This window comes from Dasypus novemcinctus, chromosome 10 (assembly GCF_030445035.2).
Source record: "Dasypus novemcinctus isolate mDasNov1 chromosome 10, mDasNov1.1.hap2, whole genome shotgun sequence".
Classification (NCBI taxonomy): domain Eukaryota; kingdom Metazoa; phylum Chordata; class Mammalia; order Cingulata; family Dasypodidae; genus Dasypus; species Dasypus novemcinctus.
Window position 1 is genome coordinate 19930286 of NC_080682.1, and position 72089 is coordinate 20002374.

At 36.4% G+C, this 72089-nt stretch overlaps 2 protein-coding genes and 3 pseudogenes across 2 annotated transcripts; all 5 read left to right on the top strand.

Annotated features, from left to right (window-relative positions):
* Positions 1-576: 576 nt before the first annotated feature.
* LOC101444321 (olfactory receptor 5B2-like) lies at positions 577-1492 on the top strand (annotated as a pseudogene).
* Positions 1493-12311: 10819 nt separating this feature from the next.
* Positions 12312-25974, top strand: LOC101443868 (olfactory receptor 5B2-like; annotated as a pseudogene).
* Positions 25975-39429: 13455 nt separating this feature from the next.
* On the top strand, positions 39430-40377 carry LOC101411959 (olfactory receptor 5B2-like). Its single transcript, XM_004466836.3, has one exon. The coding sequence runs from the start codon at positions 39433-39435 to the stop codon at positions 40375-40377; it is 945 nt and encodes a 314-aa protein (XP_004466893.2). The 5' UTR covers positions 39430-39432.
* A 5133-nt stretch (positions 40378-45510) lies between these two features.
* LOC131280159 (olfactory receptor 5B17-like) lies at positions 45511-49538 on the top strand (annotated as a pseudogene).
* Positions 49539-53689: 4151 nt separating this feature from the next.
* On the top strand, positions 53690-54637 carry LOC101411511 (olfactory receptor 5B3-like). The gene has a single exon (XM_023591246.2). The coding sequence runs from the start codon at positions 53693-53695 to the stop codon at positions 54635-54637; it is 945 nt and encodes a 314-aa protein (XP_023447014.1). The 5' UTR covers positions 53690-53692.
* The last annotated feature ends 17452 nt before the right edge of the window (positions 54638-72089 follow it).

Sequence of the window (72089 nt, forward strand, 5' to 3'; positions counted from 1 at the left end):
TAAATGTGAATTGTGTTAAATTAAATTCAATAAAACTTCAGTAAGAACGTGGAACTCAGTAACCAATCTACCTGTGTTCAATGCTTGGCTCTATCATCTGATACGCATGCTAAAATGCAGAAAATACTCAGCCTTTTATATATTTGTTGAAAGGATTAAATGTTTATAAACATATTAAACAGTCTATCTTGCCTAGAATAGTGTCTGGAATGTAAGCAGTAAATAATGTAGGCTTTTAATAGACTTTGGTGATCTGATTTGGAGATGTATTTTTTGAAAGCATATAACTTCATAACCTCTTTATGCACATGTTGATTTCATGTACAAAAGTGGGAATTTGGCCATGTGATTTATGAGTATCTCTCAGGTTCAAGAGTTTTTAACTTATCTAGATAATTTGTTTTTAAATATTCTAGTCAAATACATGCTTTAGATTGGTAAACAATCTTTGATGAACAAATTATTGTTATAATGAAATTATAAAATTACCAAGTATACATGTATTTATTTAAGTGCAATCTCTGTTCACTTTACTGTTCCTTTATTTCTCTTTACTGAAGGCATGGTGTCATTCCAATGGAGAATAGTATACAGGTGACTGAGTTCATCCTGGTAGGTCTAAGTGATGTCCTAGAACTGCAGACCTCACACTTTATCTTGTTCACCCTCATTTACCTCATCAGTGTATTTGGGAATCTGGAGATGAGTGTACCAATTCTCTTAGACTCTAGGCTCTACAAACCCATCTACTTTCTCCTAAGTAACCTCTCTCTGATGGACTTTGGTTACTACTCAGCTGTCACTCCCAAGATCATATCTGGGTTCCTCATGGGAAAAAAGTCATCTCCTACCATGCATGTACTGTTCAGAGGTTCTTTTATGTAACATTTGTCACTGCGGAAAGTTACCTCTTGGCTTCTGTGGCCTATGCGGCAGTGTGTAAAATGCTGCATTACACCACCATCATTACTTCGTGTGTTTGTGTACTATTGTTCATACACAGCTATGTCTGTGGTTTCCTTATGCCTCCTTTCACATTGGAGATATATTCAGTTTCTCTTTCTATAGGTCCAACATAGTTCATCACTTTTTCTGTGATGTTCCAGCAATCATGGCTCTCACATTCTCTGATAAACATATTAGTTAGCTGTTTCTTATTTTGATATCTAGTTTCAATGTATTTTTTGCTCTTCTGGTTAACCTGTTCATATTTATCACCATCCTGAAGATGCACTTAGCTGAGGGATACCAGAAGGCTTTGGACACTTGTGCTTCCCACCTCACTGCAGTCTCCATCTTCTATGCAGCAATCATCTTCATGTACTTCCAGCACAGCTCTAGTCACTCCATGGACACAGACAAAATGGCATCTGTGTTCTATGCTATCATCATCCCCATGGTAAAATCTCCAGTCTAAAGTCTGGGGAACAAAGAGGTCTAGAGTGCATTCAAGAAAGCTATTAAGAGATCAAAATTGTCTCTAGGCTTTTAACATTGAGTTTCAAGTTTCTTTCTATTTGAGTTTTATTTGTCATATTTTATTTCCCCCCACTCTTTTGATACTTTTGGTCACTTTTACTGTTATAATCTTCATTTCTGGACTCTCTTCCAGGCCGTTCTCTCATGTCTTTTCTTTTCAGGCTCTAGCACACCCTTTAGCTTTTCCAGAAAATCTGGTCTCTTGTTTAGAAAGTCTCTCAGTTTCTGTTTATCTGGGAATATTCTAATCTTGCCCTCATTTTTGACAGATACTCTTGCTGTATATAAGATTCTTGGCTGTATATAAGATTCTCTTGTAGTATCTTAAATATATCATACCACTGTTTTCTTGTCTCCATGGTTTCTGATGAGAAATCAGCACTTAATCTTATAGGATATACCTTATTTGATAAGCATTGCTTTTCTCTTGCTGTTCTCATGCAACAGATGACTAAATCAAATGTCTTTAATACAATTTTGACAAGGAGGATCCATTACTCTCTGGGCTTAGCTTCCCAGAGAGAAACACTGTGTCCTCTCTCCACAAGGCCAGCTTTAGACTATCAGGCAACTGACTCTGTTTCTCTCTTCAGGGCTCAATTCTCTCTGGGCTCAACTGCTCTACTCCTCTGTGTTCTTACTTCTGAGGCTACAGCTCAAAATTCAGAATTCTCTTCTCTGCAGTGTGTCCTACTGACATGGCCCAATTGAAGCCTGAATCATTATTAAATCAAGTAAAAGTGAAACCTCTGAATCCAATATAATCTAATATGCCTGGAGGATCCATACTTTGTAAACGTCCTTTGTCCATCCTCATCCAGGTACTACATTCTCAATGTAATCTTTACTTTTTTCTGGACATCAGACTTTGATGAGGTATGGGCTTAAAGTGGAAAGCCTTAAAATGTGGTACATTGCATGGAAAAGAGGTGAGAAGAATGAAATTATATTGTGGATTCCTCAAAGTTAAAATCTTAGTCCTAGAGACAAGGAGAGAGTTCTGAGATAAACAAGTCCCAGGAAGAGAGGAACCCAGGAAGTCTGAAATTTTGGCAGACATCAGCAGCCATCTTGCTCCAACACTTGGCAACAGACTTTGGTGAGGGAAGTAACTTATGCTTTATGGCCTGGTAACTGTAAACTTCTACCCCAAATAAATACCCTTTATAAAAACCAACAGATTTCTGGTATTTTGCATAAACACCCCTTTGGATGACAAATACAATTGAGTAATGAACAAACACAAGGCATAATACAAATATTGACTAAAGTAGACATCATTATTCTAGCAGTAGAAGATCTTGTAACATTGATGTAAAGACATTGGTCATCAGAATTTTTGAGGGGAGGGAAAGGGAAGAATAGATGTAACATGAGTCATTTTTGGGACATTGAAATTGTTCTGAGTTAGATTGCAATGACAGATATAGGTCATTATACATTTTGTCAAAACCTATAAAAATGTGCAGTGCGAAGTGTAAACTAGAATGTGAAAAATTCACCATGATTAGTAGCAATGCTTCTATATGTTTTCACCAATTGTGACCAATATAACACACTAATCAAGGATATTGTTAATTGGGGTAATTGTGGGAAGGGAGAGAGTGGAATATATGGGAATCACCCTGTATTTTTTATGTATCATTCATGTAATCTAAAGCTACTTTAAATTTTTTTTAATTAAAAAAATAAGTTAAGATAGGTGGAGAAATAATTATTTAGTCTTTTATAATTATCTGTTTTAATTAGTGCTGTTTGCTTTTTCATGTATATGAATTAAAATCTGATGTCACTTTCTTTCAGCTGCAAAAACTTCTATTAGTAGTTCTTGTCAGGCAAGTTTGCCCTGTTTTTTTATTCTCTCCATCCTTCTGATACTCCCATTATCTGATTGTTGTTTGTCTTAAGAGTGTTCCACATTTCTCTGAGGCTCATGTCTTTAGTCTTTATTCTTTCTGGTCTTCAATTTTTATAATCCTATGTATTCATTTTCTTCTTTGCTTATATGTTATTGTGCCTGATAAAAATCTACTTTTGAGCCTCTTTTTTGAATATTTTATTTCAGTTATTGTATTTTTCAGGTTTTCTACTTGAATCTTTTATTAATAATGATGATTCTATCACTTCATCATTATTCAGTATTTGATGAATCATGATCATATTAGTTTTCTTTTTTTAAAACATGGTTTCCTTTACTTCATGAACATATTTGTTGCTTCTTTGAAATCTTTTCATACTTTGAAGTCTTTGTCAAACAGCTGGTCCTCTCAAATACAGTTTCGATTGACTGCTTTGTTTCTGTATTTGGGTCACACTTTCTCTCTCTCTCTCTCTCTCTCTCTCTCTCTCTCTCTCTCTCTCTCTCTCTCTCTCTCTCTCTCTCATTATTACTTGTGAAAGTGGATGTTTTAGATTTGCTTTAGCAATTCTAGAGTCTGAGATCTCCATTTAGAGCATATTATTATTGCTGTTTTTTTTTTAACTTGGTCATTGTTTTAGCAGCTTGATGTGTATACACTATAATTTTAAATCTCTGATGTCACTGTTAATATTTTTTTATTTATGTTTTTAAGTTTCACTTCTAGGGGTTGACTATAGGTAAGGATTGATTGCTTAGAGATCAGCCAACAAAGGACTGACAAATGTAGCTGAAGACCAATTAGAAAGTCTCTCCTTCAAACTCACACCTAAATAAAATGATTGTCAATTATATACTGTGTCCATATTTTTTATTTTTATGCAGTAATATACTTTAATTTCACATACCCTTGAAACCCACTGAAATGAAAGTGATGTCAGAAGGTTTCCCTTACTGCAAGTTTATGAAAAAACAGCTTTTGTTGAATTTGTGTTAGACATAGTTTTGTCTTTAATATACTTCACAAGTGGTTGTAAAGAGTAATGGATGAGAAGAAATCATCTGAGAAGTTAGCACAGGAACCAGGGAAAATGGATTTCTCTCCATGGAGAAATATCAAGATCTTATAAAAGATCATCTTCCATCACCAGGTTTGTAGAAACTATGAAATGCCAATTCAACAAGATTTCAGAACTTGTGTTTTCCATTCTTCCCTTTTTTGAATAGGAATGTTTTCCTTGTTGTCTGTATTGTGTTTAAATGTATATACTGATATGAATGTCATATGGTCTAATATTTCTGTTTAAGTCATAAAGTGCTGGATCTTAATGTCATATTTAGACTGTCTAGAGAGACTCAGTAAACCCCTTCCATAGTCAAGACATTGAACTTTTATAGTGATTAGATAGAATTCATGTTGTCTCCCTGGTGGGGATGGATGAAATAGTATGTGTGTGTCACAGTAAATCAATATTTGATATCATAACCATTAGAATGAAAACACTGGTCAGTGCTTACCAAAAGATATACTTTTTCCTCTTGAGCACATAATGAGACTTAATTTCTCAGCTTCATCCAGTTAGTTATGCTATGTGATGTGTTCTTGTCAATGAAATGTGATTATCAGTCTTATGTACTATTTCCTAGCCTGGACCACAAAATTCCTACTCAATGTAATCCTTTCCTCACTCTGTCTTTCTTTGTTATCATTGGTCAGAGAGAATGCAACTCACAAGGTATGGTCTAGCCACTAATTGGAAAGAACCTGGATCACTGAATCACTGTATGAATTACCATAGACAAGCCAAGTGAACAACACATGAGCAAAAGAAACCAACATGGTGAATCCAGTGTGATTTTGGGGCTTGCTTTAATGGCATTTAGTATTATTTACCCTAACTAAGATAGAGAGATCCTTATCAGAAAATCTTGATGCTGTTGGTAGGAGGTAAGGGGGCATATGAAGAGAAATACTGTCAAATATCTACAAAACAATTTCATTCCACAATTGTTATGAATCTCAGTCTCCAAATGTAAACAAAACAGCTGGGATACAAAAAATTAGCATAGGGTTTAGGGAGAATAGAGTGTATTTGAATTCAATTCCATCTGATATTTGTGACATATGACAAGTTATTTAAAAACTCGGCAGTTCTTTTGTGGAAAGCAGTGCCTTCCTCAGAGCACCATATTAAATGGTTACTGAATGAGCCAGAAATTAGCACAATTCTTGACACATAATATGTGCTCAAAAATGTTACTTGCTTTTCTTTCCATTTCTTTTCCTATCCTTTTTTTCACTTCCACCTCTGTTTTGACAACATTTTCCATATGACTAGTGAATCCTTTATTAATTATATTGCACTTTTTGTTACAGATTTATCTCTAACACTGAATTATGAACCCTTCAAGACCAAAGATAGAAAGTGATTTAGGTTTTAGGTATTCTCAGAATCTAGTGTAATTTTGGTTGCAGAGAAAAGCTCCAAAAGTATCTAATGAAATTAAGTGAATGAACAAGTTGGCATGGACCCACTCCATCAATAACAATTAAGGTTGCAAATTCTTATCTCTGTTATCTGTTTCTTATTATGCTAAAAATATATTACTGTGTATTCATTTTAGTGTGAGTTTTCTTCATTAATTTGTCTTCCTGACCAAATAAAAGTTGTCTACTGACTGGAACAATTTCTGATTTATGCTAGTAAACCCTCATTCATAGAATATATTGGGGCTCAATAAAATATTTTGAATTAATTGATTAACCATAAGTGTAAGTGAATCCAAGTGTTCATTCTTTTTGTACAAAACAGAGCATATATAACAAAACATGCCACAGAAAACTATATGTTATACAAGTCAGGACAGTATAGTTGCAGTAACAAATCAACATTTAATACAGCAAAGATTTTGAATTAGTTTCCTATGAATCCTGTAAACAAATGACATAGTCTTGGGTGCTTACAATAATACACATTTATTCTCATTGTTTGGGAAGTCAAAAGTCTGAATTCAGTTTCACTGGGTATCAGAAGGGCTGCCCTCTCTCTGGTGGCATAAGGGATAATCCATTCCTGGCTTCCAATCTTCTGGTGACTGGTGGCATTTTTTAACTTGTGACTGCAGCACTCCCATCTCTAACTCAGTATTTTTTAAAAAGATTTATTTATTTATTTATTTCTCTCCCCTTCCCCCCCCCACCCTGGTTCTCTGTTCTCTGTGTCTATTTGCTGCATCTTCTTCTTTGTCTGCTTCTGTTGTTGTCCATGGCACAGGAATCTGTGTTCCTTTTTGTTGCGTCATCTTGTGTCAGCTCTCTGTGTGTGTGGCGCCATTCCTGGGCAGGTTGCACTTTCTTTTGCGCTGGGCGACTCTCTTTATGGGGTGCACTCCTTGAGTGTGAAGCTCCCCTATGCAGGGGACACCCCTGTGTGGCACGGCACTCCTTGCACACATCAGCACTGCACATGGACCAGCTCCATATGGGTCAAGGAGGCCTGGGTTTGAACTGTGGAACTCCCATGTAGTAGATGGATGCTCTAATCACTAGGCCAAGTCCGCTGCCTCTAACTCAGTATTCACGTTGCTTTCTGCTCTACTGTGCCTGTTTCATATCCCCTTTGCTTTATTTTTTAATTGTTGTGATATTCATACAACATTTAACTATTTTCATGTGCACAATTCAGTCACATTTTGTACATTAAATTGTTGTACAATCATCATCACTATCTACTTCCAAAACATTTTCACCTCCTCCAAAAAATGCCTTCACCAGGTAATCAGTCTCTCCACATTTTCCCTCACCACAGCTGTTGCCACTGTCTAGTCTACTTTCTGTCTCTGTGTTTTTACCTATTCTGGATATTTCATATAAATTGATTTATAGACTATGCATTATTTTGTGTCTGGCTTCTTTTACTTAGCATAATGGTTTTTTAGGTTCATTCATGTTGTAGTATGTATTAGCACTTCACTTGTTTTTATGGCTGAATAATATTATACTCTATGGATATACCACATTTTGTTTATTCATTCATCCATTGATGGGCATTTAGGTTGTTTCCATCTTTTGCCTATTGTGAAGAGTGCTGCTATGGACATTCACATTGGTTTGATTGCCTGTTTTCAGTTATTATTTTGGATAAGTGTCTAGAAATAGAATTGGTGGGTCATATGATAATTCTATGTTTAACTATTAAGGAACTGCCAAGCTGTTTTCTATTGGGGGTGCACCATTTTATATGCCCACCAACAATATACAAGTGTTCCAATTTTTCCACATTTCACCAAGACCTTTTATTATAGTTTTATGTTATTCATATATAGGTATGGTAGTGAATGTGAAGTGGTATCTCACTGTGGTTTTTATTTACATTTACCTAATGACTTACAATCTTTAACCTTTACTCTTCTGCTTGTATAATTTTTGAAGAAATGCCTATTCAAGTCCTTTGCACATTTTAAATTGGGTTGTTAGACTTGTGTTTTTTTAAGTAACAATTATATATGATTTGCAAATATTTGTACCAAATCTTTTTGTTGTCTTTTTACTATTTTGGCAGGGTATTTGATGCATGAAAGTTTTTAATTATGATGAAGTCTAATTTATCTATTTGCTTATTTGTTGCTCATTCTTTGGGTTCTACATCTAACAATCCATTGCCAAATCCAAGGTCACAAAGATTTACCCAAACATTTTTCTGAAAGTTTTATAGTTTAAGTGCTGACATTAGAGTCTCTCATCCACCTTAAGTAGCTTTTATATAAGCTGTGAGGAAGGGGTCCAATTTCATTCTTTTTTGATGTTATCCCTGCACCATTTGTTGAAGAATCATTTCTATCCCCCTTTGAACTGTGTATTAGTCAGCTGATGCAAAGGCCCAGAGCTCTGTTAGTTTTTATAAAGGGTATTTATTTTGGGTAAAAGCTTACAGTCACAAGGCCATAAAGCATAAGTTACTTCCCTCACCACAGTCTGTTGCCATGTTTTGGAGCAAGATAGTTACAGATGTCTGCAAGGTTTCAGCCTTCCTTCTCCCTCTTAAGACTCCATTGGCCCAACTTCTTCCTATCTCATAAGTAGGTTGGTATATGGCTCATCTCTCTCCCTGAGGTTCATTTCTTTCTGAGTTCAGCTGCTTGGTTCTCTTCACAAGGTCACCTGTAGATTATCAGGTTCATCTTTCTTCCTAGGGCCTCTGTGGTCTAATGAACCATCTCTTTCCATGTTCTTCTCTGTGTATTTACTTCCCAGGGCTCCAGCATCAAAACTAAAAACTGTCTCTTCTGCCATGTCATTTTCTCTGTGAATCTCCACCCACCAAGGGGATGGAAACTCAATGTCCTACTGACATGGCTGAATCAGAGCCCTAATCATAATGTAATCAAGTAAAAGTGAAATCTCTGAATTTAATACAATCTAATATGCCCAGAGGAACAGGCCAGTTTACAAACACAATCCAGTATCTATTTTTGGAATTTATAACAATACCAAACTGCCACAAACTGTATAGGCATACTTCTTGAAACTTACATATATGTATGTGGGTTTATTTCTGTACCCTCAATACTATCACATTTATCTATATGTCTTTCATTAGTGCAGTACAACATTGTTTTGATTGCTCTAGCTTAGCAGTAAAATTTGAAATTGTGATGTGTGAAAACTCCAATTTTGTTCTTGTTTTTTCAAAATTGCTTTGGCTACTCAGGATTCTTCACAATTCCATATGAATTTTAGGTACAAGTTTTCCATTTCTGCAAAACAGGCCATTGTTATTTTGATAGGAATGTCATTAAGTATGTAAATCACTGGGGAGTACTGCCATTTAATACATCTTCAAATCCATGAAAATGGACTATCTTTTCATTTTTAGAGTTCTTTAATTTCTTTCATCAATGTTTTATAAGTTTCAGTGTTCAAATCTTGCACTTTCTTGCTTGAATTTATTCCTATGTATTTTATTATTTTTGATGAACTTCTAAATTAAATTTTCTTAATTTTGTTTTTGGATCTTTCATTCATACCATACAGAAATCCAACAATTTTTGCATGCTTTAATTTGTCCTTTAACTTTGAAGAATCTGATACTTAGCTATAGTGAGTTTTATTTTGGTACATTATTTAGATTTTCTGTTTATAAAATCATATCTTTTGCAGGTAAAGATAGTTTTACTTTTCTCTTTCATACTTGGATTACTTTTTTTTTCTTGCCTAATTGTTCTGTCTACAACTTCTAACACCTCACTGAATAGAAGTGATAAAATCATGGATCATTATTTTTTTCCTGATCATAGGGGGAAACTTTGAGTCTTCCACTATAGAGTATAATGTTATCCATGTTTTTATTTTTAATAAATTCCCTTTATTAAGATATGCTTTCTATTTGTAATTGTGGAGTGTTTATATCATGGAAGGATCTTGGATTTTTAATATTCTTTTATTGCATCAGTTAAGGTGATTATGTGGGTGTTTCATGTGGTGTATTACATTGATCATTATTCATATTTTGAGTTACATATAAAGTAATTACTAAAAAGGAAAAACTATTTCTGCTATATTGCTATTGCTTTATGTGTCATCTCTTGTGTCTCTCATATTTGAATTATATCCTTCATTGTATTTAATTGATTTTTACTAGTGTACCATTCTTATTTCCTTTTCTGAATATTTTTTGCTAGTTTTAATGTTTTCCCTGGGTATTCCAATTAATATCTTGAAATTTTAAGAATCTAGTTTTAATAATGCCATCTTTGCTTCAGTAGCTTAGTCATATAAAATCTGCTACTCTACAGCTCTTTCACTTCACCTGTTATGTTCTTATTCTCACAAATTACATCTGTATATGTTGTGTGCTCATTAACAAACTACACAATTATTGTTGTATGCACTTTAAATGAGGTACAATAGAGGAATTACAAACCAAAAGTACAATAATACTAGCTTTTATATTACTATGTTTTTACCTTGGCTAGTGTCTTTATTTCTTTTTATGGCTTCAGGTTACTGTCTAATGACCATTCATTTCAGCCTAGAGAACTTTTAGCATGTCTTATACATCAGTTCTACTAGTAACAATTTGTTCAGCATTTCTTTATTTGGTAATGTCTTAATTTCAAGTTTATTTTTTAATGGCAGTTTTGCTAGGTATAATATTCTTGCTTGACAGTGGATGTTGTTTAATTATGTCATCTCACAACCTCCTGGCCTCCATGGTTTCTAATGAGAAATTGGCTGTTGATCTTATTTAGGATTGCTTTTGGTAATGAGTTGCATCCCTCTTGCTGCATTCCAGATTCTTTTTTCTTTGTCTTTTTGCCATCTTGATTATGATGTGTTAGTGTAGATCTCTTTGTGTTTGCCTTATTAGATATTCATTGAACTTCTTGGATATGTACATTCAAGTATTATTTCAAAACTGGGAATTTATCAGCCATTATTTCTTCAAGTAATGTTTCTGCTCCCTTTTCTCTGTAGTCTTCTGCTGGAACTGCCATTATGTATATGTTGGTACACTTGACAGTGCCACATAGGTCTCTTAAGCCCTTTTCACTTTTCTTCACCCTTTCATCTTTTTTATCTTTTATCTTTCTGCTTATAAGAGTGTATTGTTTCAATTGACCTGTCTTCAAGATTGATAATTGTTTCTTCTGTCTGCTTAAATCTGTGTTAAATCTTAAATCTTAAAGCCCTCTAATGATATTTTCACTTCAGCTTTTGTACACATTGGGTCTAGAATTTCTTTTTAACTCCTTTTTATAATTTCCTTATCTTTACTGGTAATCTCTACTTGATGATGCATTATACTCATGATTGCTTTTAGTGATTTTGCCAAGGTTTCAATGAGCATATTTTAAGAGAGTAGATGTAAAATCTTTTATCTTTTAGTGAATAGCTCATACTTTCTTGTTTGCATGATTCTAAATTTTAGTTGAAACCTGGGCATTCTGTATATTCTAATGTGATAACTTAGGAAATCAGGTTTTCCCTCTTTTCAATGTTTGTTGTTTTTGTTTACTCTGGATTGTAGTTGCTTGTTTGTTTGGTGACTCTTTAAACTGATTCTCCTTTAATTTGACTAGAAAAATCATTTTATGCTTTCTGAATTAGCTACAGGCACCCTAGCCTGGAATTAAGCATACACAACTACAGAGTTCAGATTTTCTTAGCAATCTAATTATATGAAAAATAAATAACTTTCTAGTCCTTTCATAGGTTAATTGGCTCTTAAATACTTTTATTGGAGGGATTCCCAAGCATTTTGTGTTCTTAAGAAACTGGTTTATATAACCGAACTGCTTTGTGTTCAATTGATTCTTTTTTTTCTTTCTATATTTATAAAGAAGCTTTAGATTACATTAGTGTTACATAAAAATATAGGTGATCCCCATATACCCCACACCTACCACTCCCACACTTTCCCCATTAACAACATCTTTCATTAATGTGGTACATTGTCACCACTAATGAACACATATTGAAGCATTGCTGCTAAGCATGTTCTATAGTTCACGCTATGGTTTATACTTTGTACTGCACAATTTTATAAGTTTTGACAAAATGTATAATGGCTTGTATCTGTCATTGCAATATCATTCAGAACAATGCCAGTGTCCCCAAAATGCCCTAAGTTATACCTATTCTTTCCTCTCCCTCCCCTCAGAACCTCTGGTGACTATTGTCTTTATACCAATGTTACAGCTCTTCCATTACTAGAATAATATGTCTTCTTTAATCCATAGTTGTATTCTGTCTTTACATTTAAGACATGTATTAAAGCACATTGAACTCACACAAATAATCCAAGATAATTAGTCCACTTCAATATCCTCAACTTAATCACATCTATAAAATCTTTGCAATAAAATGTAACATTTAAGAGTTCCAAGTATTAGTAGGTGATATCTTTACGGTTCATTACTAAACCAACTACAGATTCATTTCTTATTTATGTCACTAAATGTCCATAACAGGATGTCTGTGGAAGAGGAAGATTGCCTCCATGTAGCTACTCAAAGACACCTTCTGAAACTTGCAACCTACTCAGCTACTTTGGCTGTAAAAGAGAAACCTAAAGGACTGTTTGTAAGCTTCAAGCTATCCAGTCCTATGACAATTCTCCTACAGTTCATTGTCTAGAACTAGTACATGTCATTTACTAGCTACAATGGGACATATATATGTGAAAAAGCAGATGGAGTGTTTGAGGACAACTAACTTTTTCTAGGGTCAAACAATTTTTTGGAAGGTCCTTTGGAAGTTAGAAGAAGGGGTGAGGACAGTGAAGTCTGATGCCAATGAACTGGCCAGATCTCTTCTACCTTGCAGTTGCAAAAAAAAAGAACTAAATTTATGTCCATTTTATATAAATTTTTATAAATAATAAAAATATTAATATTTCATTTTATGGAGTACCTAATATATTCATATTGTATTCTTCATTGCATGAATGTTATCTCATATAATCTTCTAATTTAATAAATTTTATTGATTTACACATGAGAAACTGAAGTTTTAAAAGGTTACATAAGGAGAAGAGGCAAGATGGTCTCAGTTTAAGTACACCCACATCATCTCTCCTAAAAAATGGCTCAGTGGGGACAAAATCCTGCTGGAGTGGGCTGTTTTGGGAAGCCACAGGGCACGAGGCTTCAGGGCATCAATCTGGAGGGAGCATGACCAAAAAAAGTGATTGCTCAAGGTAAAACCATGATTTTCTGGCACTTGAAGGTGGAACTGTGGGATGGCTAAGCCCCTCCCTGAGGGCAGAAAGCTGCGGCATTCCCTGACCATTGCTGGTCACCCAGTTGGGGGAGAGAAACTCTGAGAGTGGGAGGGTTCTAGTGAAGGGTGAAGGAGGGGTCCCCCAAGTGTGGGTTCAATTGTCTGGACCCACTTTTTTGAGCTTTGAGGAGCAGACAACTGGTTTGAGAAGAAACCAGGAAGAGGGGAGAGGTGAAGCTGCTGAGGGAGGCTGATTTACCTAACTTTTCTGGGATAGGGAAAATTGGTCTGAGAGAAGATGGAATCAGGCAATTAACTAGTCCTGTGCAAATCACCTAAGGGAGGGGTAATGCAGGAAGTGCTAACCACATGCTATGTCACGGAGAAAGTCTCCATGAATTCGGAAAGATTGAAATCATACAAAATATTTTCTCTGACCACAATGGAATGCTGTAAATCTGCAAGGCCTGAGAACCAGATTATGTACAAAGATATGCAAGTTAAGAAACACATTCTTAGACAAGTGGTGGGTCAAAGAAGAAAGCCCAAAAGAAATCACTAACTAGTTTGAAATGAGTGAAAATGTCAACACAACATATCAAAACTTATGGGAGGCAACAAAAGCTGTACTGAGAAAGAAGGAAATTCATGTATCAAAACAAAAGAAAGAGGTAAAATCGAAGACCTAACTGCACACTTGGAGGAATTAGTAAAAAAAACAACAAACTAATCCCAAAGGAAGAAGAAAATAAGAAATAACAAAGATCAGAGGAGAACTAAATGAAATTGAAAATAAGAAAACACTAGAAAAAATAAACAAAACAAAGAGCTGGTTCTTTGAGAAGATAAAAAAAAATTGACAAATCCTTAGCTAGACTAACAAAGAAAAAAAGAGAGAAGATGCAAATACACACTGACCCCGCAGAATCGATTAAAACGTCTGAATTCAAAAACACTATATACCAACAAGAAGGACAATTTAGAGGAAATGGACAAATTCCTAGAAACACATAAGCAGTCTACATTGACAAAAGAAGTTGACGATCTCAACAAACCAATCACAAGTAAAGAGATAGAATCAGTCATTAAAAACCTCCAAACTAAGAAGAGCCCCAGGCCACACGGCTTCACAGGTGAATTCTACCAAACATTCCAGAAAGAACTAACACCAATCTTGCTTAAACTCTTCCCAAAAAAATGAAATGGAAATAACATTCCCAAGCTCATGCTATGATGCCAACTTTACCCTAATACCAAAGCCAAACAAAGATACCACGAGAAAGGAAAATTACAGACCGATCTCTCTAATGAACCTAGATGCTAAAATCCTCAACAAAGACTTACTAATCATATTAAACAACACACCATGACCAAGTGGGTTTTATCCTCGATATGCAAGGATGGTTAAACATAAGAAAAGCAATCAATGGAATACACCAGATAAACAGATCAAAAGAAAAAATTAACATGATCATATCTATAGATGCCAAAAAAAAGCATTCAACAAATACAACACCCTTTCCTGATAAAAACACTACTAAAAAGGAATAGAAGGAAACTTTCTGAACATGATAAAGGGTATATATGAAAAACCCAAAGCTAACATCATTTAAAATGGTGAAATCCTAAAATCATTCCCTCTAAGATCAGGAATAAGGCAAGGATTCACGCTACCATCCCTCCTCTTTAACATTGTGTTTGAAGTACTTGCTCGAGCAGTGAGGCAAGGAACAGATATAAAAGGCACCCAAATTGGAAAGGAAGTAGTAAAAACTTCACTGTTTGAAGAAGACATGATCCTATATATGTAAAGGCCTGAGAAATCTACAACAAAGCTTCTAGAACTTATAAATGAGTTCAGTAATGTTGCAGGTTATAAGATCAAAGCGCAAATATCAATACATTTCTGTACACCAGTAATGAACAATATGAGGAGGAAATCAAGAAAAAAAATATCATTTACAATAGTAAATTTAAAAAATCAAATACTGAGGGATAAATTTTACTAAAGGCGTAAAAGTCTTATACACAGAAAACTGCACAAAACTGTTAAAGGAAATCAAAGAAGACTTAAATAAATGGAAGAATATTCCTTGTTTTTGGATAGGAAGACTAAATATCATTAAGATGTATATCCTACCCAAACTGATCTACAGATTTACTGCCATCCCAATAAAAATCAACACAACATTTTTAACAAACAGGAAAAACTAACTATTTCAAATAAATTTGAAATTTATTTGGAAGGGAAAGCAGCCCTGAATAACCAAAGACATGTTGAAAAAGAAAAATGAAGTTGGAGGAATCACACTACCTGACCTTAAAACATACTACAAAGCTTTAGTGATTAAATGGCATGATACTGGCACAAGATAGACATACTGACCAATGGAACCAAACTGAGAGTTTGGGTATAGATCCTTACATATACAGTCATCTAATACTCAATAAGGCCACCAAGCCCACTCAAATGGGAGAGAATGGTCCCTTCAACAACAATGGTGCTTGGAGAACTGGATATCCATAAACAAAATAATGAGAGAGGAGTACCATCTCACACCATAAATACAAATCAACTCAAGATGGATCAAAGAGCTAAATATAAGAGCCAAGACCATAAAGACCTTGGAAGACAGTGTAGGAAAGCACCTACAAGATCTTGTAATAGGAAATGGCTTCATGAACTTCACACCCAAAGCACAAGCTATGAAAGAAAAAATAAATAAATGGGACCTCTTCAAAATTAAAGCCTTTTGCACTTCAAAAAAGTTTATCAAGAAAGTGAAAAGACAACCTACCCAGGGGGAGAAAATATTTGGTGACAATATATCTGAAAGGAGACTAATATCCAGCATATATAAAGAAATCCTATTTCTCAAAAATAGAAAGAAAAACAACCCATTTAAAAAATGGGTAAGAGATTTGAACAGATGCTTCTCCAAGGAAGAAATACAAATGGGTAAAAAAACACATGAAAAGATGCTCAACATCACTAGCTATTAGGGAAATGCAAATCAAAAGTACAATGAGATACCTTCTTACACCCGTTAGACTGGCAGCTATTATAAAAACAGAGGACTACAAGGGTTGGAGAGGATGTGGAGCAATGGGAACGCTCATCCACTGCTGGTGGGAAGGCAAAAGGATCCAGTCATTGTGGAGGAAGATTGGCAGTTCCTCCAAAAACTAGCTATAGATATGCCATATGATCAAGGAATTCCACTGTTGGTTATGTACCCAGAAGAACTGAAAACAAGGACACAAACTGATATATTCACACCAGTGTTCATAGTGGAATTGTTCACTATTGCCAAAAGTGGGAATCAACCCAACTGCCCATCAACGGATGAATGCATAAACAAAATATGGTATACACGTACAATGGAATACTAGTCAGCTATAAGAAGGAATACAGTACTAACACACGGGATGACATGGATGAATCTTGAGGACCTTATGTTGAGTGAAGCAAGCCAGACACTGAAGAACAAATACTACATGACCTCTCTGATATGAATTAAGCAAATCAAGCTGTGTCAGAGAGCTAGAGACTGGAAGATAATCTTACAGGAAATAGGGGGAGGGGAGAGAAAGGTTTTGAGTCAATGCCCACATGGGTGAAATCTATGATAAAGTGGAGCAAAGTAGTTGTGCAGTGAAGGGAAAAGATGTGGGTATAGGTATACTATTGGATTGGGCTTTGCAGGCTTGAGGGGGGCTAGGGATGGGAGAATGGGTCAGATGGCCCATGGAATTGGGGGGAGAGTTGAAGGGGAGCAGGTGAAAATGGGAGATTGTCAGGTATGTGGTTGAAACTCTAATGTTGAGAAAACTCTTTAGAAAATGTAATAAGAAAGATTACTGGTTTAAGGTGATTGATGGGGGATCTCTGGCACAGCGTGCACCTGGGGCAGGCTTCTGGGGAGTGTGTGAATGCTCATCTTGTCATAGTGTGTTATATAAGTGGGTGGAGACCCATACAATGAGTGGGAAGGTGTTGTACCCCCACTCTGGGGAGGCCTGATGTTCTCAAACAGAGGGAATGGTGTCTCTTGAATGGGTGGTTCCCAATGGGGGAGGACAGTCTAGTGTGTCAAGCTCTCAGCACTGTTACAAGTATCTATGAATCTTGTCCTTCAAGCAGTGAAGTTTAGGTATCACTGTTGGCCCTGAGGGGAGGGGGAGAGAGGAATAGAATAGATGGAAGAGAGGGTAACAGGGGGGCAATGGAAGTGTTCTGCATGATTTTGCAATGATGGATACAGGCCATGTTAAATTTCACCAAAAATTGATAGTAGTGCATAGTCTAAAATGTAAACCATCATGTAAACCATGATTTAACCAAAAATTTATAAAAGTGTACAGCCTAAATTGTAAACCATAATGGAAGCATGGTTAGTAGCTATGTTTCAACATTTGTACATCAGTTATAGCAAATGTAATATCCACATGTAAAAACATCATTGCTGGGAAAGGGGGAAAAGGGGAAGGGTATTGAGTATATGGGAGTCTCCTATATTTTATATGTGACTTTACTGGCATCTAAAACCTTTCTGAAGACATAATAAAAAAAGATGTAAAACAATGAGGAAGAAATGGAAGAGATTGCCTTGTCACTATACATACAGGACAATACCTATTATAGTGATGAAATGCAAAACATTTTAAAAAAGGGAAAGGAATACATTTTTATGATTTTTTCATTTTTTTAATACCTCAATTTATTTTTACTTTAGTTTTTCTAAATTATTTTGTGTTTTATTTCTAATCTTTAAAACTATCATTACTATTTCATTTTCCTATTAATTGAATTTGGCAATATATTAGCTTCATTTTTTAAGAAGTTTTGGATCACAAAGGGGCTCAGCTATGGTAGGGGAGGAGCACTGGTGTGGGGTGTCATTGAAGGGGGATGGCATGGGTTGGAGGGAGTTCACCAGGGCATGCATATAGGGTATATAGATACATTCAGATGTTCGTTGGTATTGACATGTTGAGTAAAGTTTCTCACGACAACTGAGGGAGTGTTGAGTTCCCATCCTGGGGAGCTCTGTCACATTCCCCAGTGGAACAGCAGCAATCCCCCAAGTGCAAGGGCAAAGACCAGTGAAGAAGGATGGTTCAATGATGAGTCTTTGATCTTTTTCTTTTTCTTCTTTCTAGATGCAGACACTAAGGAAAAGACAGAAGTGGTTGCCTTGCCAATTTGCATACAGGGCAACACTTATTGCAGTGATGGAGGGCAAACAAAGCTTTTGCATTTTTTAATTTTTTGATACCCCAATTTATTTTTACCGTAATTTTTCTAAATTAATATGTATTCTATATCTAACCTTTAAACTCATTACTATATTCCATTTTACTATTAATGGAACCTGGCAATATATTGGGCTTCACTTTTCAGGAGGTTTTGGATCACAGAGAGGTTCAAAAATGGCAGAGGAGGAATATTGGTGTGGGATGTTATTGACAGGGGACATATGGTTGGCAGGGAGTTCTACAGGGAATATATCCAGGGTACAAAAAAATTTGATATTTTCATAGTGGTTGCAATTATAAACAACAACTGAGGGAGTGCTGAGTTCCTAGCCAGGGGAGCTCTATCACAGTCCCTAAAGGAACAGCAACAATTCCCCAAGTGCAATGGCAAAGACCAAAAAAGAAGGAAGGTCCAACAATGAACCCTTGATACTAATGACTATGCTTGTGAGCCTGTGTGCCTGAAATAAGAACAAGGCCTATAGCTGCAGGGTGCCTAAGAGTTACCTCCTGAGAACCTCTGTGTTGCTCAAATGTGGCCAGTCTCGAAGCCAAATGTAAATGCATTGCCTTCCCCCCAGCATGGGACATGACTCCTGGGGATGAGCCTCCCTGGTGCTGAGGGATTATTACCAAGTAATCAGCTGATGATGTAACTAGAAAATGACCTTGAATAAAAGGGTCAACTTGGACCAGCAGAATATCTCAATCTACATATAATACCAGGAGTTAAAAATGTTTTTTGACCTGAATCAAAGGGGGAAATGGAAAGGACAAATGAGTTTATATGGCTATGAGTCTCCAAAAAGAGCCGGGAGGTTATCAGAAGGTTGCCCTTATGCACTCCTCAGCAGAGTCCCAGAGACAGATAAAGTAGATACAGCCCCAGGTGTTGGTTCTTCTGAGGGTTACAGAGACCCACAGGCTCTATGGTCATGGCATATGGAGTTCAGTACCATGTCAATTGGCCCTACTTTGGAGTTTGTGTTTCTGTGTGATGGAGCTGGACTCAGATGTGATCTTTGTCCACAAGCCTCTCCTGTTACTTTTATCAGAACTGTAGTTGGTGCTGGGGTTTGATATATACCCAAGGGACCTGAATCTCTGGGCTGACCATGTGATAGCCAGGTCCTGAGCTTCAACAGACTTCAGCTCCTACACTATAGTTTATTGGACTTACCCTACTCAGCTAACATGGAGTTAAAGAAGGTCAAGCACCACACCAGGGAGCCAAGTGTGCCTACAACTGAAAGCAAGGATTGCATCCAGCATCCATGTGGAATCTAAGGCCCCTCTTGATATAGATGTGGAGTGGACACAACCATTCTAAGGTCCACAGGATGGAGGAATAGAATATGGATAGAGTGGACTTACTGATATTCTATTCATGAACTATTGTGATTAGTAATCGAAGAAAATGTGGCATTGGTGTGGAGAAAATGGCCATGGTGGCTGCTGGGGGTAGGGAATGTGAGGAAAAGATGAGATGTGGGGGTGTTTTCAGGACTTGGAGTTGTCCTGGATGGTGCTGCAGGGACAGTTACCAGACATTATATGTCCTCCCATGGTCCACTGGGTGGAATGTGGGAGAGTGTGGGCTATGATGTGGACCATTGACCATGAGGTGCAGTGGTGCTCAGAGGGTATGTATTCACCAAATGCAATGAATGTCTCATGATGATGGAGGAGAATGTTGTTATGGGGGGAAGAGTGGGGTGAGGGGGTTGGGGGGTATATGGGGACCTCATATTTTTTGGATGTAATATTAAAAAAATAAATAAAGACCAAAAAAAAGTGGCGTAGAGACAAAAAATAAATAAAATTGACTAAAGCTAAAAAAAAAACCATGAGTCTTTGATACTGATGACTATGCTTATGAGCCTGTGTGCTTGAAACTTCAGCTTTGCCTGGAACTACAGGGTGCCTAAGCATTACCTCCTGAGAGCCTCCATGTTACTCAAATGTGGCCACTCTGTAAGCCAAACTCAGCATACAAATGCATTATTAGCAGCATGGGACATGACTCTCAGGGATGAGCCTCCCTGGCTCTGAGGGGTTACCACCAAGCACCAGATGGCGATGCAACTGGAAAAAGACCTTGAATAAAAGGGGGGAAATGGTAAAGACAAATGAGTTTATATGGCTAGAGTCTTCAAAATGATTCGGGAGGTCATCAGAGGGGTCATGCTTATGTGCCTCTCAGCTGGATCTGAGAGAGAGCCAAACTAGATACAGGCCTAGGGAGTGGTGTTCCTGAGGGCAATGGAAACACCCAGGTCCTATGGTCATGGCAGATGGCTCTGGAGTTCAGTGCCTTGTCAGTGAGCCCTACTTTGGAATTTGTGTTCCTAAGTGTGATGAAGTTGGACTCAGATGTGATTTCTCTACACATGCCTCTCCTGTCACTTTTACCTGTGGTTGGCACTGAGGTTGGTGTATGCCCAGGAGACTTGAATCTCTGGACTGCCCATGTGCCAGCTGGGCACTGAGGCTCTGCAGAGTTGCAACATTTACTCTCCAGTTCATTGGATTTACCTAGATCAGCTAACAAGAAGGTGAGGATGGTCAACCACCACACCATGGAACTGAGAGAGTTTACAATTGCAAGCAGAAGAATCTCATCTATCAGCTATGTGGGATCTTAGACCCTTCTCAATTTAGAGGTGGACTGGGCATCACCATCCCAGGGTCCTGAAGATGGAGGAATAAATCATGGATTAGAGTGGGGGAAGAAAACCTATAAAAATGTACAGTGCAAAATGTAAACCATAATGTAAAGCATTTACTGTGGTTAGGAGCAATGCCTCAATATTTGTACAACAATTGCAACAAATGTAAAATGTTATTAATAGGGAGAGTATAAAATGTGGAGGGCATTGGTTATATAAGAATCTCCTTTATTTTCTTTATGACTTTCCTGTAACCTAAAGCTTCTTTGAAGGTAACTTGAAAAAAATAAAAAATAAACAAAAGGGTTACATCACTTCACTGATTTTATGGCTAAGCAATCAGACTGCTCAGAACAAATTTGTAAACTCTATACTTGCCTCCTTGAAGAATATAATTCTGTTTTGGAGTATGCACTCAGAGGTGACTCTGTAAAGAAAAGTTCAATCTTCTTTGTTGGAAAAGTCATTACCAAGGCATATCTGGTATGGTAAGAAAATGAATGATTTTTCAAAGAAATATTTTAATAAGAAGACATCTTGAGCTTGCTTTGAAGAAGTGTATATATCAAAATGAAGTAAAAATAAAATTAGATATAAAAATTAGAAACCAACTATTCACTAGGAAGTGAAGTAATTAGAATACGTTTCTGGTGAGGATGCATAATGGTAGAGCCACTTCAGAAACAGTTTGTTTCTTCTTCAATTAAACATACCCTTATCAGGTAAACAACCTATCCAATCACTAGGGATTTAATCCAATGAAATGAAAACTTATGTTTCATGCAAAAAAATTTAAGGCAAATGTTTAGAGTGGATTTATTTGTTAATGTTAAATACTGTAATTAACACGAATGCCCCTCAACTGGGGAATCAATAAACAATCTGTGCTATATATAATACATAATGGAATACAGTTCTATAGTAAAGAGGATTCCAGTAATAATATAGAAGATGAGTAGATTGCAGTTGCATTCTAAGTGAAAGAAGTTAACACTAAGGGAACATACTCTAGGAATTTTTTAATAAAAGATTGGATGATTTTAATCCAAAGGTAATGCTAGGTGGCCCGAAAAATGTTTAGTGGTTGCCAGAGGGGGGAGGGGGTAAAATAGAGAAGGAGCTGACCTTGAAGGAGCAAAGGTGAATTTTTTTGAAAAATGATGGAAATGATCTCTAAATTAGTTTGGCAGTGGTTATAGTACCATATACACTTTACCAAATTCTTAGTACTACATGCTCAATATGCTATATTAATATATGCATGCTATGCTTTAATTAGAATATAAATAATGAATAAGAAATGAAAATAAGTAATGCACGAACATGGGTGCATTTTTGTATGCATATCCAAATATATCCCAAAGGCAGTTTAATTGTTTCTTACTTAGGAACATGGGATGAGGAGCAATAGAAATCCTCACAGGATGTGTCCCCCAAGAGTTATGTGTCTCCACAGCTTTCTACTAGATCCCATATCATTAGGGTATGAATCTGAAAAACACTCTTTGTGGCATTATTTTAGAAGAACCAGACTGTGGGCACAGTGACTTTGATCATTATTTATTCATTTTGAATGCTTAACATTTTAGTACATCCAGATCTTGCTCCAAAATGAAGATATGCTCTGAGTTGTTTTATAGAGCTTCCCTCCTTTGCTATTCACATTCACAATTGTATGAAGTATGAAAGAGTGGTAATAATATTATATCTATATGACAAATATAGATGCTGAGCTTGGCATAGGTTAAGTGACAATTACAAGTCTACTTTTCTAGCAATTACCCATTAGGGAGAATATTCATAGGATTTTTTTCACTCTTCCTTTGCAGAGCTTTGGATCTAAGACTCAAAATTCAGGATTGCTAGAAATTTTCTCCAGGAGTAAGGTAAGCTTCTGTATTGCACATACTCATTTTGGTGTGAATTATAATATATTAAAAACAGTAAGGAAGGCTACATTTATTATGAGTTATTTAAGCTCAAACTAAGATATCATCAACATTTTATTGAAACAGTGCTAATAAGCTAGAATCTCAATAATAAAATACTTCCCTCAGTAGGATGTTGGTTCTTTTAAACACTATGGTACTTTCCTAAAGTGGATGGGCAAAAGTATATTATAGAAGGTATGCTGCCTGTGTAGGTGATAATTTCATCTTTTTTTTCCATTGGCCTGTCATTGAAGGGGAAGCTAACCAGAACAGATTGAAAAGGTAATTCCTTAGACTCAAGAAGAGTCCTCATGAAATTACTTATATCCATGCCCAACTTTGATATTTTTTTATCCCATAAACTCACCTTTAACGTTAATTGATCATCATAAAAGTCAACAAGGTGGTTAAGGGCATGGATTATGAAATCGGTCAAACCTGAGTTTGAATCTTGAATTTTTTTTGTATTATTCATGCAATTTTAGGAAACAATATAACTTCTCAAATTTCAATTTTCTTATCAATAATATTGCTAATTTACAACAGTGTTATGAAGATTAACTGAAATATAGCAATATCTATAATTCTTTTATTAGTAGTCATAGAACATACTAAGGCAATTAAGTTATAGTTTATGGTATTATGTGTATTCAAAATTGGCTAATACAAATGCATTATGGGTCTAGGATATGCAGTTAAGTAGCAAATGGGCTAGGAGGGAGATGGTAGAACTACTAGTTACCAGAGTGTGGACTTCTTGCAAAGTCTCTAAATTAAATATAAAAAATAAAATCAAAACAAAGAGATCGACAGGCCAGATACAAACCCCAAATCCATGAATCCAATCCTCGATCTCTGTGATTCAGCTAAGGAATGAGGGTAATGGGGATAAGAAGGAGTTTTTCACAAGGAAACAACTTCAGATATGTATCTGAAGGAAAAACTAAGCAAAAGAGAGGCTGAAGGTGCCTAGGTTCTCCCACAGAACATCTGACACATGATGAGAAACAATGCAAGGCAAAGGAAAGACTGCAGAGGACATGGGGAATGAGGAAAGGCAAACCTAGAAATGAGGTTATCAGATTTCATGTTAATCCACACCTTTGAAATCCTGAATATATATCACCATCCAATTTGTCCAAACCAATACATACACCATTATTTCGTCAAATAATACTATTATTGCTAGCAATAATCAGGCTTGTACTTAAAACCTACACTGTACTGTTTTCTTATGCATTATCTCATTTAACTCTCAACATAATCCCTTTTGGTAGGATCCATTACTATCTTCATTTCACAAATGAAAAAGAGAGAATCAAAGAAATTACATTAGGACCAATGTGTCTCAAAGAATAAATGGTGGGGCTGCTATTTGAACCTATATGCACCTCTTCCCAAGGCCCAAGTTCTTAAAATAATGCCGTAACTTCTCTTCAGAATTGCCTTTGCTGGTTGTACAGATATCAACTGCTTCCGCCATTCCATTGCATCTAATATATATATTTACTGAACTGTGCAACACCCAAAATTGAATCTGGTCTAATAGACTCAGTAAATAAATGTGAATTGTCTTAAACTAAATTCAGTAAAACTTCAGTAAGAATGTGGAACTTGGTAACCAATCTGCCTGTGTTCAATGCTTGACACTATTAGCTGATAATCATGTAAACTTGCAGAAAATGCTCAACCTTTTATACTTCCCAAAAGGATTGAACATACAAACATATTAAACACATAAGCATATAAACATACTAAACATTATATTTTGCTTAGAATAGTGTTTAGAATGTAGGCACCAAATAATGTAGGCTTTTAATAGACTCAGGTGATCTGATTTAGAGATGTATTTATTGAAAGCATATAAATTTTCATAAACACTTTATGCACCAATTGATTTCATGTACAAAAGCAGAAATTTGGCCATGTAATTTTCAAGAATCTTCCTGTTTCAAAAATCTGTAATTATCTTGATAATTTTCCACCAATGATTTTTGTCATTTCCATGCTTTAGATCAGGTAACTGTGAACAACAAATTATTGCCATAACAAAATAATCAATTTACATAGTATTTATACTTTTAATTTCAGTGCAATCTCTTTTCAGTTTACTAACTATTCCTTTATTTCTTTACTGAAGGTATGTCCTCATTTCTATGGAGAGCAGTACAGAGGTGACCGAGTTCATCCTGGTGGGTCTAATCAATGCTCCAGAACTGCAGACACACACCCCCCCCCCCACCCCGCCCCACTTTATCTTGTTTACACACATGTACCTCACCAGTGTATTTGGGAATATGGGGATGATTGTATTGATTCTTGTTGACTGTCAGCTCCACACTCTCATGTACTTTTTCCTTGTAACCTCTCGCTGGTAGACTTTGGTTACTCCTCAGCTGTTACTCCAAAGGTCATATCTGGGTTCATCATAGGAGATAAGGTCGTCTCCTACAATGCATGTGCAGCTCAGATGTTCTTTTACGTAGCATTTGTCACTGTGGAAAATTTACTCTTGACTTCAATGTCCTATGATCGTTATGCAGCAGTGTGTACCCCCTACATTACACCACCATCATGATGACAAATGTGTCTTCCTTTCTGGCCATAGGCTGCTATATCTGTGGTTTCTTGAATACCTCCATCCACTTTGGGGATACATTCCAACTCTCTTTCTGTAGATCCAATGTGATCCATCACTTCTTCTGTGATATTCCAGCAGTAATGGTTCTGTCTTGCTCTGATAGACATATTAGTGAGCCGGTTCTTCTTTTTTTGGCTACATCCAATATCCTTTTTGCTCTTCTTGTTATTTTGATTTCCTACCTGTTCATATTTATCACTATCCTGAAGCTGCACTCAGCTGAGGGATTCCAGAAGGCTTTATTCACTTGTACTTCCCACCTCACTGCAGTCTCCATCTTCTATGGGACAGTCATCTTCATGTGCTTCCACCCCAGCTGCAGTCATTCCATGGACACAGACAAAATGGCATCCTTGTTCTATGCTATTATCATCCCCATGCTGAACCCTCTGATCTACAGCCTGAGGAACTAGGAGGTAGTCCCCTCTTGATATAGATGGGAGTGGACACAGCCATTTTAGGGTTCACAGGATGGAGAAATAGAGAATGGATTAGAGTGGATTTACAGATATTCTATTCATGAACTATTGTGATTAGTAATCGAAGAAAATGTGGCATTGGTGTGGAGAAAGCGGCCATGGTGGCTGCTGGGGGTAGGGAGTGGGAGGAAGAGATGTGATGTGGGGCATTTTCGGGGGTTGGAGTTGTCCTGGATGGTGCTGCAGGGACAGTTACCAGACATTGTATGTCCTCCCATGGCCCACTGGGTGGACTGTGGGAGAGTGTGTGCTATGGTGTGGACCATTGACCATGAGGTGCAGTGGTGCTCAGAGATGTATTCACCAAATGCAATGAATGTCTCATGATGATGGAGGAGGTTGTTGTTAAGGGCAGAGGAGTGGGTTGAGGGGGTTGGGGGCATATGGGGGCCTCATATTTTTTGAATGTAACATTAAAAAAATAAAGAGAAAAAAAGAGTACATTTAAGAAGTTTCTTGAGAGAGCAAAATTAACTCTAGGATTGGGATTTTAAATTTGAAGGATCCATGATAAAATTTCATTCTTCTAAGAGCTCCTTTATTCAGTGAGTCATATTGTAAGGTTTACCTCTTTAAGCCCTTACCTCTTTAAAAGTCTGTTATCTGGAAACAAGAAAACCTTCTATACATAAATAATAATACTTGCATAAGGATCAGTCAAGGGAAGTTTAAGAAGCATTGGGTCCTACTTGTTGAAATCATATTAATGGCATTTGATTTATTCACCTGTTCCATGTGCATTTACTCTTCCACCTATCAATACAAACATACATGTAAGACAGGGGGACATACAAGCATGTGCACCAGGAGATGGTGAGAAATTTGCCGGAGGTAAAGGGCATGTGGCTAGTTTTCAATAAAAATAATAAAAAATAATTAATTGGGGTGTTAGAAAATAAATTTATGCTTCAGTTAATTTATTTGTTTAATTGAGGAACTGTTCTCAGAATTGTAATTGGAGAATATATGATCTAATTCTAAATGAAGATATGTATTTTTTAATTGGCACATTTACATATCAAGAGATACATAAATATCACATCTTATTTCAATTAATATTTCTGTTTTGACTGAGTCATTTTGTAGAACCAATATGTTTGCATTGCATTTTTCAAAAAAAGATTAGCTAGCTACAGTGCAAGCAAATGTAGGAAAAATTCAAAGCATTTTTCAATTTTTTCATACAATGTGTATGACTACCAACTTTTTAGTTTAAAAATGTGCACTGAGAATATCAATAACGTTGTGCATTTACCCATCTACAAATTATAGAAATGGTTAGTGCTGCTCATTCATTCATATTTTAGTTGAGTTATATCATGTTTTATTACTCCCTAGTCATGTACCCCACTTTATTCACACTGGTTTTCTTGCAATTCCTTGACAACCCTAAGCGCCTCCTTTGTACTTGCTCTTCCCTCAGACTGGAATGTTTCCCCACTAATTCACATCTCCCCTTACATATTACCCTATTGTGGAGATTAAGATAGGGTAACCCAACTTTTATAGACCTTTTTATACATCTTTTATAGACCACCTTAATAAAATAGACGTTACCTTTTTCCCTGCACTCTGTCTCCTCACCTAGAGTTATTTTTCATAATCCTTACCACCACTCCACATATTTTATATTTATTTTCTCACGTTTTTATTATTTTGCCTAACTAGAGTGTAAACTCTGTGAGAACAGCAGCTTTACCTGTTTTGTTCAGATCATGAGCCCAAGCACCTAATGATTGATTCATAGTAGACTCTTGTTAAATATTTGTTAATTGAATTAAATTAATTTTTAAAACCAACTGTATCAATATATTGAATTTTTGAACCACTGATAATTATGGTGTATCACCCATAATATGAACCTTCAGGATAAACTTTTAGAGTATTTCCAGAGACTCAGTTAATTTTCTGCTTTGTGGAAATATTTTTTATCAACATTCTCATCAATGCTTGTACTCTTCACATTTGGATACAAAGATTTCCTAGAAGCCATATCATTAAGTGTATCATCTCAAACCACCTCATAATTTTTCTTAGAAAAATTCTCATTAAGTGGAAAGTAACAAATCAAATATATAATATTTGACTCTATGAGTCACAAAAAGTTATTAAACTGAGATTATTTAAAAGTTTAATCGCTGAAATAATTTTACAATTTACTTCATATGTACTCATTGTACAACTAACTTCATTGATTTTAAACATCCATATAAAGTATAACCATGCCAATAACTTCTAGTAATAAATATAATGCACCTTCAATATATTTCAAGCATATGCAATCTATATACATTTAATATTGACCCTCAGAGAGCTCAGTTCTGTACTAAAGTTACCCATAGGAATGTGCATCCATGCCTTCTTTTTTCTTTCTGTACACTTAGAAGTTTCAGCATCTCAATAGTTGTAAAATTGTACTTGAATGTACAAAGACAGCTGTGCTGGCATTTGTATGGTAGTACATTATAACAAGTACTCACTGTTAGGTTTGGTGGTGTGTTTATTCTACTGGAAACATGTTTATTATTGTTTTAAATAGTTACTTACTTTTAGAATTATTGTAAATTTACAGAAAATTTCTAAGGTAATGGATCGTTTCTACATATGCCTGTGGTAGGCTGAATAATGGATATCTATTATCTAATCCCTGGAATCTGTGAATATTACTATATATGGAAATAAAAAGGAGTTTGCAGATGTGATTAAGTTAAGGGTATTGAGACGGATTATCCAGGTGCTGTAAATGCAATCACATATATCATTTAGATCAGAGTCAGAGGTAGCCTTGCACACAGAAGAGGAAAAGGCAGTGTGACCATGGAGGCAAAGACTGGTCAGAAGCTGACGAATGCAAGCAGCTACCAGAAGCTGAAGAAGCAAGACATGGATTCTTCCCTGGAGCTTCTAGAGAGAACACAGCCCTGATGACACAAAAATTTCAACCAAATGAAGCTAATTTTGTACTTCTGCCCTCCAGTACTGTTTGAGAATAAATTTCTGTATTTTTTTAATTCATTTTTTAAAAAAATATTACATTAAAAAAATATGAGGTCCCATTCAACCCCACCGCCCCCACCCCCCACTCCCCCCACAGCAACACTCTCTCCCATCATCATGACACATCCATTGCACCTGGTAAGTACATCTCTGGGCATCGCTGCACCCCATAGTCAATGGTCCACATCATAGCCCACACTCTCCTACGTTCCATCCAGTGGGCCCTGGGGGGATCTACAATGTCCCGTAGTTGTCCGTGAAGCACCACCCAGGACAACTCCAAGTTCCGAAAATGCCTCCCCATCTCATCTCTTCCTCCCATTCCCCGCACCCAGCAGCCACCACGGCCACCCTTCCCACACCAATGCCACATTTTCTCTGTGGACATTGGATGGGTTGTGTCCATTGCACATCTATGTCAAGTGGGGGCTTAGATTCCACATGGATACTGAATGCAATCCTCCTGCTTTCAGTTGTAGGCACTTTAGGCTCCATGGTGTGGTGGTTGACATTCTTCAACTCCATGTTAGCTGAGTGGGGTAAGTCCAATAAATCAGAGTGTAGGAGCTGAAGTCTGTTGAGGCTCAGGGCCTGGCTATCATATTGTCAGTCCAGAGATTCAAATCCCCTAAATATATCTTAAACCCCAACACCAACTACAATTCCAGTAAAGTAGCATGAAAGTCTTGTAAAAAGAGATCCCATCTGAGTCCAGTTCCATCACGCAGAAACACCAGCTCCAAAGAAGGGCCATCTGACATGGCAGTGAACCCCATCTGCCATGACCATAGAACCCGTGGGTCTCTTTAGCCCTCAAAAGAACCAACACCTGGGGTTGTATCTACTTTATCTGTCTCTTAGATTCTGCTCAGTTGTGCATAAGGGCAATCCTTCTGACAACCTCCAGACTCTTTTTTAGAGACTCGTAGCCATATAAACTCATTTCTCCTTTCCATTTCCCCCTTACATTAGGTCAAACAGCATTTTAAAGTCATGTTATTATATGTAGACAGGGATATTCTGCTGATCCGCTGTAATTTTGTTTTCAACACACTTCAGGTATGATGGTAAAGAGCAATGGACAAGAAAAAAGCATCTGTGATGTCAGAACAGGGGCCAGGAAATAAATAGAAAATGGACTTTTCCCCAAGGAAAAAGTATCAAGACCTTATAAAGGAATATTTTTGATCACCAGGATTGAGGAAACTTTGTAATGCCAACTCAACAATATTTCAGAACTGGCCATTCTTCTCTTTTATGATGGATGTCTTTTCCTAGTAATCACTACACAATTCCAACATATTGTGGCAGTTTGATATTATTGATGAATTCCAAAAAGAAATACTGACTAGGTTTGTAAACTGGTCTGTTACTCTGGGCTAGTGATACCCTTAGATTGTATTGAATTCAGAAGTTTCATTTTTACTTGATTAAATTATGAATTGGGCTTTGATTGGGCCACATAAGTAGGACATCAAGTTCCCACCTCCTTGGTGTGCTGGGACTCAGAGGAAATGACAAGGCAGAGGAGAGAGTTGAGTTTTGATGCTGCAGTTTTAATGCTGAAGCCCTGGGAAGTAAATACACAGAGAAACAGATATGTGAGGAAAGAGAGAAGAATCCATTAGACATGACAGAGGCTCCAGGAAGAGAGATGAGCCATTCACCTGAGAGTGTACAGCTGACCTTGTGGAAAGAACAGAGCAGCCGAATCCAGAGAGAAACAAGCCCTGGGAGAGAGATGAGCATACAGCTGATATTGGAAGAAGATGATACCATGGAGCCTTAAGAGGAAATGGAAACCTGAACCCTTGCAGATGTCAGCAGCCATCTTGCTCCAACACATAACAACAGACTTTGGTGAGGAAAATAACTTACACTTTAAGGCCTGGTAACTGTAAGCCTCTACACCAAATAAGTACCCTGTGTAAAAGCTAACAAATTCCTGGTATTTTGTATCAGAACCCCTTTGACTAATACACATATATACTAGAAATCAGTGTCAGATGGGCTAAGTTTTCTTTTTAGTTCATCACGTGCTGGACCACAAGTAGCCACATCAAAATTGGATGGAGAGGAACACTAAACCCCTTCCATAGTCTGGATATTGAACTTTTATAGTGATTAGATAGGATTTATCTTGTTGCCTTGGTGGAGGTGAATAATATATTCTGTGTCTTTGTGTCTGAATAAAAGTGATATTTGAGGATCATAACCATTACAATGACAAGACTAGTTAGTTGCTTACCAAAAAATATACATTTTTCTCTTGAGCACTTCCAAGCATATATCTTCAAAATTCTAATTAAGTTTATTTCTTAGAGAATCAATGTCATATTAGTCATGTGGGGATTTCATCCAGTCCCAGCCAGGGTGCCAGACACATCTTCCTTCAGCCTCAGTAGAATAGCCAAGAGGTCTACACCCTGTTAGGCAGGGACTATCATCCTAAACAGCAGGAAGTAACTACAGAATAATGGCCGTTACATCTCAGCATCCCATTAAGAATAAGGGCCTAAACTCTCTGAAGGGGAGTTGAGGCAGGTTAGTACAGGGAAATGAGGAGAAGCTGAGCCACAACATGGCCAACAGACAATATGGCTGCAAGACCCCACCGAGACTTTGACATTGAGGTCCCATTTGGGACTTTTTCTGTGGCTGAGGAAAGGCCCCTGACAATTCCAAACAGGCCTCCCCATTGGTCTCAGATAACCCCAAACAAAAGGCCTCACCATTGACTCCCACCATTGGTGGGATAACCAATAACACCTGGTGTCCCTTCACTTAACATTAGCAAGGGGAGGAATAATTAATAGCTTAAAAGGTGACCACATAAGCCAAAGCCTGCTCACTCAGCCAAGAACCCGCATCAAACTCAATGAGTATTTCTATCCTTTTATTCCATTTCTCAGCAAGTTCTGTTCTTTCTTTTCTCCCATTTTCCAGTAAATTATTTTTACTGGCCTAACCAAAAAAAAAAGCACTGTATTAAAAGGTTACTGAATGAGCCAGAAATTAACAGAGTTCTTGACACAAAATAGCTGCTCAAAAAATGTTACTTTTCTTTCCTTTCCGTTCCTTTACCTACACCCTTTCTTCACTTCCTCCTCTGTATTGACAATCTTCTCCATATGACTAGTGATTCCCTTATTAATTACATTGCATGTTTGATACAGATTTATCTCTAATACTGAATTATTAACTCTTCAAGACCAAAGATATTAACTCCTTTAGGTTTATATTCTCAGAATCTAGTCTAATTTTGGTTGCAGAGAAGAGCTCAAGAAGCATCTCATGAAACTGAGAGAATGAACCAATTGACGTGGGCCAAACTCTTCAAAAACTATTAGGTTTACAAAATCTTATATCATCTGTTATTTCATTATGTTGAACATAATAATGTATTGTATATTTAAATGAGCATGGTTTTACTTTAATTTGTCTCCCTATCAGTATAAAAGTTTTTTATTGATTGGAATAATTTCTGATTTCTTTATTAATAAAATTTCATTCATACTCCATAGTAGCGCTTAGTAAAAGATTTTTAATTAATTAATTAATCCTAAGAGTAATTGAACCCAATATTCCCCATCTGTTTGTAAATAACATAGCATAGATTACAAAACATGCCACAGCAAAGTATTTACTTTATGATTCAGGGCATTCTAGGTCATGCTGCAGTAACAAATCAACCCCAAAATTCTACTGTATAATACAACAAAGATTTTTTATTAATATCCTATGGCTGCTGTAAAAAAAAAAATTACCACATACTTGGGGCCTTAAAACCATACACATTTATTCTCTCACAGTTTGGGAAGTCGAAAATCTGAAATCAGATTCATGAACTGAAGTCAAGGGATCAGCAGGGCTACCCTCTCTCTCATGTCTCTAGGGGAGAATCCATTCCTGGTCTCTTCTCATGACATTTATTGCCTTGAAACAGCAGCACTCCAGTCTCTACCTCAGTATTAACATTGCCTTCTGCTCTACAGTGTCTAATATCCCCTTTGTTTTCTTTTTTAATTGATGTGATGTTCACACAACATAAAATTAACTATTTTAAAGTGTACAATTAAATGGCATTTTGCATGTTCACAATGGTGTGCAATCATCATCACTATCAATTTTCCAAAACATTTTAATCTACCAAAAACACCCTGTACCAGTTAAGCAGTCACTCCTCACCTCCCCCTTTGTCATAGCCATTGGCAACCACTAATCAGCTGTCTCTATGGATTTACCTACTCTCAGTATTTAAAGTAAATTGATTTATACAGTATGTAACATTTTGCATCTGGCTTCTTTTACTTAGTATAATATTTTCTAGGTTCATCCACATTGTAACATGTACCAGAACTTCATTTTTTATGGCTGAATAATATTCCACTGAATACAACACTTTTAAAAAACCCATTCATCCATTGATGGACGTATAGTTTGTTTCAACCTTCTGTCTATTGTGAATCATGCTGCTATGGACATTCGTATTCAAGTATTGGTTTAAATGTCTTCTGTCAATTCTTTTGTATGTATACCTAGAAATAGAATTGCTACATCATATGATAATTCTGCATTTAACTATGGAGGAACTGCCAAACTGTTTCCATGGAGTCTGCACCATTTTATATGCCTACTAGCAATATACAAGGTTTATAATTAAATAATAAAATAAAATTAAAATTAAAAAAATTAAATAAAATAAATAATTAAATAAATAAAAATAAATCTTAAAAAAAAATCCTCTTCTTACTTCTTATTTTTTTAGTTCTCCTTGTGCACACTTTTAGTCCAGAATTTCTACTTATTTGCTTTTTATAATTTCCATATCTTTACTGGTATTCTCTATTTTATAAGATATTGTTCTCCTGGTTTCCTTTAGTGATTTTGCTAAGGTTTCCTTTAACATATTTAAGAAAGATGATTTAAAAATTTTTTCTAGTAAGTCAAATGTCTTTACTTCCTCAGGGTAAGTTTCAATTAATTTATTTAATCCCTCATGAAAAGTTTATCCTTTCTTGTTTGTTTGCCTGATTCTAAAGTTTTGGTTGAAAACTGGACATTTTTTAAGAATATAATATGTTAACCTAAGAAATCAGAATTTTTCCCTTCTCAGGGTTTGTTGTTGTTGCTATCTCTAGACTCCAGTTGCTTATCTGTCCAGTGAATTTTCTGAACTCTTTTATGAAGACAGTATCCTTTGTTATTTGTGGTCTCTGTGATCTCTGTGTTTTAGCTATAATCAGCCAGGGTTTGACATAAATTTCCTCAAACATCATGATTAAGTCATCCTTTTCTTGCTTCAGCATTCACTTGATTGCTAGAAACTTTTGACAGTTTAAAGTTGATTCTGACCATTTTTGCTCATTTTGTTAGTGTTTCTTTGTAGGAATTGGCCCACGTAATTTCATATCCAACTATGTTTCCTGCCTCTCTCTTATAGGTATTTATTGTAACATTTTGGACCTGCATAAATAATACAAGATAATCTTTTCACTTCAAGCTTGTCAATTGGATCACATATATAAAGTCTTTGCCATAAAATATAACATTAAAGGGTTACAAGCGTTAGTAACTGATAACCTTAGGGACCATTGACCAACTGCAGATTTGTATCTTACTTCTGTTATTCTATGTCCTTTACAGGTTGTCTGTGAAAGGAGAAGACTCTTTCCATGTGATCACGCAAAGTCATGGGTTGATGAAGGCATTATCATCTGTAACTACACCTGCTGAAACATGCCACTTCCTCAGCTACTGTGGTTGGAGAAGAAATAAGTAGAGGGGTGTTCATATGCTTCAAGCCACCCTGATCTATGTCTATTCTACCCTCAGTTTGTTATCTAGAATTAACACATGCTTTTGTCTAGCTACACTGGGAATGCATATATGTGGAGAAGCAGGTGGAATGTTTGAGAACAAATAACTTTTTTTTTAGGCTCAAACCATTTTATTGATGGGCTTCTTGAGGTTTCAAGTAGAGGTGAGGACAATGATGTTTGATATCCATGAACTAGCCAGAAGGCCCTACCTTGCAGTTGCCAAAAAAAAGAGAACAACTAATTTTTGTCTCATCTTATATCAATTTTTGTAAATAATAAAATACTAATACTTAATCTTATGGAGCACCTACTATATTCAAGATGTTGTGTTCATACTTCTGTGTGTGTTTTCTCATATAATCTTCTAGACAATCCTATGACAAATACATGATATTATTGTCTTCCTCTTACAGATGAGAGGCTATTGTGTTTTTTTTGTTTTTATTCATTTTTTTATTGATTTTGTAAAAATATTACATTAAAAAAAAATATGAGGTCCCATTCAACCCCACCCCCCCACTCCCTTCCAGCAACATTCACTCCCATCATCATGACACAGCCATTGCATTTGGTAAGTACATCTCTGGGCATCTCTGCACCTCATGGTCAATGGTCCACATCATGGCCCATACTCTCCCCCATTCCATCCAGTGGGCCCTGGGGGGATTTACAATGTCCGGTGATTGCCCCTGAAGCACCATCCAGGGAGAGGCTATTGTTTTAAAAGGTTAAATCACTTCCCTGAATTTGAGGCCAAACCACCAGACCGCATAGAACAAATTTGTCACTTACCTAAGTGGAGAAAGATATCAAAATTCTGTTTAGGAGTACGCACTCACAGTAGATTGTGCAGAGGAAGGATCTGTCCACTTTGTTGGAGAAAGTCATTCCTAGGGCATATCTGAGGTAGTAAGATAAATAGGTGATTTTTAAAGAAATATTTTGCTAAGTAGACTTCTTAAGCTTTCTTTGAGAAAGAGTCAAAATTAAAGTGAAATAAAAATAAAATTAGTTTTTAAAACAATCTTAGAATACCAACTACTTATAAGGAGGTGAAGCAATTGGAAACAATTCTAGTGGGAATGCATACTGGAATGCTCTTCAAAAACAGTTTGTCATTTTCTTATTAAATTAAACACATACTTACCATATGACCAAGAAATCCCACTATTAGGTATTTACCCCAATGAAATGAAAACTTACACACACAAACTTTAAGCAAATGTTTAGAGTGGATTTATTTGTTAATGTTAAACACTGGAACTAACACATATTCTCCTCTACTAGGGAATAAACAGTCTGTACTTTATATACTATTCTATATTAGAGAGGATCCCACTAATGTTAAAGGTAATAATGTGGGTGGATCTCAAATGCATTCTAAGCGGAAGAAACTACATTAAATGCAACATACTCTGAGATTCTATTTATTACAATCATGCAAAGGCAAAACTGTGTAGACAAAACAGTTTAGTGGTTCCTGGGGACAGTGGAGTAGGAGAAGAGGTTGACCAAAATATGGAGTGGGAGAAGGAATTGACCACAAAGAAGCTCAGTTGAAATTTTGATAAGTGATGGAAAAGATCTGTATCATGAGTTTGGTAGTGGTTACATGACCATAGCACTTCACAAAAATCTGAGAATTAGATGTTAAAACTTGAATATTATTGTATGCACATTTGCTTTAATTAGAAAATAAGAAGAAGTGTCAAGTATTGCACAACATGAGTGTGCACTCAGCATATCCAACTAGGTCCCAACAGTTTAATTGCTTTCTCCCTAGGAAAATGGGATGACGATCTATAGATGCCCTCAAAGGGATTGTCCCATGAGAGTTCCATGTCTCTGTAGCTCCCTACTGGTTCCCTATCATTAGCCTTTGAAACCCCAACATGACTCCATGTGGCATTATTTTAGAAGGAACAGACTGTGTGCAGAAACACTTTGGTTATCATTTATTCATTTCAATGTTAACCGTTTTTAGTACACAGAGACCTTGACCCAAACTGAGTGTTTGCTATGAATCTGCAACCATGGACAAAGAAAACATGCCTAGATAAAAACTATGTTGATTGCCTTTAAAATGATAACCACTTATATGCCTTTCCTCATTTTCTCTTCACAGTCACAGTTCTGTGAGTTCTGTGAAATAAGTCATTTTATTATGTTTATTTTACAAATAAGGAGGAAGTAAGTGATTCTTCTAAGGACACTGCATAGATTCAGGATTGAAACCCAGGTTCCTGGCTCCATGTTCATGGTATTTCCTTCATCTTTCCCTGTGTAGATACTATAGAACCATTTGGTTGACCAGTTCCTGACAAAGAATTCATTTAACCTTGTTTCATGGCTGAATTTCTCATTTCAGACTCATGATTCAGGATTGCCTTTCTCTTCTTTTCAAGGAGCAAGGTAAGAATCTATATTCCATATACTTGTAGTGAACAGGCAAAATCACTGGGATGACTATGAATTCTTTGAACCCCAAATTTGATGTAATGACCATCTTTCTAAAAAGGTGGGACCAGTATATGAATGACAAAACTTCATGAGAAGGAAGTTTAGAAATACTTATGAAACATCATGCTGATTTTTAAAAAAGAATGAGAAATAAAGGATAATGCTCTGAATGAATAAGTGTCAATGTCATCTTGTTCATTGTCTATTGGCCTCTTATTGTTGGTAAAAAAAAAATGAAAAGAAGAGAATGAAATTATACCTCTTTAAACTATAGAAGGGTCTTGATTAGATTAGCAATACCTGTACTCTATTATATTTTCCATATATTCTCACCTTTATTATTATAAGCACAACTATAAACACTGACAGGTAGCTAAAAGTACAGTTGTTTATTTAGTCAGGTATAAGGATGATTCATGAATTTCGAATATTATTCACATCAGCTGTATAATTGAGTGTCATGTAAAGTCTCAAATTCAGTTCCCTAGTTCATATATGGGAATAATAACACTATCTACCTTTTATGGTTATTGTGAAATTGTAAGGATTAAATGAAAAATATGTGTGTTACTGGTTGTAGAACATATTTCAAATAAAAGTAATTATGTTTATTGAAGGGTGGCAGACATATTGACTTTTGGGCTAAGCTCATAAAGTAAAGTTGTGAAAGGATTAAGAAGAATAAAATAGAAAGCGGTTGTTAGCAGAGCTGCCAAAGGCATCATATTTAAGCAAAAATATTTAAACCACTATGGCTGCACAAGAACAGATTCAAATTTTTAAAATCTAGAAATCACCACCAGAACCTATCTTCAGGCTGAAGACAACCCACAAATTATGAACTTTCAATTATTATCTCTGTGATTCAGTCACGGAATAATAGTAAAGAAAGAAAGAATGTGTTTAAGAAAAGTAGATATTTCAACTCAGCTAAAATACTGATTACTAGGCAAAAAAGCAGCAAAAGAATGGCATAGAATGACTAGCAAAGCCATTCTTAGATGGAGGAAGGACAGACAGAAACATTGGAGGGAACAGAAAATCTCAGTGAACACGTTTGTGAGAAAAGTCACATTTAAAAGGTAGGCCACCAAACTTCGAAACTTACTCACAACTTTAAACATGTTGCCACTCACATTTTCCAAACCAACATAGAGGTTAATCAGGCTGTACTAAAAAAAAACTTAGCCTTTTACTTATTTGAATGCATTGTATCATTTTAATATTCATAATAATTCCTAGAGTTAGGCCTCGTTACCATCTTCATTTTATAGATGGAAAAAATGAGGCTTAGGGAAGTTGAACAAGGACCAATGACTCCAAGGTAGTAAATGGTAGATTTCATATTTGAAAGCATATGCACCGCTTCCAGGACCCAAAAACTATATTTCCTCATTATACAAGGCCTTACTGCTGCAGTTATCCCACTACATACACTATACATACATCTCTGTTAACTTACTATGAAATACTGAATATTGAGTTTGGACCAGTAGAAAGAATGGCAATTGTTAAGTTGAGTTAAATTCAATTTGATGTAAATTCAGTTAAGATCACTCTGCCTGGGTCTAAAGCTTGACTTGCTACTTACTAGTTAGGGAAATTAAAAATACTCAACCTCTTGAACCTCACAAGTTAAATGGGAGTAACAATTTATATATTTTATATGGTTGTTGAGAGTAATAAATGAATACATGTATTAAGTGTCTAGATCAGTAGCTGACATATGAACTATATAGAAATATAAGTTTTTATGAGGCTCCGAAAAACTGAATTGGCAGATGTTTTCATTCCAGGTTTGTTATCTAAGTCAAATCATACATATTCTATGTCTCGGTTTACAAATTAAAAAAATGGAAAACTTGAGGAGATGATCCACGAAGAGTATTCAATTTTCAATAATTTGTATTCCATCTGAATTTATGCACTAAAATTTAGTGTCTAATCCATGCTTCAGATATGGAGAATCATGAAGCAAAACTATTTTCTATAATGAAATAATACCCATGGTATTTAAGAATTTCAGTGCCATTTCTATCTCCTTTCAGTTTAATACTCTTTTTCTATACTTCATATTGGTACAGAGGATGTTCTGATTTCACGAATAACATCAATGGAGAACAGCACAGAAGTGACTCACTTCATCCTGCTGGGACTAACTAATGCCCCAGAACTGCGGGTCCCTCTGTTTGCAGTGTTCACCCTCATTTACCTCATCAGTGTTTTGGGGAATCTAGGAATGATTGTATTGATTCTCTTTGACTCTCGATTCCACACTCCCATGTACTTTTTCCTCAGTAACCTCTCTGTGGTGGACTTTGGTTACTCTTCATCTGTTACTCCGATGGTCATGGCTGGGCTCCTCATAGGAGACAAGGTCATATCCTACAATGCCTGTGCTGCTCAGATGTTCTTTTTTGCAGTCTTTGCCACTGTGGAAAATTTCCTCTTGGCCTCAATGGCCTATGACCGCTACGCAGCAGTGTGTAAACCCCTACATTATACCACCACCATGACAACAAATGTGTCTGCATGTCTGGCCATAGGCTGCTATATCTGTGGTTTCCTGAATGCCTCCATCCAAACAGGGGGCACATTCCGCCTCTCTTTCTGTAGATCCAATGTGATCCATCACTTTTTCTGTAATATTCCTGCAGTCATGGTTCTCTCCTGCTCTGATAGGCATGTTAGTGAGCCGGTTCTTGTTTTTGTGGTGAGCTTCAACATCTTTTTTGCTCTTATAGTTATATTGATTTCCTACATTTTCATATTTATCACCATCCTGAAGATGCACTCAGCTGAAGGATACCACAAGGCTTTATCCACTTGTGCTTCCCACCTCACTGCAGTCTCCATCTTCTATGGGACAGTCATCTTCATGTACCTCCAGCCCAGCTCCAGTCATTCCATGGACACAGACAAAATGGCATCCGTATTCTATGCTGTCATCACCCCCATGCTGAACCCTCTGGTCTACAGCCTGAGGAATAAGGAGGTCAAGAGTGCATTCAAGAAGGTTGCTGAGAAGACAAAACTGTCTCTAGAATTTAAATTTTAACTTTGTAGGATCCACAATAACCTAGTTTCATGACTGCCAAGCAAGGGCTCACATTTTAAAGGCCACACTGTAGTTAAATCACTAAGGTGATACTCTTGCTCTTCAAAAGTCTGTTGTCTAAAAAAAGAAAACATTATATCCAGAAATGTAATCCCTGCTCAAAGATGGCTGAGGGGACCTTAAGAATTTGGGGATCTGCTTGTCCAAATCTTATTGCGATATGATTTTTTCACATGTTAGTTAAACTCATTTTCTCTGCCATGTGCCATAAAAGCATTATATAGAACAGGGAATAAAAAAATCCATTAATTGAAATGTATTCAAGGGTTCCATGTGTGCACATACTTATAGAACTAGAAAAGTGTTTAATGAGGTAAATGAAGTGTAGCTGGTGTTTAATAAATATTTAAAACTAGTTCGTTGGAGTATTGTAATTTAAAATTTTGTCTAATCTTATTTGTCTAGATGAAAAAGTGTTCCAAGTGTACAGAAAGAAGAAAATGGTAATATGAATTTTTAAGTAAAAGTGTTTGCTTCTGTTGGCACATTTTATCCAGCACTATATATGAATATCATCCTAAAGGAATTATTATGTCTTTCCTACATCATTTGTAAAAGTGGTGTGGTCATGTGATAATTTTCAAAATGAAAAAGATTAAAATATAGAAATACTGATAATACTGATAATAAGGGAATTTTAAAATTTACTAATGTATGACTACTAACTTCACATTTTGAAATTTTTTTAAAGATTTATTTTATGTATTTCTCCCACCCACCCCCATTCCCCCCATTGTCTGCTCTCTCTGTCCATTCATAGTGTGTTCCTCTGTGTCTGCTTGTATTTTCATTAGGTGGCTCTGGGAACCAATCTTGGGACCTTCTTGAATAGGAAAAAGATGATTACTCTCTTGTACTACCTCAGCTCCCTGTTCTGCTGTCTTCTTATTTTCTCTTCTCTGTGTCTCTGTTGCATCATTTTGCTGCACCAGCTCTCCATGTTGGCTGGCACTCCTGTGCCACAACGGCCAGCACTCCTGCATGGCTTTCCTGTGCGGGGCGGCGCACTCCTGTGTGGGGTTGCATTTCAGCATGGGCTGGCACTCCACATGGGCCAGCACTCCATGTGGGCCAGTTTGCTGCACAGGCCAGCCTACCCTCACCAGGAGGCCCTGGGCATTGAACCCTGGACATCCTATATGGTAGATGGGAGCCCATTTGGTTGAGCCACATATGTTTCCCTGAAATATTTACAAAAAGGCAGTGAGAGTAATGATAGTGCTATCCATTTTTCACTTAGGAAATGCTATGAAATGGCTAATGCTACTCATTCATTGATACTTTAGTGTTTGTTGAACTACATCATCTCTTTTCACTCCCTGACCCTTTCACCACATAATATTCATGCTGATTTCCTCAACAGTTCATGGACAGCTCCATGCATTTGCTCTTCCCTCTGCTAGGATGGTTCCTTCATCATTCCCTTCAAGCCCCTGCTTCAATGATACTGTGTCATAGTCACCCCCCACCCTGATGGCACTGTCCCTTTCTGCTTTATTCTTCATAGTCCTGTCACTACTCACCTATCATTATTTATTTATTCACTTGTTCATCTATCTCCCCTAGCTAAAATGTACATTCCACAAGGCCAGTGGATTTGTCTGTTATTCTAAGAACTTCACCTCAATACAAAAATTATGGCCTAGTTAATACTAGGTTCTCAATAAATATTAATTAATTAATTAATTAATTTAAGTCTAACTGTCAATTTCTTTGATACACTAATGATTACACTTCACTACCCATAATATAATTCTTTAGAAAAAAATTTCGGAGTACCCTGTGAGATACCGGTAGTTTTTAAATCTACATTCTCACCCATTGGCAGTCTCCACTTTGGACAATTAATTTTTTGATACCACAAAATATAAGGATTGCCTTAAATCATCTGAACTTTTTTATTAGGAAGGATTTTTATTAAGTGGCAAGTAACACATGAAATGAATTCAATGTAGTAAGTCATAAAAAGACAAAATTTGAGTCTATGAGACAGTTCCTACCTGATCCGAACTTCAAAATCCCTTCATTCATGTTGAGGATTAATTTAACTCCAATAATTATAAATATCTATGGCAAATGTAAGCATAATACTTATCAATAATAAATATGACCTACATGAATATGGTAATAAAAAACACAATAATTATGTGTTTGATTTTGATTCTGATGCATAATCAACTCTATAATAAAGTGACCCAAAGGAATTTGCACCTGTTTATTCTTTTTCTATCTTTAAAATTTGAAACATTCAATATCTCAACACTTGTAACCTTGTTTGAATGTCATAAGAGAGTAATATTGATACTAGTGGGAACAGTATGGTATAACACAAATATTCCTTTCTGGTTCTAAAATCCTGAGAGTGGTGATGTTTTTACTCCTGGAACCATTTTTAATTATTATTTTAAATATCTTTTTTTAAAATTTTAGAATAAAATATTTACTAAGATATTACAGACAGTTCCCACAACCCCTTACCCACTTTCTCCTGTTGATAGGAACCCATTTACCACGATACATTTGTCCAAAGTAAGAAACCAACATTGGCACATTGTTATTGTATAAACTTCAGATATTATTAGAATTTTATTATATTTTTCGACAGATCTCCTTTATCTCTTCCAGTATCCAATCTAGGATACAACATGACATAGTTTTCATGCCCTCTTAATCTCTGATCTATAACAGTTTCTCAGTCTTTCCTTGTTTTTTCATGACTTTGACAGTTTTGAGGAGCTCTGGTCAGATATTTTGTAGAATGTCTTTCAATTTGCATTTGTCTGATTGCTTTTTTCCCATGCAAGCTATAGGTTTGGGGAAGAATAAGAAGTACCCTTCTCATCATGTCATGTCAGTCGGTTAGCAACATGACTTGTCTCTGGGGATATTAACCTACTGATATTTTTGCTAGATTCTCCATGGTAAAGTTACTTTTCTTTTGCCCTTTCTATACTCTGTTTGGAAGCAAGTTACTAAGTCCAAGGCAAAATCAAGGCAGCAGGAAATATACTCTACTTCCCACAGGACACAGCGCATCTAAATAAATATTCAGAATTCTTCTGTAAGGAATAGTTGTCTCTTCTTCCCTATTTAATTATATCATTATGGACTCAGCATATTTGTTTTATACTCTGAGTTATAATTCAACACTATTATTTATGAAATTTCTCATATTGTTCCATCTTTGACCATTGGGATCACTTTAAATTTGACTCATCTTCTTTGATATTCCCCAATCCTTTTTTTTTATTTGCACATTCCCTTATTTTCTAGAACTACAAGATGCTCCAGGATCATCTTGTATTTTTCTGTTCCAGTCCTGGAATCTGTCATTTCTCTGAAAATCCTTGCTTTTTTTAAATTATAGAATGATAATTAGAAAATATGATATGGGTGCTAGGTATACTTGTTGCTACTAATTTACTTCTGGGCCTCTAAGAAGTCCGAGCTAGGAAATAAATGTATGTCTACCAACCCATTTATATCTATGAATCTATACTTCTTTCCATATCTATCAATCGATATATATTAAGCTAAACATCCATTTATACCAATGTCTCTACTATAATCCTTTTTATTCCAGCCTCCTTTCTTACTTACTTATCTCTAACTTACTTCTCTAACAGTGAGGAACCAGGCAGCCACCAATGCCCATTCATTTATTTATTTGTTTAAAACAGGATATAAGTAAAGCACTTATAGAATGATTAACCAATATGCTAATGACTAACAGCTTTACATATTGGAGTACAGTGTTTTTGCCTAGTTCCTTTTATTTTTAGCTTTACAGTTTCCAGTCAACACAGTTTTCCAACATGAATTATGTCAGCTCCTTTTTAGATACTTTTGTCATAGTTGGATTCTATCCTGGGGTCCCCTGACCTAAAGGTTGATAATTTTAAAATTATATATATTAAAGATCAATCTTTGTTATGTACAATTCTAAAGGTTTTGACAAATGCGTAGAATATATCATACAGAATAATCCCATCATTCTAAAAATTCCCCTAGATGTCCCTTTAAGATAACAACTCTCCGTTCCCCCAACTCCTGGCAACCACAGAACCATTTTCCATCCTTATACTTTTGCCTTTGCCAGAATGCCATATAAATGGAACTGCATTATATGCAGTCTTTGTTCTGACATCTTTCAGCAAGAGCAAACAGCAAATGCAAAGGTCATGACATAGATATGTGCTAGGAGGTGTCCCAGGTAGCCAGAAATCAGTGTGAACCAAGAGAGGTGAGTGAGTTAGGAAGTAAGAACAGATGACAGAGCCCAAATAAAGTATCAATGAATGTCTGGCATTAACCATTTGGAAGGTTACAGATTTTTAAGTAATGTATAATAGTCTTGTTATTCTTAGTGCAAATTGTTTACAAAAGTTTTACGTTTTCTAGTCATCTATGGATATAGTGAAAAATGTCTTCATTATCTCTCTTCTTTTTTGTATTCTGGATGTTTCCCTTTTGAAAACTGTCAGTGAACGTGCGGTTTCGACCAAATCATTCAATCAAGATAAGAATTTAAAATGTCATTTTATGTACATCTGCATTAAATTTGCTAGCCAAAAATCATGTTCCTCCACATAAAATACATATCACATTAGTATGCTTATTGGAATCTTATTACAGTTCTTTGGCTAAAGAAATAAATTCGATTAGACCTAAGTTTACATTCTGTTAGCAAAAAGATCATTTAAAATTCATGTTATTAAAACCTAGACACACTCCCTTTACCTCTACAATTTTTCCTCTCATGTGTGTATGTAAATACATGGGATGCAAGCAAGCACTTCAATTCTTGCGTTTTTGTGTGCCCCAGTTTTATATATGTGCTTACACTGGTGTGTGGTAGAGGAAATGCCTACAGAACAAGTGAATAAATCAAACTGATTAATGTTTTTTGGATGCAGGACTTAGTAACAGGGTGTGGTTGCAGATTCAAGACAAATCCTTTGGTTTGGGGAAGGCCTTCATGTCTATTAGGAGATATTCACATTGATATGAGTAAATGAATAAACAAAGGAGCTCTTCAAACAATCTGATACCTCTAAAATGTCACATATGGTCATGTTGGGATTTCAGAGACAAATGAATTGGAATAAAGGGGTTTTAGAGAACAAGCTCACTAGAAGACAGCCACAGCTCCTCACCCACTTATCTGGGAAAGAAACAGATAAACAGCCTATGGACTCAGCAGGGTACCAGAGACAGTCAAGGTAGATGGAAACCCAGGTGCTGATTCTCCTGAGGGCTGCAGAGACCCACAGGTTCTATGGTCATGGCACATGGCTCTGGAGTTCAGGGCCATGTCAGTTGGACCTACTTTACAGATTGTGTTCCTGAGTGTGATGGAGTTGGACTCAGATATGACCTTTCTACACATGCCTCTTCTGTTTCTTTTGGGTGGAATGCTTTGTATATGTCTGTTAGATCAAGTGGTTAATAATGCTTTTAAAGTCTATTATATACTTTAAAAATACCTGCCAAGCTTTTCTACTCCTTCTTGAGACTGGAGTATTAAAAGCTCTAACAATTTTTGCTGAATTGTTTATTTCTGCTTTCATTTCTGTTAGTCTTTCCTTCTGTTTTTTGTGGATTTGCTTTTAGGAGCATAGATATTTATAATTACTATGTTTTTGCTGAAGATCTGACCCTTTTATTCTTGTCAAATATCCTAGTTTGTCTTAAGTAACCTTTTTATCTTAAATTCTACTTTATTTGATATTAGTATAACCCCTTCAACCCTTTAAAGATTACTGCTTGCATAGTACATCATTTTCCATCATTTTACTTTCAATACCTTTTTACCTTTGACTCTAAAATGATGCTTTGTAAGAAAGCAAAGAGATCAATCATGCTTTAAATACATCTGTTCATCTTATTCATTTGGTTGTACCTGCCATTTTGCTTTTTGTCTTCAATGTGTCCCATGTCTTTTTCCTCTGTTCCTCCTTTATTGCCATCCTATGAATTAAGTGAATAATTTCTTATGTAACATCTATTTCCTTTAATGATTTAACTCTTGTGGATCTCTATTTCTTCTTTTCCCTTACTATGCAGCATTTTCATAATATTGTATTTGTATATGTATAAACCCAGCAAAACACTGTCATAATTATTATTTATATAATTTTATGTCTTGTAGAGAAGATGAGAGAAAAAAGAGGAGTATGTTTATTGTTTTCATGGCCTCCTATTCACCCTATTGATGATGAGGGCTTCCCATGCAAGGCCTGTGGAGATGGCCACACACACAACAGCTGACACTGAACACATAAGATTGACAGAAGTTTATTAGGCACACACTCTCACAGCCTAGGGAAGGAGGACACAACCTGCCATTTAGAGCTTCACAGGAGTCACACTTGAAACAGAGTGAAGCAGGGGCCGTGGGAGGCAAGCGAGCAGTACCAGAGTCTGAGGTGACCTCTGGCTCCTAGGAGCATGTGATTGGTTTATCTGAATAATTCCATGGGATGGCAGGGAACTGAAATTCACTACTCAGAGATAAGTAGGAACTGTGCCTAGTTCCCTTTATAAGGAGATTTGTTTGGCTAGGTGACCTTATGTGAAGAAGGAATGTGGGGAGAACTTTTAGTCAGTCCATTCAAGGTTCTCTAGATTTTACCTCCAGATGTCAAGGAAGCACATAATACTGGACTTTAGATCTTACACAACATGTATGTTTGCAGTTTCTTGTTGTAAACTTCTATTTAGTAATTTGTTTTTGTTTCTCTGGATTCAGTTAGCAGCTAATATTATTTCCTTACTCTAGTGTATTTTTGTTGTTGCCTACCTCCTTTTGTGGTTATTGTCAAGTATGTTACATTTCTGCCCCAATGATTTAATTGTATACATTTTTAAAATACTTGCTTTTTAGATCAATTAAGAGAACAAAGGAGAAAAGTATGCATTTATATTGTTTCTTAAAATTCCATAAGTATCTTTATTGATACTCTGATTTTCTGTAAGGATTAGTATTACAATTCAGTGTCATTCGCTTTCAGCCTTGAGAAATTTCTTTAGTATTTCTTTTAGGTGGGACTGATAACAGCAGATTTCCTCAGATTTTGTTTGTCTTTAATTTCCATACTTTTTGAAAGTTATGTTTGCTGGACATAAGATTTATGGTTGATAGTTTTTTACTTTCAACACTTTGAATATATCTTCTTAAAACCTTCTGGCCTCAATAAACAGGTCTTCTGCCTATAACAAAGGATTATAGCTATAAGAAGTCCAAGGCTCAAACTCTGTTTAGAAGAAGTTTCTAGGAAACTCAAAGACATCAGAGAAGACACAAATTAGGACACATCATGATTCTAACTATATGACATTCTGGAAAAAAACAGCTATAGTGACAATGAAGAGATCAGTGGTTGCCAGGAATCAGTCGGCAAAAGGGATGAAGATGGAGCTAAAGGAATTTTTAGGGCATTGAGTCTATTCTGTTGATAGTGTAATGGTAGATACATGACAATACGCATTTTTCAAAACCCATAAAACTATACAATACAAAGAGGGAACTAATGTGAAATGTTAACAGTTAATAATAATGAATCAATATTTCTATATCAATTGTAATAAATGTTCCACATTGTAATTTATTGATAATAGAGGAAATTCTAAGCAGGGGAGGGGCATATAGGGTATATGGAACTCTTTGTTCTACCTGTCCAATTTTCTGTAAATCTAAAACTGTATCAGAAAAATTAAATCTATTAGCCTGAGGCACTAAATAACAGTTCAGGAAAACAGTAGATTAATCAAAAAGTTTGGAAGAAGAGGCTGGGGAATAAAATGGCCAGAGGCAGGTCAGGAATATAGAAGGGTAAACTTTTAATAGGCCCCAAAATTTAAATCTATTAGCCTGAGGCACTAAATAACGGTTCAGGAAAATGATAGATTAATCAAAAAGTTTGGGAGAAGAGGCCAGGGAATAAAATGGCCTTTTATTTTTAAGCATGTGACCTTGGAAAATTTATTAACTTTTCCTGCAACTCAGTTTACTCATAAACAAAATTAGGAAGCTGGGCAGGTGGTCTGTGCAGACCTTTCAGCTTCAACAGTCTGTCAGTTTATAGGGAGTTATCCACTAAATTGTGTTGTCATGCCCATGCTTTAGATCTAGAGAATACTAATGAACAGGTGTGGGAAGCTGCCTCTGGCAGTGGTGTTGTATTGGCAATCTTGTTGCTAAGCGCTATTTTTAGATACTAACCCGGTTAAGTTTCCGTTTCCCCACCCTCGCTGTAGTAATTAAGTTTCTATCCTCATGCCATTCAGACGGTTGTTTTGAAACATCCGTGAAGACTTCCTGACGTGGACCATTGATTTGACTGATCCGCGGGTCAGGTCAAACAGGTTTTTGTTGTGATGAAATAATGCAAAGGGCAGTTATACATTTCCATTTCTTTATAACTTCTTTTCCATTTATCACTCTGTTCTTTCATTCACATTGCTATAGAGCATCTCATGAGTTCCAAACAACATGCGCAGAGAACAACACAGAGGTGAAAAAATTCATTTTGCAAGAACTAAACAATGCCCCAAAACTTCAGGTCCCACCCTTTATAATAGTTACACTGAACTATAGCTCAATTTGGGAACCAGAGGATAATTGTGTTGGACTCTAATTTTCACACTCCCTTGTACTTTTCCTAGGTAACTTGTCTCTGATGGACTTTGGTTACTCATCAATGGTCACTCCAAAGGTCATGGCTGGGTTCCTTATAGAAGACAATGCCATCTCTTAAGATATATGTTTCTTGTTTTTGCAGTCTTTGCCATTTTGGAAAATTTCCTCTTAGTCTCTATGTGGCCTATTACCATATGTGGCAGTGTATAACTGCTGCATTACACCACCATCATGGCAACAAGTGTGTGCATATCTGGCCATAAGGAACTATGTGTGGTTTCCTGAATGCTTCCATTCACATTGGAAACACTTTTCATTTCTCATTCTGCATGTCCAATGTGATCTATAACTTTCTTCTGTGATATTCCAGTAGTCATGATTCTGTCTTGCTCTAATAAACATATTTAGTAAGCTTGTTCTTGTTGTTATGTCAAGCTTCAATATCTTTATACTTTGCTGAAAAAAACAATTCCAAGGCAAAATCTGTGATAGTAAGACAAATGGTGATTTAATAAAAAGATTTTGTTAAGGGTATTTCCTGAGATTTCTTTAAGAAAGAGCAAAATAATTGAAACCAAAACGTAAATAAAATAAAATTTCAAAAAATCGTACAATACCAAAAACTAGAAAGGATGTGAAGCAATTGGAATATGTTGCTCGTAGGAATGCAAAATTGCAGAAACATTCAAGAAAACAGTTTGGCATTCCTCATTCAATTAAACATGTATTTGCCATATAACCAAGCAATCCAAGTCTTAGGTATTTACCCAAACAAAACGAAACCTATGCTTATTCAAAAAACTAGGCAAATGTTTAGAGTGGCTTTATTCATAATTGCTAAATACTGAAACAAGCACAAATGTCTTTCAGCCAGGTATTGGATACAATCTGTGCTGTCTGTATGATGGATTATTACTCATTAATAAAAGAGATTCCGCTAATATTACAGATAGCAATATGGTGGGATGTCAAATACATTAGGCTAGGTGAAAGATCAGACTCAAATGCTAAAAAAACTAGTATTCTATTTATTTGAAAAATCTTGCATAAGCAAACCTATGTGTACTGAAAACAGTTTAGGGATTGCCAGGGGCAATGGGTGGGAGAAGAGGTTGACCACAAAGATGCTTGAGGGAATTTGTTTACATGATGAAATTGTTCTATATCTTTATTGTGCTAGGGTTACATGACCCTGCATGTTTTATAAACTCTTAAGAGTATATACTAAAAACTGTGTTTAAGTATTGAATATAAATTATACTTTAATTAGAAAATGAAAAATAAAGAAATATCAACAGCTCAGGAACAAACATATGTGCACACTCAACATATCCAACTAGGTCCCCGTAGGCAGTTTAATTGTTTCTTCTCCAGGAGAGTGGGACAGGGAGCTACAGCTGTCCTCGTGGGGGCATCCCCTGAGAGCTTCATGTCTTTATAATTCCCTCCTGATTCCAAGGTATTAGTGTCTAGAATCACAACATGATTCCATGTAACATCATTTTAGTGGGACCAGACTGTATAGAACCAATTTTGGTCATCATTTAGTTACGTGAAAGTTAATAATTGTTAGTATATGCAGGTTTTCTCCAAAACTGAGAGTTTTCTATGATCCTGCAACCACATAGAAGGAAAACACCCCAAGATAAAAATTATACTGATTGACTTAAAATGATAACCCATTAATGAGTTGTTTTATATACCTCCCCTCACTCGACCTTCACAACCACAATTCTGTGACTTGTGTAATATAAGTAAGTTTATTATGATTATTTTATGAAAAGGAGGAGGTATATTATTCCTACCAGGGCACAGAAAGAATATATGGTAGGTGCAGGACTTGAACCTAGGTTGTTGGCTACAAGTAAATATTCTTTCTTCCATGTTTCCTTGCCTTAGAACCATAGAACCTTTTGACCAGTACCTGACTGAGAATTCATTTATGCCTTGTGATTTCAGTCTCAATATTCGAGATTGCCTTTCCCTTTGCATCAAGGAGCTAGGTAAGTTTTTAATCTTCCATTTACGCTTTTATGAAATGTGTATTTCATGCAAAAACAATTGGACAGATATACCTAGAAAGAGTTATCTCAGCCCAGAATCAGGGTTTTTGAACATTTTTCCAAAACAATGAGGTAAGGCTGGGGAATAAATGCAAAAACCTCTCTGTAAGGAATTTGTTGATATTTTAAAGACATGATGCTTTCCTAAAGAAGATGCAAAATAAATAGAATGGATGATCCTCTGATTGAGCAGATTATCATTTCATCTTGTTCACAATTTTTTTGGTTTCTCATTTAATGTAAAACTAAAACAGCAAATACAGAACAGAGGAATTTACACTTCTTGAAATTACCTAAGAATCCTAACTGAATTAACAAGATGAGTACTCCATCTTAACCTTTTCCCATAATCTCACTTGAAATTAATAGTACATCTGCAAACACTGACAGTGAAGTGGATAAAAGCATAGCCTTTGATTCGCTAAGAATCAGGTTTGCCCTTGAATCTTGAAACTCCCTCATGCTAGCTGTGAATAAACTCTTGAATCCTCTGTACCTTTAATGGTAAAATGGGAATAATAATACTACCCAACTTCAAGGTTATTGCAAGGCTAAAATTAAATGGTATTTATGTGTGTGTTTATCATTGATTATAGAACATAGTTTATACTAAAAATGATTGCATCAAAAGTTAGCAAACAAAGACTTCATGGCATAGGCTTATAAAAAAAGTTGCAAAAGAATTAGGAAGAAGATTTTAAGAGAAGAATGGTTAGCAGAGGATAGGTACCATAGCAAAGGTTTCAAATTAAAGCAAAAAAAGATTAAAAAAAACACTGTGCTTGAACAAGAATATATTCAAGTATAAAAATTTGAAAACATGGAGCTCACCACCAGAACAGATCTGCAGGCTAATAGCAATTGACAAATATGCTATGTCAAGCCTCAATCTCTGTGATTCATCTATGTCATGACAGAAGAAAAAGAATGAGTTTAAGAAAAAAAGAATCTTTTCAATGTCCAGGAAGAAATTAATCAAAAGAATGAATTACATGGGATGACAGGCATAGCCACTCATTTGGGTGGAGGAAGGACAGGCTGAGAAATATTTGAGGGCATAGAAAATTTCAGTGGTGGCCATGGTGGCTGCTGGGTGCGGGGAATGGGAGAAAGAGATGAGATGTGGAGGCATTTTCGGGACTTGGTTTTGTCCTGGGTGGTGCTGCAGGGACAATTACTGGACATTGTAGATCCTCCCATGGCCCACTGGATGGAACATGGGAGAGTATGGGCTATGATGTGGACCATTGACCATGAGGTACAGCAATGCCCAGAGATGTACTCACCAAATGCAATGGATGTGTCATGATGATGGGGGAGAGTGTTGCTGTGGGGGGAGTGGTGGGGTGGAGGCTGTGGGGGTGAATGGGGACCTCATATTTTTTTAATGTAATATTTTTAAAAAATGAATTAAAAAAAAAAAGAAAGTTTCAGTGGACCTAGTATATGAGAAGAAGCAAATCAAAAAGGGAAGCTACCAGTCTTAAAAACTCACCCACACCTTGAATTCTGCATGCCACTGCCTACCTTTCCCAAACTTACATAGATGCCACCATTCCATTCCAATAATAATCTTATACCTAACACCTATTAGGCAGTGATAAACATGGCATTTTAAAATCTCATTTAGTTAATAATCCCTTAAGTTAGGTTTCATTACTATCTTCATTCTACAGGTAGGAAAATAGGCTAAAAGAATTTAGGTTGTGATCAATAACTCCTTGATATTAAATAGTAGAGTTGATATTTAACTGCGTACACACCTCTTCCCAGATTCCAAATTCCATACCTTGTGCAATGCTTTACTTTCAGAATTGCCTTTGCAATTGTACATGTCCCTCCTGCTGCAGTTATCCCATCACATATTCTATACATACATCTTTCAATTACTTTAATGTAAAACACTAATTATTGAGTTTGGACCAATGGATACAATGAGTAATTTAAAATTGAGATAAATTCAACTTGATTTAAGTTAATATCACTGGACTTGTGAACCATTCAGCATGGGTCCAAAGCTTGGTTTTGTCAGTTATACTTGTGTAAGCCTATATAAATTTTAACTCAATTTCTTGTGCCTCGTAAGTTTAAAGGGGTAACAACTGATTAGATTCACAGGATTTTTGAGAGGAAAAGTGAATACACTTATAGAGTGCCAGGAACAGTATTTGGTATGTGAACAACATAGAAATATTAGTGTTTATATTATATTATAACTAAAATGACAGACATTCATTTGAAACGTGTTCGCTTGGTCAACTCACTATGTTTTCTATAACTGAGTTTACAATTTAACAAATTCAAATCTGGAAGAGATGATCCAAGAATATTCTTCAGCTTTAGCAGTTTGTATCTCTGTAATTCGTGCAGTAATTTCTTTGTCAATCTCCTGCTTCAGATATAGAGATTCTTGCAGTAAAAATGATTGCTATAATGTAGTAATGTATGTAGTATTTATATTTATTAATTTACTACAATCTTTTTATTGTTTAACCTCTTTTTCTTTATTTCTCAATGATATAGAGCATCTCCTGATTCCCAAATAACATCAATGGAGAACAGCACAGAAGTGACTCACTTCATCCTGCTGGGACTAACCAATGACCCAGAACTGCAGGTCCCTCTGTTTGTAATGTTCACCCTCATTTACCTCATCAGTGTATTTGGGAATCTAGGGATGGTTGTATTGATTCTTGTTGACTCTCAGCTCCACACTCCCATGTACTTTTTCCTCAGTAACCTCTCTCTGGTGGACTTCGGTTACTCCTCAGCTGTCACTCCGAAGGTCATATCTGGGTTCCTCATAGGAGATAAGGTCATCTCCTACAAGGCATGTGCCACTCAGATGTTCTTTTTTGTAGCATTTGCCACCGTGGAAAGTTACCTCTTAGCCTCAATGGCCTATGATCGCTATGCAGCAGTGTGTAAACCCCTACATTACACTACCACCATGACGACAAGTGTTTGTGTACAATTGACCATGGGTTCCTATGTCTGTGGTTTCCTGAATGCTTCCATCCACACTGGGGACACATTCCAACTCTCCTACTATAGATCCAATGTGATTCACCACTTCTTCTGTGATATTCTGGCAGTCATGGTTCTGTCTTGCTCTGATAGACATGTTAGTGAGCTGGTTCTTGTTTTTGTGGTGAGCTTCAACATCTTTTTTGCTCTTATAGTTATATTGATTTCCTACATTTTCATATTTATCACCATCCTGAAGATGCACTCAGCTGAAGGATACCACAAGGCTTTATCCACTTGTGCTTCCCACCTCACTGCAGTCGCCATCTTCTATGGGACAGTCATCTTCATGTACCTCCAGCCCAGCTCCAGTCATTCCATGGACACAGACAAAATGGCATCCATATTCTATGCTGTCATCATCCCCATGCTAAACCCTCTGGTCTACAGCCTGAGGAACAAGGAAGTCAAGAGTGCATTCAAGAAGGTTATTGAGAAGGCAAGACTGTCTCTAGGCTTAATGCTTTAACTTTGTAAGATCCACAATGACCTAGTTACATCCCAGCCACACAATAGCTCACATTTTAAAGGCCACACTGCATTTAAATCTCTAAAGTGATAACTTTGCCTCTTCAAAAGTTTGTTATCTAGAAAACCTTTATAACCAGAAATATAAAATTGAATGAGGATGGCTAAGGGGGAACAAGAAGTTTTATGTTCCACAAATCCTTATTATTAATATTTGATTTATCCCTTTGTTCTGCATGCATTTTCTCTAATGAATGCCAAAGTATGTATAAGTGTAAAATAGGGCACATAAATTCACAAATATAAGTGTATACTAGGATCCCATGTGTGCACATACATGCAGGATTGGGAATTTGCTATATGAAACATGTAGAGTATGGCTAGTTTTAAAAAAATGCCTAAAATCATTTATTGGATTATCAGATATAAATTCACGTATAATCCCATTTATATCTCTAGTTGAAAACCAATTCCAAGAGTCCAAAATGAAGAAAACAGTGCTATGAGTTTTTTGGTGTTTTTTTTTTTAAGATTTATTTTATTTATTTCTCTCCCCTTCTCCCTGCCCCGCCTGCCGCCCACCCTAGTTGTCTGTTCTCTGTGTCCATTTGCTGCATGTTCTTTTTTTGTCCACTTTTGTTGTTGTCAGTGGCACAGGAATCTGTGTTTCTTTTTGTTGCGTCATCTTGCTGCATCAGCTCTCCATGTGTGAGGCGCCATTCCTGGGCAGGCTCCACATTCTTTCGTGCTTGGCAGCATCCTTATGGGGTGCACTTCTTGTGCATGGGGCCCCCCTACGCGGGGAACACCCCTGCGTGGTAGGGCACTCCTTGCGCCCATCAGCACTATGCGTGGGCCAGCTCCACACAGGTCAAGGAGGCCCAGGGTTTGAAGCACGGACCTCCCATGTGGTAGATGGATGCCCTATCCACTGGGCCAAGTCCTCTTCCCATGAGTTTTTATTAAGGAATTTGCATTCTGTGGACACATTTTACTCAAAGTGGAATAAGTATAATCTCTTAAAGGAATTAACGTTTCTGCTTTGACTCATTTTAAAGAAATGCGTGTTCATGTGATAATTATCAGAAGGGAAACTGCCAGAATATAAGAAAAGGAGATCAGTCACAATGGCATTTTTTACTACATCTGCATTAAAAAACCAAATGTACACATTTGTTTAAAAAAATGCACATATGGTATCAAAAATGTTACCCATATCTCCCTGGAAAGTCTCTAAAATGGCTAATGTCACTCATTCATGGATAATTTAGTTTTTGTTGAGCTGCATTATCACTCTCCTGGTTATTCAGTGCACTTCATTCCCATGGATTTAACTGCTATTCCTGCACAACTTCAAGCATGCTCCTGCCTCAGGGCCTTTTTACTTGCTATTCTCTCTGCTTGGAATATTTCCTAGCTGCCTACAGATCTCTTCTTAAATGTCATCATTTCATAGTCATTCCAGCAACTGATGGACATTGACATCTCCCTGCTGTAGTCTTCATAGCCCAATCACTTCTCAACTCTGTTATTACCTGTTTGTTCATCTGTTCATCTATTTCCTCTCAATAAAACAAACAATGACAACGAAACTTCACTGCTTGAAGGACCATATTCAGAGATACTTGCAACAATGCTGAGGGCTTGACAGACTAGACAGTCCTCGCCCATTGGGAGCCACTAATTCTCTCAAGAAATACAATTCCCTATGTTTGAGAACATCAGGGTTCCCCAGGAGGGGGTGACACCTTCCCACTCATTATATGGGACTACACCCAATGATATAACACACTATTATAAGATGAGCATTCAAACACCCCCTAAAAGCCTTCTCCTGTGTCAGATGCCCCCCATTCAGCACCTTAAACAGGTAACCCTTCCTTATTATATTTTCTAAAGAGTTTTCTCAACATTATAGTTTCAACCACACACCTGACAAGCTAGCATGTGTATCTGTTCCCTCCAAACATCCCTCCAATTCTTTGGGCCCTGTGAACCACCCTCAAACCTTAGCCCCCCTGAAGCCTGCAAATCCCCACCCAATAGTATCCCTATGCCCCCATCTTATCCCTTCCCTGTACAACTACTTACCTCCACTTTATCATAGATTTTACCCATGTAGGAGTCAGTTCACAACATTTTTCTCCCCCCAGATTTCCTATAAGCCTATCATACAGTCTCTAACTCTCTGACACAGTATGGTTTGCTTATTTCATATCAGAGAGGTCATGTAGTATTTGTCCTTTAATGCCTGGCTTGCTTCACTCAACATAAGGTCCTCAAGATTCATCCATGTTGTCCCATGGGTTTGTACTGTATTCCTTCTTATACAGGAGTAGTATTCCATTGCTACTGTGGGCCCTGAGAGAAGGGGGGAGAGGAATAGAATAGATGGAAGAAGGGTAACTGCAGGTCAATGGAAGTATTCCACAAGATTGGGCAATGATGGATATAAGACATGTTAAATTTCACCAAAAATGTATAAAAGTCTATAAGCTAAAATGTGAACTATAATGTAAACCATAATGTAACTAAAAATTTAGAAAATTATACAGTCTAAATTATAAACCGTAATGTAAACCAAAAAGGAATCATGTTTGGTAGCTATGTTTCAATATCTGTACATCAGCTGCAGCATATATAACATGAACATGTAAACAGATTATTGCTGGGGAAGGGGAAAAAGGGTTTGATGTTGGATATATGGGAGTCCCCTGTATTGTATAGGTGACTTTACTGTCACCTAAAAATTTTTGAAGACAAAATAAAAAATTTAAAAAAAGATGTAGACATTGAGGAAGAAATGAAAGAAATTGCCTTGCCACTGTACATACAGGGGGACACTTATTACAGTGATGAAAGGTCAAACATCAAAAACAAAGTTTTATGATATTTTTCATTTTTTAATACTCTATTTTTTGCTTCATTTTAGTTTTTCTAAATTAGTATGTGTTCTATTTCTAATCTTTAAAATAATCATCACTAATTCATTTTCCTACTGATTGAATTTGGCAATATATTAGGCTTCACTTTTGAAGAAGTTCTGGACTATGGAGGGGTTCAACTATGGCAGGGGAGGAACATTGGTGTGGGGTGTTATTGATGGGGGAAACAGGGTTGGGAGGGAGTTCTCCAGGGCATGTATATAGGGTATATAAAATGTTCAGATATTAGTTGGATATTTTCATAGTAGTTACAGTTACAAACAACAACTGAGGGAGTGCTGAGTTCCTAGACAGGAGAGCTCTGTCACATTCCCCAATGGAACAGCAGCAATCCCCCAAGTGCAAGGGCAAAGATCAGTGAAGAAGGATGGTCCAATGATGAGCCTTGATACTGATGAATATGCTTATGAGCCTGTGTGTCTGAAATTTGAACTAGGCCTAGAGCTGCAGGGTGCCTAAGAGTTACCTCCTGAGAGCCTTCATGTGCTCAAATGTGGCCACTCTCTAAGCCAAACTCAGCATGTAAATCCATTACCTTCCCCCCAACATGGGACATGACATCCAGGGAGGAGCCTCCCTGGTGCCAAGGGATTACTACCAATCATTAGCTGGTGAAGCAACTAGAAAAAAATCTTGAATAAAAGGGGGGAAATGGTAAAGACAAATGAGTTTATATGACTAAGAGTTTTCCAAAAAGAGTTTGGAGGTCATCAGAGGGGTCATGATTACACACATCTCAGCAGGATCCCAGAGACAACAGGATCCCAGAATCCACCAAAGTAGAATCAACCCCAAAGTGCTGGTGCTCCTAAGTGCTATGGAGACACACAGGTTCTACGGTTGTGGCAGATAGCTCTGGAGTTCAGTGCCTTGTCAGTGTGCCCTACTTTGGAATTTGTGCTCCTGAATTTGATGGAGTTGGACTTAGATGTAACCTTTCTATACATGCTTCTTCTGTCACTTTTACTGAACCTGTGGTTGACAATGGGGTTGGTATGTACTCAGGAAACTTGAATCTCTGGACTGATCACGTGCTGTCTGGGTCCTAAGCCTCAAAAGAGCTGCAACTCCTACTTTCTGGTTTGTTGGAATTACCCAGGTCAGCTAAGAGGGAGGGAGCAAAGATGGTCAAGCACCGCAGCAGGGAACCAAGAGTGCCTACATCAGCAAGCAGAAGAATCACATCCATCAACCATGTGGGATCTAATCTCCCTCTCAATTTACAGTTAGAGTGGACATCATCATCCCAGGATCCACAGGATGGAGGAATAAAATGTGGATTAGAGTGGACTTAATGGTATTCTACTATAAAACTACTGTGAGTCTAGCAATGGAAGAAATTGCATCACTGATGTGGAAACAGTGGCTACAGTAGTTGCTGAGGGCAGGGTGAGGGAAGAAGAGATGTGATGTGGAGGCATTTTTCGGACTGGAGTTGTTTTATATGATAGTGCAGGGACAGATGCTGGACATTATACATGCTGTCATAACCTACTGAATGGACTGGGGAGAGTGTAAACTGCAATGTAAACTATAATCCATGTGGTGCAGCAGTGCTCCAAAATATACTCAGCAAATGCAATGAATGTGCCACAATCATGAAAGAGGTTGTTGACGTGGGAGGAGTGGGGTAGGTGGGGTCTGGGATGTATTGGAACCTCATATATTTTTTAATGTAATATTTTTTGTGATCTATGTGGCTTTAAAAAAAGGAAACTATATTTTAAAAAATTGAAAACAGCAACAACAACAACAAAAATCATAGAGTCCACAAGATGAGTGGCCTTCTCTGCTTTACTAGCAAACTCATCATCCCAATGCACAAATAATGGTCTAGGTCATACTAATTTCTCAATTGCTTAGTCTTTGAATCCAACTGTCCTTATAATTATAGCTCATTGTCCATAATAAAATTCTTTACAAAATAATTTTAGTGCATTTTGTGCAGCATAGCTTTTTTTTTTCAATCTACATTTTCACTCAGTTCTTGCAGTCTCTATTTTTGGATGAATTAATTTTTTAGAATTTGCACAGTAGAGTGGATCATCTCAAATAGCCTTAGTGGAATGATTTCTCACTAAGAGATAAGTAACACATGAAATCAATTACATTTAGTAAATCATAAAATATAAGACTCCGAGTTGATTCCTATCTGATTGATGTTGAATTATTCCAATATTCATGACTCCATCTTACTCTGATAAACGTATTAGTGAGCAGGTTCTCATTATTATGTCAAACTTCAATATCTTTTTTCCTTTAACTTGATTTCCTACCTGTTTATATTTATCACCTTTCTGAAGACACACCCAGCTCAGGAACCCCAAAAGTTCATAACCACGTATGCTTCTCACCTCATTGAAGTCTCAATATTTTATGGGACTTTCATCATCATGCACTTACAGCTAAGTTCCATTCTTTCCATGGACATAGGCAAAATAGCATCTGTGTTTTATTAGTGGTTACCCCTCTCATCTATAGCCTTAGGAAAAAGAAGTTCAAGAGTGCATTCAAGAAAGTTGTTGAGAAGATGCAATTTTCTCTATTTAATCTTCAATGATGTAGACTCCACAAAAGGCCATTTTTATCCCTCTCAGATCTTCTTTATGCAATGAATCAAAAGTTAAGTGCCTTGTAGAGTATTGGAATATCAAAGTATGTCTAATATTGTTTATTTCTTAGGTTGAATAAAGTTCCAAGCATCCAAAAGGCAGAAAAATGTGATAATTATTTAATGAAGTTTCTTTAATGAAGTGTGTGTTTTTATTGGCACGTTTTGTCCACAACTAAATAATTATAGCATTGTAATAAATAAATGTTTTGGTAATTACTGAGTTATTTGGTGAGTAAAAGCATGTTCATGTGACAATTTCCCAAAGGCGAATAAGCACATACCAAAAAAAGGAGGAGAAATAATTATGTCAAATTTACTTTTCCCATGTATGACTACCAACTCTTCACCTTTTGTAAAAATTTTTTTAAAAATGCACTGAGAATAATCACAATGTTAGCTGTCTTTTTTTCTATAAATGGTTAATCCAACTCATTCACTGATACCTAACTTGAGCCATCCCATCTCTTATCACTCTCCTACCTCTTCATTCAGTTTCATTCATAGTGATTTCTTGCTATTTCTGGACAATTCCATGCATGACCCTGCCTCAGGATCTTTGTACTTGTTCTCTGTTTTGGGTATATTCCTTCACTTCCATCAGGCTACTAAATGTTAGCCTCTGAGGAAAGTCTTAGAGATCTTTCCTGAATTCCTGTATAAAATAGTCCTTTCCTTCCCATAGATCTTCATTCCTTAAATTGTTTTGTTCTTCATAAATTTTATCAATAATAAGCTATTGTCTAGTTATTTGTTCACCTATTCTATCTCCTGCACCCCCAATGAAGACTACCTTAGAGCTGTAGTTTATTATGATTTGTTCACCAATCCATTCCTGCTACTTAATAGAGTGACTGGCTCCATAAATATCTGTTAAAGGAACAAATGGATTAATCTTTGAATCTAACTGTGCCACTACACTGAATCATTGAACCACTGAAAAGCAGAGTGAATTATGAGTAATATAAACATTTTAGATAGAATTTTATAGAATTTCAGCAATATGCCTGGTTTTCTGCTTTTCTAGGTGCTTTTATCTACATTATCTGTACTTAAAATCACAGTGTTAAACATAATGCATTTCTGGAAACTGCATTAATCAATGGATGACCTCGATCATCTCATTTCTTTTATTTAAGAATGATGTCTCATTAAGTGAAAGTAACACATCAAATCAATTCTATTTAGAAAATCATAAAAATGCATAGGGTAATAAACTATTTGAAAGGTTAGTGTAAAATTATATTTGTAAAATTACTTCATATACATTGATTGCACAATTGATTCTAATGTCTGGATAGAATGTAATCCTGGCAGTTCATACCAATTATGTTATATTTCACAGGCCAGTATAACACATAATACATATATGTTTAATTTTTTTCTTTATTATAGAAGTTCTGTTTTTACAGACCAATAATGCATAAAATACAGGATTCCCATTTATCACCCCACCACCAATACCTAGCATTATTGTGGAAAATTTGTTACAACTGAAGATACCACATTTTGATAATTATACTATTAATTAAAATCCATGGTTTAAAATAGGGCTCACTGTTTTTGTAGAGTTGTTCCATAGATTTTTTAAAAATTTTATTCTGTTACCATATATACAGTTAATATTTCCCCTTCTAATTATGTTCAGATATATATTTAGGTGAGGTTAATTGCAATCACAATGTTGTGCTACCATCACCACCATCATTACCAAAACATTTCCATCATTACAAATAGGAACCCTGTATATTTTAAGCCTTAATTTCTCATTTCCTAACCCACCCCATCTCCTTGTAACCTATAGTTTAGATTCTAACTATATGAATTTGCTTACTCTAATTGTTTCAAATAAGTGAGATAATAAAATATTAGTCCTTTTATGTCTAGTGGACTTCAACATGATGTCTCAAGGTTAATCCATGTTATCACATGTAACAGGACTTTATTCTTTTTTATGTTGTATAATATCCCATTGTATGTTAGTCACACATGCTATTTATTAATTCATTAATTGACAGACACTTGGGTTGCTTCCATCTTTTGGCAATTGTGAATAATGCCATTATGAATACTGTGTGCAAATATATGAGTCTGTGCTTTGAATTCTTTTGGGTATATATCATTAAGTAGTGGGATTGCCAGGTCATTTGGTAGTTCTATATTTAGAATCAGGGAGTGTGCCAAAAGCTTCTCTGATGGCTCCCAAAAGCTGAGCTTTCCTGGCCTGCTTGGCCAATACAACCTTCAACTGACTGTCCCTTGCATTCCTGAAGAAGATGTATATCTTTAAATTTCCATGACTTCTGTCCCTGTCCAGGGAGGGTTGAAACAATGGCTTCTCTCATAGCTGGGACTCAGTGATCCAAATTTGCTAATCAAAAGCTATTACTAATGATCAGTCCTGCCCACCATGTAAACAGGAAAGAGAATTTTTATGCCCCTTTCTGTCATTGTCACTAGCCTGGGACTGGAATTCACAGCAGTGTGCTGAGAGAGTGGGGGGTTGGTGCCAGTAGCTGCCCACAGAGAAAGCAATTTACATTTCTTTACCACAATTTATCAGCCTCCTGCCTGGAAACTATACAGTGTTCTCTGGCCTTTAGAGTTTCAAAACAGTTGTTTCAGACAGTTCTTGCCTCTCTAGTATTTGTTTTGGTGGAAGAATTGAATCCTGGAACTCCTAATCCTCCATTTTCCCCAGAAGTCTCCTACAAATGATTTTGATCCTCATGCTAACTCAGTTCTATAATTAAACTAACTATGATAATCTGCACTCATGTTTTATTTTTCTATCTCTGTATGAGAGAATCAGTCAACATCTCAAGATTTGCAAAACTTGCTTGAATGTCTTGACATGATCATGCAGATATTAGTGCAGGCAGTGTAGTGTTAACTCAAATATTCCCTCTGGCCTAATGTCTATGATGGAAGTGAAGTTTTTGCATATGGAACCTATTTTTTAATTACTTAAAATTTTTAAAATATTGGAATAATTTTACATTTACAGAAAATTTGTAGAGATAATATGGAGAATCCCCATCTATCACTCACCTAGCTTCCCCTAGTGATATCTTAAATTACCACGGTATATTTGCCAAAACAAAGATTCTAATATTGGTATAGTAATATTGACTAAATTCCAGGTGTTATTCTTATTTCATCAATTTCTTTGTCAGCCCCCTCTCAATATAGAGGTAGAGTGGACATCACCATACCAGGGTCCACAGGATGGAGGAATAAAATATGGATTAGAGCAGACTTACTGGTATTCTACTATAGAACTATTGTGACTAGTAATGGAAGAAACTGTAGCACTGATTTGGAGAAAGTGGCCATGGTAGTTGCTGAGGGCAGGGAGAAGGAAGAAGAGATGTGATGTGGGGGCCTTTTTGGGACTTGGAGTTGTCCTAAATGGTTTTGCAGGGACAGATGTTGGACATTACATATCCTGCCATAACCCACTGAATGTACTGGAGGAGAATGTAAACTACAATATAAACTATTATCCTTGTGTCACAGCAGTGCTCCAAAATGTATTCACCAAATGCAATGAATGTGCCACAGTGATGAAAGAGGTTGTTCATGTGGAAGAAGTGTGGGGTGCGGTGGGTTATATGGGGACCTCTTATATTTTTTGATTTGACATATTTTGTGATCTATGTATCTTCAAAAAATACAATTAAAAAAACAACCTTGGGGATTCCAAATTATATGGTGGAAACAAGCTTCAAAAACTATGTAGTCTTCAAGGAGAGCATGCTCCAGAACATCCACTTGAGAATGACTGCCACTTGCTCTAGGAAATCAGTAGTCACAAACAACTCCCTATCCTGAACATTGAACAATTCCTCTTTTGAAATTCTGCAAACTGCTCTTCTAACCCCCTAAAACCATCCAAAAATTCACAAATGTACCTGAATATAAATGGTCATTGGTTCTTTCAAATATCACATCTTCATCAAATGCTTGCCAATCATATACTGTCTCATTATTTATTCTTTTTACTCAATAAACTTACTTTCCTTTCTAATATCCTTAAATCACTGCTGAAATGAGTGATGGCAAGTGGTTTCCCTTACTGCAAGTTTATGAATAAGTAGCCTTTGATAATGTTGTGTTAGTCATGGTTTTGTATTTGATATCCTTCATAATTGATCATAAAGAATAATGAATAGGGGAAAAAGCCTCTGAGGTAGGTCCAAGAGAAAAGAGAAGCAATGGAAAATGGGGTTCTCCCTAGAGAGAAAAATCAAGGTTTCATAAATAAAAATTTTCTATCATCAGTGTTCAGGCACCATCATAATACCAAGTCATCAAGATTTCAAAATTGATCAGTATGTTCTTCATAATTCTCTTTTTATGAATGTGTGTTTTTCCTAATTAACTTTACTCTATTCTAGCATTATATACTTAATATGAGTGTGCAATGGAGTAAGTTTTCTTTTTGGTTCTCAAGTTTCTGGACCACTGGAGTCACATCTAGACTGGTTGAAAGGACCACTAAACCCCTTTCCAAGGCCTGACATTGAGTTTCTGTAGTGATTACCTGGGGTATGGTTTGTCTCCTTGGTGGAGGTTGGCAATATATTCTGTTTGGGGGAGAAATACAATGGATACTTGATGATCATAAGCATTATAATGGAAAACATTCATTATTTTTGGTCAAACTTTTTCTTTTCTTTGTCTGGGCATGTAACTAGATTTAATCTCTAGCCTTAGAGGTGGTACTGAGTAAGTACACCATCATCATCTCTCCTGCAAAGGACCAGCTAAATGGTGATGGAATCCTGCCAGAGTGGGCTGATTTGGGGACTAACAAAGTAGGAAGTGTCTGGACTTTGATCTGGAGAGACTGCAACAAAATTAGTGCTTCCTCAAGGTAAAACTTCGGGTTTCTAACACTGAACTGAGAAGCCATAGGAAGGTAAATCTCCTCCCCCTAGGGCTAAGGGCCACAGCACTCCATGAGAACTGCCAGTTGTGTTGCAACATTCCCAAGCCTCGTGTTCCCCAAACATGTGAACACGAAGCCAGTGTTTTCTGAACCCCTGCAACCCATATTTAACAGATGTACATATCCTGAGTCCACATTCTCTCAGGCCTCTTTTTCCCAAGCCCAGCACTTCCAGAAATCTGGCATTGCCCTAGCCCTCCAGTCCCAAACTAACTTCAAGAGTGGGAGGGTTTAGGTAGGAGGTACATAGATGCCCAATGAATGCAAGTTCAATTTTCTGGTCCCCCCATTTTACTGAGTTTGGAGGAGTATATCAGCTGATTTGGGGACAGCCTAGGAAGAGAGGAGAGGTGAATCTGCTGAGAGAGCCTGATTTACCTAAACACCCTGGGACAGGAAACTTGGTCTGGGGGAAGGTGGAGTCAGAAAATTAACTAGCTCCCCTGTAACACACCTAGGGGAAAGGAACAGTAGGATGTGATTTACAGGCTTCCAATAGCATATTTAGAGTTCCTGGCAAGGGGTGGATGCTTTCTCTCAAGAAATTAATAGACATTATTTTCTGAAATGATTTGGTTCACCAGGGACCCATTTGAATCTCCTATGAGAACCCTCACACAGCCTTCATACTGCCCTGGGAGACAGGGAAGTGAGGAAGGGAGAAAGGGGGGAAGGTCAGACTCCTAAGTAGTTTATTCAATTGCAAAGAGGATTCCTTGCTTGAGGTCTTGTCTGGTCTTTTTTATTGGTTTGTTCTCTTGTTTTTCCTTCCTCTTTATCCCCCTGGTCTTTTTTTTCTCTCTCTCTTTTTTCCTTTCTCTTTTTCTTGCTTGCTTTTTCTCCTTTCTTGTTTTTTATTTCCTTCCTTTTTCTTTTTTATATTAGGTGTCACAGGCACCATTTCTTATTTGCTGTGCTTCCTCATCCTTTATTTCTACTTTTCTGTGTGTACTGATTTGGCTACCAATGATATTCCCTTTCCTTTACATCCTTCTATCCTCCATCTTTTATAGTTTCTCTTACATTCCACCTCTCTTTGTTTAGCCCAAAATATTTCTGACTTTTTATCTCTAATACTTTATTCTGTTTTCTATCTTTTATGCATTCTTTATATTATTGTCCTTTCTTTTCTCTTTCCCTCTCTCCTGCCCACACTGGTCTTTTAACTCATTATATTCCTCCCCATATTCAGTTTACTATCTCATTATAGGTACTCCACATGTTTACTGTTATAACTCCAGACAGCTTATATGAGTTCAATAACTGTTCTCCTAGATCTCACATGGTTCTACTGCTAACATTCAATATCAATAAAATTATTTTATTTTTATTTTCTTAACCCTTTTGCTTTCCCTGTCCCTAATTTTTCCTTCAAGGGAACATAGCCAACAACAGGGAACTAGAATAAAAAAGTGACAAAAAGAAGACTTAACAAGTGCACAAAAATAACAACTAATTAAACCCTAAGACTAAGAAACTAATCAAGTGAATAAACCCAACAAGATAAAATGATGACAAAACAGCAACAAAAACTGCACACCATATGAATAATCCATAAAACATGGCCCAATCCAATGAACAAACTAAAAACCAGGAAGAGGAATGGAACATCGAACAACTAATTTAAGCTCTCAAAACATGTAACATGGAAAAATTTAATGAAGTGAAGGAAGAAATTAGGCATATTAAAAAGCATTTGGATAGCATACAGAAGAAATGTAATCACACACAAAAAGATAACAGATATGATGGGGATCAAAAGCACAATTCAAGAAATCAAAAATACACTCTCAGCAAATAACAAGAGATTTAAAGAGGCAGAGGAAAGAATTAGTGATATGGAAGACAGTACGTCTGAAATCATACAGAGAGTAGAATTGATTGATAAAAAGATAGAAAAAATCTAGCAGGGACTTAAGGACCTGGTGACAAGACAAAACATGCAAATATATGCATTATAGGCATCCCAGAAGGAGAAGAGAAGGGGTTTGGAGCAAATAATGGCTGAAAACTTCTCAAGCCTATTGAGGGAGATGCATGTACATGTTCAGGAAGCAAAACACACCCCAAACAGCATAAATCCCAACAGGCCTACCACAAGACATATAGTTGTCAAATTATCCAACGCACAAGACAAAGAAAAAACACTAAAAGCAGCAAGAGAAAAGAGAACCATCACATACAAGGGTGGCTCCATGAGATTAAGTGCTGATTTCCCATCTGAAACCATGGAGGCAAGAAGGCAGTGGTATGACATACTTAAGATACTAGAAGAAAAGAATTACCACCCAAGAATACTCTATCCAGCAAAGCTAGCATTCAAAAAATGATGGAGAGTTCAAAATATTCACAGATGAACAGAAACTAACAGAGCATGTGAACAAGAATCCTGCCCTTCAAGAAATACTAAAGGGAGCTCTGTAGGAGGAAAGAAACAAACATAAGAGACAGAGTTGGAGGAGAGTGTAAGAACAACTAAAACAATAAAAAGAGAAAAAAAATCAAGCAATGCATGACAAACATAAATCCAAAGAAAATATGACTAATATACATAATTCCTTGAAAGTAATAACACTGAATGTTAATGGATTAAACTCATCTATTAAGAGACTCAGATTGGAAGATTGGATATGGAAATATGACCCATCTATATGCTGTCTACAAGAAAGATATCTTAGACCCAGGGATTCAAGGAGATTGAAAGTGAGTGACAGGAAAACAATCTTACAGGCAAACAATAACCAAAAAAGGGCAGGAATACCTATATTAATATCAGAGAAAATAGACTTTAAATGCAAAACTATTGTGAGAGATAAAGATGGACATTACATATCAGTGAAAGTGATAATCTTTCAAGAAGAAAGAACAATCATAAACATTTATGCCCCTAACAAGGCCACCTCCAAATACATGAGGCAAAAACTGCAGAAACTAAGTGAAGGAATAGATACCTCTACAGTTATAGTTGGGGGCTTTAACTCACAACTATCACCATAGGACAGAACATCTCAAAAGAGAATCAATAAAGAAACAAAGAATTTGAACAAGATACTAAAGGATCTGGACCTAATAGACATACACAGAACATTACACCCAAATACAGAAGGATATACATTTTTCTCAAAGGCACTTGGATCATTCTCTAAGATAGACCACATGCTAGGCCACAGAGAAAGTCTCAATGAATTCTGAAAGATTGAAATCATACAAAATCATTTCTCTGACCACAGTTCAATGGAGCTGGAAATCTGCAAGAGCCAGACCCAGATTTGGCAGATATGGAAGTTAAACAACACACTCTTAGAAAAACAATGGGTCAAGGAGGAAATCTCAACAGAAATCAATAAATACCTTGAAACTAATGAAAAAGATAACACAACATATCAAAACTTACGGATGCAGCAAAAGCTGTACTGGGAGAGAAATTCATAGCCATAAATTCATACTTGAAAAAAGAAGAAAGTGTTAAAATTGAAGAACTAACTGCATATTGGAGGAACTAGTTAAGGAACAATAAACTAACCCCAAAGAAAGAAAGAAATAATGAATATCAGAGCAGAACTAAATCAAATAGAAAATAAAAAGCACTGGAAAAAAATTAAGAAAACCAAGAGGTCGTTTTTCTGAGAAAATTAATTAAATAGACAAACTGTTAACTAGACTAACAAAGAAAAAAGAAAGAAGATGTAAATACACAAAATAAGAAATGAGAAAGGGGATATAACCACTGAAGCCACAGAAACAAAAACTATAATAAGAGGACACTTTGGAAAACTATATTCCAACAAGAAAGGCAATTTTGGGAAATGGGCAAATTCCTAGAAACACATAAGCAGCCTACATTGACAAAAGAAGAAATTGATTATCTCAACAAACCAATCACAAGTAAAGAGATAGAATCGGTCACTAAAAACCTCCCACCTAAGAAGAGCCCTGGGCCAGATGGTTTCACAGGTGAATTCTACCAAAAATTCCAGAAAGAATTAACACCAATCTTCCTTAAACTCTTCCAAAAAAATTGAAATAGAAGGAACATTGCATAACTCTTTCTATGATGCCAACATTACCCTAATACCAAAGCCAAAGACACCACACGAAAGGAAAATACAGACCAATCTCTCTAATGAACGTAGATGCAAAAATCCTCAACAAAATACTTGTTAATCGTATTTAACAACACATCAAATGAATTAATTATACACCATGACCAAGTGGATTTCATCCCTGGTACGCAAGGATGGTTCAACATAAAAAAAATCAATCAGTGTAATACACCACATGAGCAGATTGAAGGGAAAAAAATCACACGATTATATCATCTACAGATGCAGAAAAAGCATTGAACAAAATACAGCACCCTTTCTTGATAAAAACACTGTAAAGGATAGGAATAGAAGGAAACTTTCTGAACATGATAAAGAGTATATATGAAAAACCCACAGCTAACATCATTTACAATTGTGAAAACCCAAATACTTTCCCTCTAAGATCAGGAACAGGACAAGGATGCCTACTATCACCCCTCCTATTTAACATAGTCTTAGAAATACTTGCTCGAGCACTGAGGCAAGAATCAGACATAAAAGGCATCCAAATTGGAAAGGAAGAAGTCAAAATTTCACTATTTGTAATGACATGATCCTCTATATAGAAAGCCCTCAGAAGTCTACAAAATAGCTTCTAGAACTTATAAATGAGTTCAGTAAAGTTGCAGTTTATAAGATCAATGCACAAAAATCAGTAGCATTGCTGTACATTGATGATGAGCAATCTGAGGAAGAAATCAAGAAACAAATACCATTTATAATGGTAAATAAAAAAATCAAATACCTAGGAATAAATTTAACTAATGACATAAAAGACATACACAGAAAACTACACAAGACTGTGCAAGAAAATCAAAGAATACCTAAGTAAATGGAAGAATATTCCCTGCTCATGGATAGGAAAACTAAATATTATTAAGATGTCTATCCCACCAAATTGATCTACAGATTCATTTTTTAATGAACTAGAAAAACTAATAGGAAATATATTTGGAAAGAAAACAGGCCCCAAATAGCCAAAGACATACTGAAAAAGAAAAATGAAATTGGAGGAATCACACTATCTGACTTCAAACCATACTACAAAGCTACAGTAGTGAAAACAGCATGTTATTGGCACAAGGATAGATACACTGACCAATGGAACCGAATTGAGAGTTCTGATATAGATCCTCCTATATATACTCATCTGACATTCAACAAGGCCACCAAGCCCACTCAACTGGGAGAGAATGGCCTCTTCAACAAATGATGCCTAGAGAATTAGATATCCATATGCAAAAGAATGAAAGAGGATTACCATCTCACACCTTATACAAAAATCAACTCAAGATGGATCAAAGACCTAAATGTAAGAGCCAAGATCATAAAGACTTTGGAAAACAATGTAGGGAAGCATCTACAGAACCTTGTAATAGGAAATGCTTCATGAACTTCACACCCAAAGCACAAGCAGAGAAAGAACAAATAGATAAATGGGACTTCTTCAAAATTAAAGCATTTTGCACCTCAAAGGAGTTTTTCAAGAAAGTGAAAAGAAAGCCTACTAAATGGGAGGAAATATTTGGTAACCATATGTCTGATAGGAGACTTATGTCCTGCATATATAAAGAGCTCCTATATCTTGAAAATAAAAGACAAACAACCCTTTAAAAAATGGGGAAAAGATTTGAACAGATGCTTCTCCAAAGAAGAAATACAAGTGGCTAAAAAGCACATGAAAAAATGCTCAAAATCACTAGCTATTAGGGAAATGCAAATCAAAACTACAATGATATATCATTTTACTCCCATAAGACTAGCAGCTATCAAAAAAACAGAAAACTACAAGTGCTGGAGAGGATGTTGAGGAATGGGAACGCTCATCCACTGCTGGTGGGGATGCAGAAGGATCCAGCCATTTTGGAGGACAGTTTAGCAGTTTCTCAAATACATAGCTATAGATTTGCCATATGACCCAGCAATTCCACTGCTGGTATATACCCAGAAGAACTGAAAATAAGGACACAAACCAATATATGTACTCCAAAGTTCATAGCAGCATTATTCACTATTGCCAAAAGTTGGAATCCACCCAAATGCCCATCAATAGATGAATGGATAAATAAAATGTACTGTATACATACAATGGAATACTACTCAGCTATAAGAAGGAATATAGTACAAACACTTGTGATAACATGGGTGAAACTTGAGGACCTTATGTTGACTGAAGCAAGCCAGGCATTGAAGGACAAATACTACACGACCTCTCTGATATAAAACAAGCAAAACAAGCTGTCTCAGAGAGCTACAGACTGGAAGATAAGCTTAAAGGAATTTGGGGGGTAGAGGAAAGTTGTGAGCTGATGCCTACATGGGGAAGTCTATGATAAGCTTGTGGTAAGTATATGTAGGGAAAGGATAAGATGGGGGCATAGGGATACCTTTGGGTCGGACTTTGCAGGCTTAAACAGGGCTAGGGTTGGGAGGATGTGTCAGATGGCCCAAGGAATCAGAGGGAAGGATGCAGAGAACAGTTGAATATGGGAGATGGTCAGGTACATGGTTGAAACTATACTGTTGAGAAAACTCTTTAGAAAATATGATAAGGAAGGATTATGTGTTTAAAGTGCCTAAGGTGGGGCATCTGGTACAGGGAAAGGCTTCTAGGAAGTGCGTGAGTGCTCATTTTGTCATAGTGTGTTATATCATTGGGTGGAGACCCATACAATGAGTGTGAAGGTGTATCCACATCCTGGGGAGACCTGATGTTCTCAAACAGTGGGAATTGTGTCTCTCGAGGGAATCAGGGGCTCCCATTCAATTAGGGCTGTCTAGTATGTCAAGCCCTCAACATTGTTGCAAGTATCTGTAAATCTGGTCCCTGAAGTAGTGAAGATTGATTGTCACTGTGG

Excerpts from the sequence above, each read along its gene's own strand:
- LOC101411959 (XM_004466836.3), top strand. The coding sequence starts at position 39,433 with ATGGAGAACAGCACAGAAGTGACTCACTTCATCCTGCTGGGACTAACT.
- LOC101411511 (XM_023591246.2), top strand. The coding sequence starts at position 53,693 with ATGGAGAACAGCACAGAAGTGACTCACTTCATCCTGCTGGGACTAACC.